Here is a 56,782-nt window from a genome sequence, read left to right on the forward strand (position 1 = left end):
CTTCGTGAGGCAGAGCAATGCATATTTGTTAGTTGAAATATAGGCCTAGTAAAAGTTGTTGCCGAGTAGTGCAGATACATTAGTTGAAACGTGGTTTTAGTATATGCTGTTAGCGTCGTTAAGCGGAGTGGGACATGGCCTCTGAATGGATTTGACCCTAAGGCTATCTCCTGTTCTGTAACTTGCTCATTTACATACGTTCACAATAAAGCATTTTAAAAAATTAGGAGGAATAAGAAGGGGAAGTAAAATAATATTTAAAATAAAAAGATATCTGTCTCTTCTAAATTTGTTTTTATACCAATTGTATATCATTATTTATACCTTTTATATACATTTACTTTGAGCTTTTATTAGGCTTAGTAATTTGATTAGACTGTAATTATTCCCTTGCTGCGGCAGCGGTAAGTATACGTACTCACAACGCTAAAATCGGGGGCTCGATTCCCCTTGGTGGACACAACAGATAGTCCGATGTAGCTTTGCTATGAGAAAAAACACACAAACACACATTCTTTGTCCCCACCATTGGTTCAGTCGTCGATGATCTAATATTTTAAAATGTACCTCTTCATCAAATTCTGTAATAGTCTAGTACGTTATGTTGGATCTATCTATGAATACGTTTATTTAATAAACACCGTAAGTATCCACTCAACAGGTCCTGCACATAAAAGATATAACACAACTTCACCAAACTAATTCATATGGAAGTATTATTATATTCTGATCACGCGTAACTCAGTTTACTGAAAGCTAAACTAGATCCATAAAATTAAGGTGTGACTAGTTTCACTAATGAAACCACAACATTACGAACCGGTACGTGTGATATCTTAAACCAGAAAATTGAATCTTCATCGTACTGGCAGCTTTTCTTGAAGTTCAGTAAGAAACGTAAGAAAATTTGATTTACTTCTATAGTTGCAGTTAAACTGAGAAGCTTTCTGTTCTATTTAATCTCAACATCTGTTCATTGGATTATAACAATACATGCTCTATGACGTCCAAAATAAACACATATGTATGTGCATGTATTAATAGAGTAACAATTGGTCCAATATTGGAGTTATGTTTTGCCAGCTTTCTTTCGTACTACGTAACTTGATACACAATAAGCCATTTTGAATTAATGTATAAATTTACTATATGTCGTATAAATGTTGTTTTTTCAGACAAGCTGTAGATAGCAAGGCAACCTGTGAGTTCGAATCTCCGTCACCAAACGTGCTCGCACTTACATGCGTGAGGGCGTTATAATATGACGGTGGCTGGTAAAAGAACAGCCCAGGAGTTGGTGTTGAATAATCGCCTAAATTAGGTATGGTTAACGCAAGTAGCCCTCGTGTAGCTTTGGGCGAAATTCAAAACAAACCAATGTAATCAAACCGTTTCTACTATTTCAACTTTCTTTAATCCCTTACATTTTCAACACATACGTAATGGCCGCTTTTTAAAAATATTTTAATTCTATTTCTTTGGTGTGGCAAACAGTTTCTTATCTTATAGTTGTCTGGGGTGACCATATTTTACCAATCAAGAGACAGCCAAATCTGAGAAAGAATAAGTTAAAAATGATAAAAATAACGGCTTTTAGTGCAAATAATTTTTAAATGTACTTAAAACAAAAAAAAAAAATAACACAAAATATTATAGCCAATGACTAACGTTATTTATAAAAACAGTGTTAGCTGTGATTAAGCAAAATTCTACTTCTTCTCAAGCCGTCTACATGACTTTCAAAGATAGGACGTGACCTAGTAATTAGCTTTAAAATCAGAATATTCATGGTTTGCGTCTCGTTGCGCAAAAACATACTTGGTATCTTTGGGGCTGTAGGTGCGCTACGTGAATGACAGTCAATCCCTTCCATTTGGTCAGACAAGAGCTGATGTTGACTAGCCCCTCTCTCTCTAGTCTGTCAGGTTAAAATGAATGACGATACACAGGTTTAGAGGTACGTTTTGGCGAAAATTCTGAATGAAAGAAACAATGCTTGTTAAAATAGTTCAGCTTGTTCACTGCTTGTATATCCGCATTTCGTACTATGTGCTTCATGAATTTAGTTGTGATACAGAGTTTATGGAGTTAATTTGATGAACGTACTAAATAACGTGCACGTTCTAAATTTTGGAACATTAATAATAATAATGGTCCAGATACTTCATTTTTCTCACTACATCATGGCAGATGTACTGTTAACACATGATATTGCAAACAGAAATGGGATCTAAATGAGACTTAGTATATTAAGTAACTTTTCGAAAGCTCATCTTTGTGTTTTTAGGCTAATATATTTTTTCTGTTATTAAAAATATATATGTTATTTAAATTACTTTCTTAAAATATATATAAATACTCAGAAATCAAGTTCGGTTGTTGTTAAGCAGAAAGCTACACAATGAGCTACCTTTATACTCTGTTCTATAACGTATAAAGATAGTATCAAGTCATTAGACTGTCTCTAAATAAAAGTATAATAAGAAAGTGGTAAACATAAGATGCAGCACACTTAAATTAAGAAATTAATTAATTAAGAAATTTTGGTGTGAAGATGGTTCTCATTTTGCGTTTGTTAGTTGGTTCATAATATTATCTAAAAGTGTTTCAGAAAACGTTTATCCATAAGAACGATTCATATCTGTATCTTCAGTGAACTTCCGTAACGTTTCAGCTGTGAACAGGCGTCATGTTATTTTAGCTAAAGGCTAGTAATGTGAAATTTAGTTGAATACCTTCTTTATAGGCCCGGCATGGCCAAATAGTTAAGACACTCGAGTAGTAATCCAAGGGTTGCGGGTTCGAATCCCCGTCACACCAAATCAGCTGTCGAGTCGTTATAATGTTACCGTCAATTCCACTATTCGTTGGTAAAAGAATAGCTCTAGAGTTGGCCGTGGGTGGTGATGACTAGCTTCCTTTCCTCTATTCTTACACTGCTAAATTAGGGACGGCTAGCGCAGATAACCCTCTTGTAGCTTTGCGCGAAATTCAAAACCAAAAACCTTTATTCAAAGGAATATTTAATTATTTTAGAACCTTTATACTCTGGATGGCATTAGATGGCGCCAGTCTACGAATCTGTATCTCAGAAACAGTACAAGTACCTGAAAATTTATTTACTAACTGTTATAATTCCCAAAGTCGTTTTAAATTAATGATTAATTAACTAAACAGTGTCATTAACAACAAATATTTCTGATATTATTTACATTATTAAACAGAAATAACGAAATATATAAAATACGAGGAAATATCGTGAAGTGAACAAAAGCTCAAAACACATTAAATATTTAGTTCTGTCAAAAACACTTTATAGGAATCATCGTTTCTTTTTTAAGGGTTCAATAAAACTGTTAAAAATTATGAATCTTAAGGTAAGAACTTGAGAAAAAATATTCAGTCTTCAAGTTTCAATGCCAAGAATCACAACCATATATTTTAATTGGGATGTTTCTTCATCTTTCTTTTAAATATACACATTAAATGATGATGGTTATTACCACTTTAAAATTTAGAAAATTATGTAGCCAAAGTATAGGCTGTGATGAAAACGGTATAACCAAAAAACAAAAGATTAGAGGGCACAGGATAGCTCTGTGGTAGTACTGTACATTTTGGAGAAGACCACTCAAAATGTGAGAAATGTTTATTGTTATTACTTTTTTATTTCTTTAGCTATTGTCTTACAGCATAAAAAACAGAATGGGAAGTAATTCGCAACGTTTATATCATTAGTGTTTTTAAATATCTGGTAAATAAATTGAATTACAAAAAATGTCACAAAAAAGCGCTCTGAGCTTTGGAACCGTGTCGTTAGGATAATTGTTGAAATCGTTCTAGTCACTAAAACAAGAACAGTCTAAGAATTATCAGTGGGTGATGTTGACTGGCTGCTTTTCCTCTAGTCTATATCTATTTCAAGTTATGAACAGCTATTTGCAATTTTGTGTAAATGTAAATGTGTAAAATAAATAGACCAATCCTACAAGTAACGTTCGAAACAGTTTTCTTCACTAGTAGGTACCTAGAACGAATATTAGCAAATATTTATACTCCTTCCAAAATGAACTATTTCTGTAATAATCAGTGATGACGAGAAAATCCACTTGTAGAGAAAAATATATATGTAAAAACGACTGGTTTGGGTTGTTTCCTCTTTCTTTCTTTGTGAGCCTGACGATGACCGAAGAAGGTCGAAACGTTGTCCGCTTCTCTACATAAAAAATTTTCTCAACCCAAACCAGACGTTTTTACATATATATAATTCTACAACAATGTTTTAGTTTTGAAACAGTATTAGACTGGTTCACTTGTACATTCAACAGATATACCTCTACTTTTATTTATTTAGCAGTAAATAGTCCGGCATGGCCAAGCGTGTTAAGGCGTGCGACTCGTAATCTGAGGGTCGCGAGTTCCCATCTCCGTCGCGCCAAACATGCTCGCCCTCCCAGCCGTGGGGGCGTTGTAATTGATGGTCAATCCCACTATTCGTGGTAAAAGAGTAGCCCAAGAGTTGGCGGTGGGTGGTGATGACTAGCTGCCTTCCCTCTAGTCTTACACTGCTATATTAGGGACAGCTAGCGCAGATAGCCCTCGAGTTGCTTTGTGCGAAATTCAAAATAAACAAACAAATTTAGCAGTAAAAACCTTTAAATGTTTTCATACGAATAGATCATGTTACCTTTCATCATCATTAATGCATTCTTATTTATTTGGTTAGACTTTCATTCGAATGTGATGAAATAAACTTAGTTGAATTTATTCACGCTTATCGATAAACAATTTGTCTTATAATTTTATTTGATTTTTGTCCGAACACTTCTCCATCAAACCTCCATTAATACCTTACAATACTACAATATTCATAAGTGATACACTACAATATTCATAAGTGATACACTACAATATTCATAAGTGATACTAGGTGAAACGTTTTATTTAACTACTCTTTTGTTTTACTTGTTTTTATTTTTGAAAAATAAATCATAATATGTCACGTTCTTTATTGAATACGTTTTTTTTTTCTCTACAATTTCAATAAAGAATGTCGAACTGGTCCAATGAAAAGTAAATTTATGTTTTTAGGTGGTCCAATCACGAGATGATTCATGTGGGTTCCAATTTCCCATTAATTATACGCAAAGATCTCGGTATGATAAAGCAACTCTTAAGCTTCTGGTAAATAAATATTTTGATATATAAAAGTCATTCATTGTTTGAGCTCGTTATTTTGCGATACAAAACAGAACCCCGTCACGTCAAACATGCTCGCCCTTTCAGCCGTGGGACCGTTATAAAGTGACGGTCAATCCCACTGTTCGTGGGTAAAAAAGTAACCCAAAAGTTGGCGGTTGGTGGTGATGACTAGATACCTTTCGTCTAGTCTTACACTACTAAATTAGGGAAGGCTAGCGCAGATAACTGTCATGTAGCTTTGCGTGAAATTCAAAACAAAACAGAAATTAATTCACTAATTCTTCTGTACATGTTTTAAATTAGTTACTATATGATTAACGCACTAGTGAGGGAACTCCCACAAATTCTGAATATAGTCTCTGCTTAGTGAATAAACATTCCTTAACTGGTATGTTGGTTCTACTGATCTCCATAATCCAGTCGTGCACAATTAATTAATTAGAAATAATGCGTTTAAACAAACTTTCTGAAAGTGACAATTTTAATAAATTTTATTTTTTGCTTATTTTTAATTTGTAGAATACAATACGCGATATTTATATGATGAATAAATACTTACGATAAAGAACTACACTTGCAAATACCGTCAACTTAATTTGAAGATGGTGTGTAATAAAGTCGATTTGTTTTCTCGGAAACATGTAATACATTCACAAGGCACTTTATAAAAATGTCACTTTTATTTCTAAAAGAGGCAGTTATCAAAATTTCACAAATAGCAATTGTATGATTTTTTTCCATCATATTCATATGCAGATTTTCGTAGCGACGCCAGAAATATATAAAAACAAAAAAAAACGAATATTTAAGTTTCAGTTAACCTCGTAACTAAAAATATATTAATTATTACATTGGTAATCTCGCGATTGGCTAGTGGCATGAACGTGGAGACAAACTGTTGTAAAGGGAGACACATCTAATAAAAAATATTCGTCATTCAAATAGCAAACATAGAAGAAATAGATATGTATCCACACGCTCAAATATTTTATTTTGTATGGAAGTTAACAAATGCACATATATATAGTTTCAACTATATCACACAGTCTTTATCACTGACTAAGGTAAAAAGTTAAAGATATTCTAAATAATAAGGAATATTTTTATTTTATATTTGTAGTTTTAACGATTCTTAAAATAAAATATTAGAACTTTTAGAAGATTTGTGTTATTTTTGAGCATAGATTCAAACATTGAGTTATCTATGTTGTAGCCAGAGTGACGATGGAAACCTAAATTTTAACCGTTATCTCTTAGGCCTACTGATGAGACAATTCATGGAACTGGAGTCTCTCTGTAGGAAAAATAATTATTTTATAGAAGTCTGTTAAGTATAACTTAGACTCTCAAATTCAGATATAGGTAAATGTTAACCACCAAAAGCTAATTTTCACAGAACAAAAAAGCAGTTATTATTAACTGAAAATTACATTCCAAATAAACTGCACTTAACTTGTTGCTACGGTTTCGACTCGTAAGTAAAAACCTATTGATTTTGAGAGTTATCAACTAGTTCTTGAAACGACCTAAATGAGTTTTTTTACGTCTTTACTTAAACAACATCTTTATGTAGACAGTGTGATAAACAACTAAGTAAAAAACAACTATAGTTTCTAATTTCAAACTGTTCTCTAAATTGAAGTTGACAGAACCACTGTCTCAAGTGAGTGTCATTTGTATAACACTCGAACTAAAAGAGCGAAATCTGTTTGGTAACACCACATCTCAAACTCAAGATCATCAAGCTTCCGATCTAAGACACTGACTACAAGGCGACGCTCGAGACTGGGAACAACTGACAAAGAACTAGGTTTTGAATTTATAATTATAAATTAAATCGAAATGTATTTCTAAACTAACTCTTCCGCAATGCACTGACCCATTAAAAGATCAGATCTTATTGGAGACGCTTACTAAATATGACGTGCTGGTAGTTCCAGAAAGTAATGCAGGTTAAATAATTTACACTTGAACAAGTCTTGCCAAACGGCGTGTCTCACCTGAGGCATAATGTTTCTTGCTCTTCCTGGGTCATCCCAAACTCCTCTCACTTTCGTAAATGTTAATAATCTAGTTCATCTTCGAGGGTTATTTAGGATTGTAGGCTAGACTCTCTACTATATAAACCAATGGATGAAACGTTGATTCTAAACAGAGAAGTTGCTTCTCTAGAAACTTTTCTCTTTCTTGGTACAGTTACACAAAGTTTGGTCATGAACAGAAAGGTAAGAATGTACATTTGCGTAACGTTTAAATACATTGGATTGTAAGCAGGCTAAAATATATGTGAGAAACTTCAGATAGGTTGACCTTGTGGCGAATCATTGAATGTATGCTTCACGTCGTCTAATTTTGCTTTACAAAGGCCTTAGTCGTTAGTGTGTATGGACTGTGGATCAGACGATTTTTTTTGTTTGTATCCAGTTGTCACAAAAATGCGCTATGCTTTCTTAGGGGTGTGGTTGAAATCTAAGAGTGATGGTTAAATCTTACATTTCGTTAAGACAAGAACACTTTATGATCTTCTTGCGGGAGCTGATGACTAGCTGTCTTTCCTTTAGTATATCAGCTAAAATTATGAACGTGTATGTACAGATAAACTTTGTTTAGGCTTGTGTGAAAGTTCTGATAAAGTTGATACATAATATCATAATCTGTTCACACTTTATTCTGTTTGTTAGTTTTTTTTTTTTTTTAATTTCGCACAAAGCTACTCGAGGGCTATCTGTGCTAGCCGTTCCTAATTTAGCAGTGTAAGACTAGAGGGAAGGCAGCTAGTCATCACCACCCACCGACAACTCTTGGGCTACTCTTTTACCAACGAATTGTGGGATTGACCGTCACATTATAACGCCCCACGGCCGAAAGGGCGAGCATGTTTGGTGTGACGGGTATTCCAACTCGTGACCCTCAGATTACGAATCGAGTGCCTTAATCACCTGGCCATGCCGGACCCGGTTTTAATTGAAAAGACAGGAAGGAGAGCTGCGATCAGAACAAAGTGTTGGTAAAAGAGTAGCCCAAGAGTTTGCAGTTGGTGCTGATGACCAGGTGCCTTCCCTCTAGTCTTACACTGCAAAAGTAGCTCTCAAGTAGCTTTGCGCGAAATTCAAAACAAACTAAAACAAACAAAATTAAAGTTTAGATTATGGTTCACATAACCTGTATTTACTACCGTGCAAAAGTATATCTTATAGAACATCTTGTTATATTTTGATTTTAACCTTCCTGCTGAGCATACGTTTAAGCTAAGAAACCATTCATTACTGTTTCGATTCACAGTAACAGTAAAGAAGAATTGTCTCTTGACAAAGCCCTGTTAGTTAATTAGAATGAATTGGTCGTATCAAAGGTATAAAATATTTTAATTTCTCAGATTTACGTAATAAAATGAGCTTTAGATTTATCTTGATGTCGACAGATAAAAACCAAAGCAATAAGAACTAGTTGCTTGTGATCAGATCTTACACTAATAGCCGCATAACTTAAACGGTAATACTTGTATTTGATTATCAAGGATTGTTGTGTGAGTTAATATGCTATTGTTAATTAAGCCTACAAGTGTCTAGAACATCAAATTAAATAAAATTACTTGTGATAACGATGGTCACATGTCGTTTGCAATGTTAAACTTATTAATATTACTATCTAACGGTACAAACAACTTATCAACACTTTAATTGTATAAGTTAGTGCAAAACTGCTTATGTGTATTAATATGGATATGGTACACTACATCACAACATTGAAGAGACGTTTTTTATATATAATCTCGTGATCATTGGTATTATTATTTTAAGATTCTAATGTTTACAGTCAGAATGTTTTATGTGCTTCTTTAACATATTCAAATAAGCTATGGAAAGAATTCAGATAAAAACATAATAAGCAAAACATTAATAATTTATTCAAAATATATTTAGATAACTTTAAAGTTGAGCTACTAAGAATGCAGGTCAATTCTTTGAAAACAAAATACTATTAATATTTATAATTATCGTAAATAATTAAGAATCCGGCACTCAGCCAGTAAAATCTGTCAGTACTCGCGAATAATTCTAGTGTATGGGTAATAACACGTACATATATTTGTGTGTTGAATTTATCTACGTTTATGAAAGATACTTGTTTCTCTATAATGCTATTTTAACAACTATGAAGTTTCTTTTCTTTAGGTATTTATCCTGCTGGCTCTATCTGCAGTGACCCAGGTGAATTCCGTTGGATACGGTTCTCCATATGTAATCGAAGTGCCACATTATCAACCGGCACCGCCGCCCCTCCTCCTCCACCACCACCACCACCACCACCACCCGAAGTAAGTGTACAGAATAATAGAAATGCTGTGTAGAAATGCCTTTATGGCTTTTTTCCAACTAGCAAATATAATTAAGTTTGATATCATCTACTTATTTGAATAATATCGTACCCGCCAGTCTAAAAACACAGTTTTAATAAGGGAATAATTTCATGTGTTTTAACCCTGTGGTTTATTTGTAATTCAATGATGCTTGAATACTTTCTTTTCACACATGTGTGTTTTTCACCTACTTTAGGAAAACCTCAACCATATGAATATTCATTTGAGATAAAGGATGAAGATGGTAACACCATAACCAGGAAAGAGTCGGGGATGGTAGTGGAGCAGTAAAGGGTTCTTATGGTTACGTAGACCTTAACGGAGTATTCCGCCAAGTCGAGTATGTTGCCGACAGCTCTGGATTCCATCCCCAGGTGAAGTCTAACGAGCCTGGCTTGGGCGACGCAGCACCGGCTGATGTCCAGATCGTCATCGAAGCTGCACCTGCACCTGCCCCTCCACCGCCACCGCCACCCCCACCCCCACCTCCACCGGCCCCTGCTCATAAACAACTCGTGAAATACATCCGTATCCCTGTACCATATGGCTATGCTTAACAACATTATTGGAACAAAACACGCAGTTGAAAAAAACGGACAGAATTTTATTTAATGGTTTTAACTAATCAGTATCTTCGCTTTTACATAACTTAAAATTTCTTACTGAAAATTCTTTGGATGAAATGCTTTCATTATTTATTAAACGTTATTCCTATATATATAAATACAAGCAGTTGCATAAGTAACTTAACATTTGCTTCTAACTGTTTTCCTCATTACAAAAATCTTTAGCTATTACTTTATTTGCTTATTTATCTTCAAAAAGGAATTACGCGCGATATATAACAAGAAACGTTAAACGTTCGATATTTCTTTTCCGTTTCTGTTTTTTTATTATTGTTGAGTTTTGTTTGTTTGTTTTTATGTGTTTTCCGTGAAAAACAGTGTTATATTTTGTAACTTATCTATATGTACTGATAATAAACGTTTTGCTGCATGCTACAAAATTTGTTTTACGATTTTTACTCATATTCGTCCTAATTTGTCCAACTGATAGACCAGAGTCGGATAGTCAATAGCGCATACTGCCACCTTGTGGGCAACTCTTTTCTGATCAAGTAGTGGGAGTGGCTCGTCTATCTTTTAGAGTATCGACCCCGGCAACGTGGTTGCACCATGAATAATGAGGTTTACAGTCTGGGTCGTGACAAGCCGTGATAAATATTATATTGTTTTGACTTTGAGGAAACACTTCGTGCGTTTACGCTGTTTAAAAGCAGATTAACTAACACCACAAAATCCTACTTTACTTGCTCGTTGATATATACAACATCAAGAGATAAAAGATATATTGGTCAAAGCAAGCGTCTCGAGGGAAATATTTCTAAATGTGACATCATCCACAGAATCGTTGATTGGTCTGTAGGATAAGGTAGAAAAAGCGTTTTATCAACTGTATTATTTTACAGTCTAAATACACTAAAAATATAAAATATTTATCTCTAGTAACTTCTGGCTGATTAAAGAAATTTATTTAATAAAAAATACGCACTATGAACCATCATAATATTTTGCGATGTGTTCGGGAAAACCGATAAACGGCCCAGCACAGCCAGGTGGTTAGGAAGCTCGACTCGCAACCCGAGGGTCGCGGGCTAGAATCCCTGTCATACCAAGCATGCTTGCCCTTTCAGGCGTGGGGGCGTTATAATTTTACAGTCAATCCCATTATTCGTTGGTAAAAGAGTAACCCAAGAGTTGGCGATGGATGGTGATCACTAGCTGCTTTCCCTCTAGTCTTACACTGGTGAATTAGGGATGGCTAGTGCAGATAGCTCTCGTGTAGCTTTGCACAAATACAAAACAAACCAAAACCGATAAAAACAGGACAACTATAAAGTTTAAATCGTGGCTGTAAGTCTTCGTACAATTAACTTGTGAGAAAGGTTAGTTTACTCACGTGACTGACACACTATAGAAAAAAGTACATGTTAATGACCCTCATAGTTTAATCATAAATATCTTTAATTCTAAGACTGCGGACCTAAAAGAATGTGAAAAGAGCATTTAGTAGCATCATGGCTGAAACTCGAAACCCTCCGATTGCAGTCCAATATGTTAGCCACTAGACCACGCTTTGGTTAATTAGGAATGGAAAGTCTACTTGTTTCTAGTAATCAGAAACTTATCACATTTCCTTAATTGTCAGTTAATTACTTTTGTTTTGATTCAACATATTTCTAAAACGTTATAACACTAGAGGTTGTTTTTTTTCAGGGTTGAAACATATTATCGGTTTGGCATTTCGTAGCAAATATATAAATTTACATTATTACCCAGCACGCACACACATTTGAATATTTATTTATTTCAAAATCCAGTTTCTAAAAGGTAAAATATTTCTTAGAACTGATGACAGGAACAAATTCACTATAGAAATATAAAATCTGAAAATTCAAGAGAATAGTTAAACTAATGTGGTCCTGATGTAGGTCACGTGGTAAAGCATCAACCCCACAATTCCCTTTCCATTACAACAGTTTTAATAATTTATTTGTATTGTAAAAAATTCTTTGAGTTTGGGAGAGGCTTTTTCTTGTCATTACTGGTACTAGTACTAGTCGAGAAAAAAAATGCCTTTGCTTCTCTGTCCGCCAGATCTTCTGTTTATGGACCTACAACGTTAAAATCTGGGCTTCGATTCCCATCGGAAGACAAGTCATATGGTACAATGTGACTTTGGTCTAAAACAAACAAAATCTGTACACCTGTTTCATTTTTTTAGTGATGTACGTCTTCAATTGTTAGCTATGTCCTAAATCTATGGTATGAAAATTATATTTATTGTCTTCTTTAACTTATTTAGGTGAACGTTTCGTGTTCATCAAAAATGTTCAAACATTTTCTGGTGTTTCTAGGTGTGTGTTTAGTTTTACCAGAAGAATTTTGGTCATACAAGGCTGCTAGATTAGTTTCGGTTTAGCTACCTACCAATTTTTTATAAGTCATTTCCTTTGATATCCCCGTCGCTTTTCGTAGAAAAGATTGCCGTATAAAAAAAAACACACTGCATAAAAGAGGACAGCTGCATTATCCGCTGTGGGAGAGATTTTGGTTATTTTGTATATAATTTATCATTTTTTTTCAGGGCTTGGAATATATCTTCAAGTCTGATCAAATCTACCCTTTGAGTAAAAACAACTCTGTCTGGTATCCTGTGCTCTCATTGACTTTGACTTGTTTGATAAAGATTCCTGCTAACTTTGTTTTTACGTTGTCTTTGATCTCCTTCTTCAACTTAGTTAAGAGCGAAATAATATAGATCTATTGCTGCTTAACATGTCCTAACATTCCAGTTATTATGGTAACTCTTTTCATCCGAATAGGAAAACATTACGTATAGAAGTACATTATTTCAGTTTTTACTTCAAGTGCACTTTTTTACAACAAATTCAAGTTCATTTTGTTGCTTATTTTTTAGTTTTATATGTGAATATTTATTTAGAGATGATACATTTGTACTTATAGTAAAATATGGTTATCACATTTAAGATTTTAAACTTATACATAATGAATAGGAACAATTTTATAATTTAACTTTTATATTCATACACACTATTAAAATTGTGTAACCTCACTGAGGACTATTTTTAACGAAGGAATGGTATTTTTGAGAAGCTGATGTACCTTAAAGTCAGTTGTACCTTGTGGAGTATTTGGTAAAATATATTGTACATCTTAGAGTATCTGGTAACATGAATACAGAAAATCAATATAAATTGTAGATCTTGGAGTATCTACTATGTTGTCGGACTTGGTATATTCCATCCGACAGTATTTAGCCATGTTGGATAGTGATCAGGTTCGTTGAGCTGGGCCCGGTATGGCCAGGTGGTTAAGGGATTCGACTCGTAATCTGAGGGTCGTAGATTCGAATGCCAATCCCACCAAACATGCTCGTCCTTTCAGCCGTAGGGGCGGCATTATAATGTGTAGTCAATCCCACTATTCATTGGTAAAAAGAGTAGCCCAGGAGTTAGCGGTGGGTGGTGATGACTAGTTGCCTTTCCTCTAATCTTACATTGCTAAATTAGGGACGGCTAGTACAGATAGCCTTCGTGTAGCTTTGCGCAAAATTCAAAAACAAACAAACAAACACATCGTTCAGCTGTCTATCATATCATAAAGATTGAAACCATCGTTGACAGGAATGATGGTCACGTTCGGTTGGTGTAACGCTGTTTACTGACCATTTCCGGAGTTAAGATCTTGTGTTCCTCGTGATCTTTCATTTGTACATAAAGAATTGTTATTTTATGACAAATAATATTAACTTGTTGAGTTAGAAAACATTAAAAGTTGTTAGAGAACTCTCTATGTATGTGCGTATACGTGTGCATTAATTATACATTTAAAATCGAGTATCTTAATATGAAAATACGTTTTGTTTACCAACACTGGTATATTCAACCACCTTATACAACACGTAAGCTAAATGGCCATATTTGTAATCCCAAGATTCTCCCATAACCGTCCTTGAAACGTTTTGCTTTAAAAAGTACATCTATTCACTTTATAAGTTAATCAGCGCGTCTGCGCTCGTTATGATATGACAAACGTAAAATTAACCTTAAATCTTTCCCTGTCTAAGATGAGTAATGTTGTCCATCTACTGTTAAATCCGGCAAGTAGCATTATCATTCAACTATTAGCTAAATTTTGAAAGTAACGTTATTCGCCTATTAAACCCAGTAAGTAACATTACCAATCAACTATTAATTAAATCCAACGAGTAACGTTGTTCATAAACTATTAGCTACATCCAATGAGTAATGTTGTTTATTAACTATTAACTGAATTTCGTAACTTTGTTAATAAACTATTAGCTACATCTAGTGAGTGACGTTGTCCAATAATTATTAGCCAAATCCGTTGAGTAACGTTGTCTATCGCTTGTTAACTAAATTTCGTGAGTAATGTTGTCTATCAGCTATTAGCTTAATCTATTGATTTACGTTATTCATCGACTGTTAGCTAAATCCAGTCAGTATTCAAATTTTTATACGATTATAAGAGGTTTTTTTTACGTTTAAGTAGACATTAACACTTGTTTGTTGGATGAAGTTTTCAAAGTTTGACCATCTCAACCAAGATGAGTTGATCTAGTTTGAGATGCAACGATCTAGGTGGTTCATTGTTCAGATTAGGTTGTAGGTTACGAATTATGGCTGCTTTATCTTTCTTATCGACCATACATCGTTTGCTGAGCCTATTATTCTGAAGTTTTCACTTTAGTTTTCTCCCTACAGTCTTTCCTTAGGTGGTTGTAAGTTCCATTTATTAAAAGCGATGTTATGCGCCTATTCCTTGGTTTAACGGCTAGAATCTTAGCTTCCAATATTTGTACACTAACAGCAATTTTGTTGAAGGAGGAATTTTGTCTTTATACAGGATAAAATTGTGTATCTGTTCTTTCGGTTTGTCTTAGGTTTGATGTCACAAGAGCCAGTGAAAGGTAACACCAAGATGATAGGACATCTGGGAACGTTGTTGTCAGGAAGTTTGGGGTTGTAAACCTTATTGATATATTCAAAAAATATTTATGTTGATGAGTGTTAGAGGGAAGGCATTTTTAATTTTTTTATGTTAATAGGTTTGTCATGCAAATAAGCATATAAGCTGGTAAGTTTATATGTTCTATGAACTGAAGTACTTATTAAATAAATTTTGTGACAATCAGGTATAAATGTGTTAAAATGACAGTCCAGTCTGAAAATGTTGGTTTGTGGAAGTATTTAGTTTCGAGCCTGTTTTTCCGGTTGATGAGCTTTAAATCTATAAAAGGCAGCTGAGATTCCTTTTGCTCTTCAGCCATGGGATCGACATTCCTGTGCTTTGAGCTTAAGTAATTTTCAAACTTGTTATCGTGATTTAGCTTTCTGAATACAATAAAATGTCATTGACGTATCTCTTATAAACTAAAAGCTTAAACTCAGATGGACGTGGCTCTAAATAATTGGGCTGATGATGAGACAAGAACAAATTAACTTGAATGGGAGCAAGTGATGAGGCCATGGCTACACCACCAATTTTATCATATGTCTTATTATTAAACGTAAAATGAAATTCTTTGGTCTCAGTTTCAAGTAGTTCGTAAATTAATTTTTAGTTAAGCCATTAATTTTAGTGTTATCAGAAAATATTAAATCATTATTTTGTTTTATTACTTCATTGAGCGGAATGTTAGTGTATAATGACATGCTATAAAAACTTTTGATACATACAAATGAATCAACTTCCAAGGATTTGATGAAATTAGATATTTTAACAGTAAACCTATTCTTAATAAACGAAACAAGTTGCTTAAATAACACCTAGTTTTTATCTGTCTGTTACTATGAAAGGTATAATAGGTCTGGTCGGTACCTGTGCTTTACGTAGTTTAGGTAGACCATACATAATGCTACTATGTGATCCAACAGGATTAATCTAGTTGTATATCTAATCACAAATGACATTCTCTTTCTTCAGTTTTAATAGGAGTCTTTAAAATTAATTTTCTCTCTCTTGGGTGTATCTTTAGTTAAACCTTACTGGAGTCACTTAAGATGACATGAACTTTATCAAGGTCGTCTTTTATATTGAGAATGACAACATCGTTTCTTTTTCCAGATTTGATTGCACTAAGTTATTTAAACGCTTCAGATTATTCAGAGCAGCACTATCGTCGTTGGACAGGTTACTACTATGTTTCCTGATATTTCTGCGACAAAGTTTACACCCGTTTTTAGTCCAAATGGATAACGGTTTAATTCTACTTAGTATTTTTTCAAAATTGACAAAGTCAATATATTTGATTTTCTCAAGAATAATAGCAAAGTTTAAACCATGTCACGAAACATGTTTCTCAAGGCTGGTGAAAACACGATCAGTGAGGTTGTGTATGGCTTCATATGGGTTATCAGTAAACATGGTTATGTGGTACTTATCTCTTTTTGTAGCTTGTGCAGTTTATTTAATTAGATTAGTTTACACTGTGATAATTTCTGCTCGAGTCTCAATAGCTTGTTTTAAATATACTTAACCCAAGCGACTAATGTGTTGTTTCAGTATTAAGAGGATAGAAACAAATGTATCAATAATTTATTTGTAACTTATTTTTTCAGTAATTCTTTGATTAAACATTTTTGGGGCATCATGGTATTGTTTACTAAACCTTAGGTTTTCAAACTTTATTTGTTATTTTTAATCGTATCCTCCGCTGGTACAGTGGTAAGTCTCCGGATTTACAACGCTAAAATCACGGGTTCGATTCCCCTTTGGTGGACTCGCCAGATAGCGTGATGTGGCTGTGCTATAGGAAACACACACACACACACACACGTGCTCATCTCTTTCCCACAATGGTACAGCGTTATGTCTGCGGAGTTGCAATGCTAGAAACCAAGTTTTGATACCCGTTGTGGAGATAGCACAGACTGTCTATTGTATAGCTTTGTGCTTAACTACAAACAAACGAGCAAATAATTATGCTTAGAGCGAACTTTAATGATTTTGATGTAACTTTATTACAATCTATTACCAATATTTCTCATACTATAAATTCTACTTTCTATTACGTCCCCCAACAACTTAGTATTAATAAAAATCAAGTTCCGAAACTCGTGAGAGGAAGAGAACAAACAGCTCATTGTGTAGCTTTGTGCTTAACTACAAACAAATAATTGTGTTCATAGCGTTGCGTTAACAACAAAAACTAGATGGCATCAAACTGTTGTTTTCATTAAATCTATTTACAAAACAGTCCCTCATTTAATACGACTCTAATTATTATTGTATTCCTTAGATGTAATAGTGATATTGTTATGCTCAGGCTTTCTAGTTACAGCAATTTTAAACTTATTATGTAAAAAAGTGACAGACATTTATAAACAAAGAATAATTGGAAAGAATAAAAGTTTTTTAATTTCGTACGATATTTTGATTTATCGTGTCAATCCATAAAATAATGTCTATTTGTTGATTATAAAGACACCTAAAGAACTGTAGTCCTTAAATAATAAACTGAGTAATTGTTTAGATTAACATTTGGACCAGTCGTGGCATAGTAATTCCCATACTCGAGCTGTGAATCTAAGGGGTTTTGTTCGTGTCTCGTTGGAGTAAAAACATGTTCCACACTTTGAGAACGTTGGTGAATTGTAATAATGACTGTCAAGTCCAAATATTTGGTCAGACAATATTAGTACAAATGTTCACAAAAAATGCTATTGACTAACAACCTTCATTCCAGTCTACCTGTTCAAAATTAGGAACAAATATGCACTGATAACTATTGTATAGCTTTGCGCGACAATTCTAGGCAATGCACTTCCTTTGTCGGGCTTTATATCTCAAAGACCTGGAGGATCAGATGAGTTCAATCTCTTTCTCCTAGCGCAGATAGCCCTCGTGTAGCTTTGCGCGAAATTCAAAAAACAAACACAAATAATTTCCTTCAATTCCAAACAATCAAACAAAGATTAACAATTTTGAAAAAGAAATATGTTATGATACAACCAAACAGGATGTCTAATTAACAGTACATTACTTGACAGGAAGGTGGTTTGAACCGTATTACTCATTAATTATCAATAAATAGATAAGTCTGGATACAGTTAACTAAAGTTGTATCTTACTTACTTAACACCTCGATTGTGAAACTTCAACAACCAATGAATTAAAATAGTTTTCTTGTTTTACAACGAACATTTGTTCTCTAAATGTGTTACCTTAAAGTCTAACTTACTGTTGCATTATAATGAACAAATCTGGTTCTCTCCATTTAATTTATATGATTACAGACCTCGTTAAAAGTCCGCGGGTTATTATTTTTATTCAGATCGACATGTGCTACCACAGTGACCAAATTATCTTGCTTTATTACACTTCAGTAGATAAACTTTCATGTAGCCATCTATTGGAAAGGACCGTGGAAAATGGAACGTATACATAAAATGTAATAAATTATAAATCATCTACATTATTATGTGTTCTAGATTTCACTTCTTTACATTAGAGGAAGTCAACGCAACCATTAGTTAACGTTGTTCTTGAAAAGTGAGATCAAACGTGGCGACGCCCGTATTTTTGAGAATCGACAATTTACCAGGAGTCAGACTACTTTATGCAGCAAGGAAAGAAAATAAGTGAATTTTTTTCTAAACGTGACAACAAAGGAACAGTTTTGTTTCTTAAGAGAAATTAATGTAAGAAAAGTTTTCTCGTTTCAGTAAAATACATTAGCAATATAAAACATAATAATAAATGTTAAATTTTACAGAATTAGCATCGAAATTATAAATTTCATTTTTACATGAAATATTCAGTTAAAGAAGAGGCTAGTTCTGAATATTCATAAAAAAAATACGGTATTACTTCGAATTTTATGGCCAGGAGGTTAAGGCTTGATTTGTTGGTTTTTTTTTATTTCGCGCAAAGCTACTTGAGGACTGTCTGCGCTAGCCGTCCCTAAGTTAGCAGTGTAAGACTAGAGGGAAGGCAGCTAGTCATCACCACCCACCACCAACTTTTGAGCTACTCTTCTACCAACGAATAATGGGATTTACTGTCACTTTATAACGCCCCCACGGCTGAAAGAGCAAGCATATTTAGTATGACGGGGATTCGAACCCAAGACCCTCGGATAACGAGTCGAGCGCCTTAACCACGGCAAAATTTTAAAAAACTAATTAAAAAAACATGTACAAACGTTAAATTTGCCGATGTCAGCGCCTCTAGTGGTGTAGTTGGATATCACTGTCCTCAGTCTTTGTCTGACTTTCCTGTTCTACAGACGCTATTTTATTATGTTTTTTATTGCGTTTTCTTACCCATGGAAAAGCGTTTCTTGTACGATGCCAAATTTAAAAGGAAAATTATTTTGTGCGTCGAACAGATTGGGAATCATGCAGCCGGTAAAAAGTTTTTAGTAAGTGAGGCGAACGTACGTCGTTGGCTTGGTATAGAAACTAAGTTGTTGACTTGCAAGAAAGTACAAAGTCATTTTCTGGCCGAAGAAAAAGAAGACATCCTGAAATTGATGCCGCTGTTTTAACGTATTTCAGAAAGTTACGAAATAAAGGTCTGCCTGTAAAGAGAGATGTCTTAATGTTAAAAACCAAAGAATCTACAGGAAATAGTGGTATATCTTTCATGGCTAGTCGTGGCTGATATGAAAATAGAAGGTTTATCATTACGGCAAAGGACAACAATTAGTCAAAATTTGCCGTCTGATTTTGAAGACGCTGATGATTGAACGCAAGATGACATTCTTTAGTACAACAGTGAATCAAGCGATGAAGCTGCTTCAACTATAGAACATAGCAGTGAATCAGAAGAAACATCGAAGCAACATTCTGATTAAATAAAGAAAGCAGGAAGAGACATTATTGTGATGAAATTTTTTTAATTTCTTGTATATTTTATATATTTTTAATATATTTAATTTTAAATACATTATTAACCTTTTTGATTCGTTAATAAATTATTTTAAAACATATTTACTCTTTTCTAATTATGAACCAAGTTATTTTTCTGAAAATCCCTTTCTAAAATTGGGGTGCGTCTTCAATTCGCAGTAATACGGAATTGTGATACATTTTTCTTACGGATTACCAACTCAACTTCGAATGCTGTCATGAAAATTCTTCTGTGAGTTGTTTTCCGAAATACTTCATTTATGAATTTACAGATTCATCTCTTGTTCTATATCAAAGAATATCAGCGTAAGTGCGATATATCTGTATGAAACTTTTTCCTTTCACATGATCACTTGTTTTAATCTGAAGTCCATAATATTAACAAAACATTTCAATACGTACACCGCTATTTAACAAGGATAATCTAAACAATTAAATTGCAGCTTTACACGGATGTTATTAAATAGTTTGCACGTTATTTAGACTTAAGATCAACTTCAAAATAGCCAAAGGTTTGAAAAATAATTTTCTATAACAAAGCAAAGATTTTTGAAATCTATGCTGCAAATTTTCAAAGATCCTTACGGAAAGCTGACCGATATGTAGTTTTGTGTAAAACTGTTTAAAATTGTTTTAAACACTAAGTTTTAAAAGTTATAACACAAAATTAATACATTTGACTTAAAAGTTTGGTCGATCTATCTGATAGTTTGAAGATATTTAATTTGGTTAATCGAAATAGAATCAAGATTACCTTATTCATTTAGAACAAACCTGCTGTTTGTTCTATTGTTATTTTTATTGCTTTATGTTTTATTTTAACAACTGACTCTTGTTCTATGTCATTAATTTGTAAAATCCTTATATCGTTTTCTTTATAAACGAAACAAAAGCAAGAATATTAGATTGTTGTTTTTAGATATTTTTTGAACTATCTAAAGCCATGAGCTTTAAAGTTAATGGCAAAAGTTACCATTTTATAGAGTGATAGAGTAAAAATCGAGATGTTATACAAATCACACGAAGTCGCTGTCTAACAGCCAAATCACTAATCAGACCTCAATATGAAGTTTAATTGTTAATTATGTCCGGTAAGTAAATGAGAACTGAAGAGTGGGTGTGGAGGAGAAGGTGTGTCTCTGGTAAACATTGTTTCCACACAGAATTAAACAAAATCTCGCCAGGGGGCAGTTACATAAATGAAATAGTCGTATTTTCTGCTTACAAGAAATAGAAAGAGAATGGCTTTCTGGGCTTTATAACAATTGACCAGGAAAAAAAAACCCAACCTCCGCCCAAAGCAAGATTTTGGAAGCTTTTACTTTCTGTTCAATAACACAGAAGTTTGTTAGTTAAAATTAATTGGGCTAACAAGTGCCCTACAATATTAAGTTGATTTTATTGTTTAAAATCGGTTTGGCTGAAAGATCAAAAATGGAAAATAAAACTGCACTGGCCAGTGAAAGAGAAAGTTAAATGGGCCACAGCCAAAGCCATATAAAAGCAAGCTGTCACTTCACCTGATCATACTAAATACGATTGTTACGTAGTTAACGTCAGTACTGATTGCTATTTGGACGTTAGCAAATTTTACGCGATCTTCGTGATGTTTACCAAAGTAAGTATACGCTAAACAACTGTTGCGTAACCACTAACCCTAATATAAGCAAAAACTGAAGCTTAAAGTACTTAGTATATTACAAAAAAGGCTGCATAGCTAACTAATCTTAGTTATATTTTAATTATATTTCAAAACACTGTTCCTACTCAACTATGAATATATGTATCTGTGTGTGTTGCATACACTAATACCAGTGTGTCACATTGTCATTTGTTGACCTTGTAATGTTTTAAAGTATTACATTAACCCTTATAACACACATAACAGCTTAAGAAAATATAAGAAGCAGGATTTCTCAGACTGTTGGTTATAACTCACAAAAGGGGATGAAGTCGTAGATATTTAAAGAATATCAAAACAAAACTAAATGTAATTTAAAGATAACTTATTTTTATGTTCACAGGCGTAACAAACGAAACTGCTGTCCAAACACACTTATTTGTCTATTGAACAATTATTCTGTGCGCATCGTTTTAATCAATGTTTAATATTTAAGTGTCTGATACTAAATGTATATAAAATAATATAATAAAGACAGAAGCGAAACGATATTAGGATAAAAGACTATCAAAAAAGAAATTGTCATGAATAAAAGTTTAGAAAATTCTGCAAAAGAATATATAATATAGTGCCTAACTATATTACTTGATAGGGAAATGAAGTCTATTTGGTCTACACAAATATCTACAATTGTTACCCTGCATATCTTGTAGATAAACTTATGCTTTACAGGTTTCATGTGGCTGACAAATATAACTCTGTCATTTACCTTGATAGTGATACGCGAAACTAAATGTTGCGAAATTTTTCTAAACTTTTATAAAACAGTCAGTATAATAATGACTTTTTCAATGTTTACACAAGTGACGTATAATGTGTAAAAAACGTAAATGATTATAGTTGTTCATTAATTTGAATATGCTACAATTTATTTATATGTTTTGTGCAGTATATTTAAGTCGTGTGTATTTATTTATATCACAAATTTATTAAGAAATGAGTAAATGGCAAATTTTGAGCAAAATCATTTCCAAAAAAGAATTAGTTTAAGGTTTAGTGTCGAATTATACATGATGGATAAAATGTGTGATAACTGTTACCATTAATTCTAAACCAATCTGTTCATTTTCTATAAATTTTTAAGTCGTAATTTTAATGTCGTTTTCTTAGATTTCAAACAAATATATTAAATAAAATTATCTTTTCATTTGTTTCTGATATGCAGATAGCCATTTTTGCTGTTGTCGTGGTAACTGTTTCTGCTGGTGTACCTGTTCCTTACGACTATCCAGCTGTAGCCGCTTCCAAGCATATTCAGCCTCCTTACGTCCCAGAACCATACGTAAGTCATGTTGCTTTGATCTAATAATTTGTGTATAAGTAACTAAAGAACCACTAAAGTAGATTTTGGTTTTTCGTTCCAATTCGATTTCCAACCTTTAAATCTGAAATAAAAATTTCAAAGGGATTACAGTACGAGTTAAAAATAGATATGGAAAAAAACTAACAAAAATATAAGCTTACTGACTTGTTACACTTTCGCAAATATTTGGGTAACAAGCACGTGTGTTATTTTATCGAATCCAGGAAGCTCCTGAGCCCTACAGCTTCGGATACGAAACTACTGATGAATTTGGTAACACTCAGTCTCGTCATGAAGGAGCTGACGGTACTGGTGCCGTGAGTGGATCTTATGGTTACACTGATGTTTACGGAACTCATCGCCAGGTGGAATACGTTGCTGACGCCAATGGTTACCGTGCTGTGGTGAAAACCAACGAGCCCGGTACCTCTAATGCCAACCCTGCCAACGTGGAAGTTCTTTCCGAAGAAGCTCCCCTTTCTCACCCTACTGTTACAAACTACAAGCACCCCCTGCCACTTTCTCACCCTGCTGTTCCAGTTCCAAGTTACAAACAACCCCTGCCCCTTCCTCACCCTGCTGTTCCAAGCTACAAACACGTGCTGCCCCTTCCTCACCCTGCTGTTCCAAGCTACAAACACGTGCTTCCCCTTCCTCACCCTGCTGTTCCAGTTCCAAGCTACAAGTACCCCGTGCCTCTACCACACCCAGCACTTAAATTCAAGTCTGCTCTATATACTCACCCTGTCCCATATGCTCCTGTTGTGAAGGTTCCCACCCCTTCTCACCCTTCAACCAGCACTACTACTGAAGCTCCTAAAGAAGAGAAATAGTTTGAGATACAACAGTGACTGACAATGTTGCCTAAAGGAAAGGGATGTAATGATGTTATGTTGTTATATTAAGTTATTGAAATAAATTTATATTTTCAAAAACATTTAATACATTATTTTAAAACCACAACAGTAAATCATAATAATATCTTTGAAATACATTTTAAATAATATTGTGAAAAGTAAAATTTGGATTCAGTATAAAACAAAATAGCGTTGTTTGACACTCTGCACATGTTTTATAACTATCTTATTAAAATATGAAAATTATAAAGCATATCTTACTAAATAATGAAATAATTCGAGTTCACATGTAAAACATATGTAATTATTGAATACAGCTTTAAGATGCATAAAATATTTTAATCTCACATCACTACTAGCAGTAGGCCTATCTTCAACGTAAAGATCAGTTATAAAAAACACAGAAATATGAATTTTGACAGTAAAAATATTAATGATTTAATAAGATATGTGAGAGAAAAACCCGTGTAAGACTGAGGCTCATATGCATAAACGCATATATATATAAATTTTATATCGATAACATAAAACACAGTAAACCATCTGATACTTTTTAATTTATTACTCACAAAAAATCTAAACTCCTTCTTAAGCCTAAAAATTCCAGGCAATAAGTGCAAAGAGTTACAGTGACTCTAATTTTTTTCCTTTCAGCTCCCAGACATGAAATCGTAATTACACTTCCACATTTCGTAAAAGGGGCGAGTTCGTAACCTTCTTATTTCATTTCACTTGTATGTTTTTTGTTGAATTTTATGCAAAACTACTCGAGGACTATCTGCGCTAGCCATCCCTAATTTTGAAGTGATTTTGTTCGTTTGATTGAAGTTAAACACAAAGCTACACAATGGACTATCTATGCTCTGCCTGCTACGAGTATCGAAACCTAGTTTTTAGAAATGAGAGTCCGCAGACTTACCACTGTGCCTCTGGGGCTTAGAAGAGATAAACTAGAGAGAAGACAAATGGTTAACATCGCCCACCATCAACTCTTGGGTTATTTATTACCAAGAAACAGGAAGATTGATCGTCACATTGAAAAGTCAAGGATATTCGAATACGGGATTCGACACGCAAGTCTTGCGCCCTACCCACGAGGCTCATCCAGTTGTAGAAAAATATATAAAATCAAACCAAAAACATATATGATTAAGAGAACATAAAGAGAATTACAAAACAAATTTATTTAAACAGGGCATTTTACAAAAATACATTCGTAAATATGGTATCTTTGTTTGCTTAGAATTAAGCACAAAGGTATGGGGAGCAGAATGGCATCTTCACAGAGTAAATACATCACAAAATACAAAAAGTTTGGAACGAAAAAATAATTAGTATTCATTACAACTAAGCCTACTAATTTTTAAAACTTAAAGTGTAAAATCCACAGAGTATCCTTTGTAAAAATCTGAAAAATGCTTAATAATTTATTACAATTGATTACTTATAAGCAGCTCCATAGCAAAAATTTGCATCTACGAGAATTTTTCAACAAACTATAATGCGCGAATATAAACGAATTTTAATACTTCGTTCCCTATTATAGCTTTATTTTATGTTATATTATTTTAATTTTTGTAAGTCATACCTTTTTTATCTTATTCAGAGGTCATCGTTTTCCGATTCATTTCTGTATACAAAAAATATTACATAATAAGCAAATAATGTACTTAATCTTAAAAAATAAGTAAGCTGCCGAGAGGGGGCGGTCATAATGAAACAACGTGCTGTTAAACTAACACTACGACTTGAACATAGCGATCGAACGTGTTAAATTTTAATGACTGGACAAAGAAAATGATATCGTACGAAACATGCTCTATAAAAGAACGCCCTGTAAAACGGTGTTACAAGTTTGATGTTTAAGGCTTGTTAGCTGTTACGTAACCTGTTTTAATAAATGCTGAACATTCGCGTAAGCTACTTTGGGAGTAGAAGTGACAGAAAAGTATTTCAAAGTATGTTTATTTGTTTTTTACAGTCTGCAAAAAGAGCATGTGTAGCTCAAATCCTCACAGATAATCACATATAACATATTTTAATGGAAACATATTTTAACATATTTCGGTTTTGTTTGCTTCTGAAATCAAAGACGAGTATGTTCAACAGTATCTGTTGGATCCGCTTTAAATATAGGAAAATAACTGTATCATGATATACTTTAATTGTTTTATGTTTTTGTTTGCTTGTTTACTATTACGCACAAAGATATACATGGGTATTGAAACTCCAATTTTATCTTTGTAAGCTATGAGATTTACCACTGAACCGGGTGGGTTTTGTTTTTTTCTTCACTAACTGCAAATATATATCTCAGTTATGTATAATGTAACAGTTTGGTTATGGCGTTAACAGGATATTTTGGGAACCCAGTTTCGTCCATAGTTGGGGATTTTTGTTGTTTGTTTGTTTCAGTAAAATCAATAACAAAATGTAGGTTATGGTTCTTTGTATCACCTTATGCCAATTTTACGGAGATTACGAAAACCTAGGTTAAGTCATGAAAAACAGAGCCTAAATAAGAAAACGTGTGGATAATTCCATCTAAGCTAATAAAACTGCTGTTAATAATATCAGTATTAGACACCAAAACTATTAAACAAAACATTCGTACAGTTGTATTCTCTTTTCGGATTTAACATCATGAAATAACAAATTTCAAAACAAGACTGTTTATATTTGCTTAGATAAGCCTAAAAGTATTTTAACTTTTTTGGTGGAGTGTTAATTAAGTAACTTTGTTTAATTTCAAATTAATGAGAGATTTCAAAAAATGTTTATATGCGTATTTGAAGTTTTGGCTTTTGATACAGTGAGAACAAATATATGCTGACCCATAAATTAAAGCGTTAAAGTCTTAACTCTAATAACGAAAACATAATATATGTATTTTTCAAACTATTAAGATAATAGTACGTTACACATTTACATTATTAGATGTTGTGAAAATTATACAGATCTTTTGGCTTAAAGTTATAGTTGAGAGTAAGCTGTGTTTAACATACCTGGTTGAGTTGATCCTTTGAAACTGGCATATTTTCGATTAACAGCTCTTGCAGGAACTGTATCAACACAGTTTATGGGTGGGGTATGTTTTACATACAGGGTGACTCCAGTACAATAAAACCTTATCACTGTGAAACCGGGTTAACGTGGCAGTATACCAGAAGGTAAAAAATCATACCACATAAATATTTTCACTGATTATATGTTCAATGTCTTTATAGATACACGATGTAAATGCATAACACAAAAGGCATTTTACGGTGGACTTTAATTATTATATTGTGAACCACGACTTAGAGTAACGTTACACACATTAAAGCATAACACAAATTATAGCATTCTTTCAACATAGCCTAAAACAAAAGCTTGAGTTAGGAATGGACATTAGAATGGGATGTAATATAACTTACCATTAAAATTTATAATAAACCTTAGATGTGCTATTAAAGAAACATAATTTATAATCAGTTATGGAGATACCGCTAAAATATATATATATTTTTAAACATTTTAGTGTGTGTTCTTTTTCTTATAACAAAGCCACAGCGGGGCTACCTACTGAGTCAATTGAGGGAATCGAACCCCCTGATTTTAGCTTTGTAAAATCAGTAGACTTACCGCTGTTCCAGCGACGGACTAACATTCTACTCTTTAGAGTAATTGTTGAATGACATTAGGTGTTTGCCCAAACAATTTTCACAAGTAAAAGGGATAATATTAATGAATAGTTGGTAATATACTAATTATAGATCTTAAGTTTTCTCTAATTATAATGGACTTTTAATAACTTGAGTGAGTTGATACATGAATTTTCATAATTCTTTTAAGTGTAACACAGAAGAATATAAAACGAAAACTTGGAAAAAGACATAATAAAAGCTTCTTAACTCATGCTCTTTAAATCAAAATAAAGTAAGAAATAAGAAATATAATTGAATACACTTGGTAATCTAGTGGAGTTTTATTAGAAGCGACTTTCTTTTCGTATGGAACAAACGAAGTAGAAATACTTCAATAGAAAGTTGTATATTGAAGAAAACAGTTATTGTTTTTTATTACGTTAGGAGGTGTGTGTGTATTTTCTTATAGTAAAGCCACATCGGGCTATCTGCTGAGTCCTATTACGTTAGAAAAGACGTTAAGTTGATAAAAAAAATCTTAAACGCAATTACAACTATCAAATTACTTGTTCTCGAAAATACATTAGCATCCGGTTTTGTGTCACTGTGACCCAAACTAAATCGTATCAGTTCTCAAGCTAGACAATGATGTTTTAGCTATGCATTAAAATAATTTTTCATTGGTGTTTAAAGCTTTTGATAGATCACTGTTTTCAGGTCAATCTTTAAAGCTTTTGATGGATCACTGTTTTCAGGTCAATCTTTAAAGCTTTTAAGGGATAACTGTTTTTAATCAATGTTTAAGGCTTTTGATGGGTCACTGTTCTCGGTCAATCTTTAAAGCTTTTGATGAGTCGCTGTTTTAAGTCAATCTCTAAAGTTTATAATGAGCCGCAGTTTTCAGTCAGTCTTTAAAGCTTTTGATGGGTTGCTGTTCTCACTCAATTTTTAATAAAGCTTTTGATGTGTCACTGTTCTCAGTATAGCACTGGCTATCACGAAAACTGAGAAATGAACACGATTGCCATACATTGAGATAAGGGTTTATTCCTTCTGGGTACCATTGGAGCGATACTTAATATACAAGGTTTGGTTTGGTTTGTTTTTTTTAATTTCGCACAAAGCTACTCGAGGGCTATCTTTGCTAGCCGTCCCTAATTTAGTAGTGTAAGACTAGAGGAAAGGCAGCTAGTCATCACCACTCACCGCTGACTCTTGAGCTACTCTTTTACCAACGAATAGTGGGATTGACTGTCACATTATAATACGCCCCCACGGCTGAAAGGGTGCTCATGTTTGGTGCGATGGGGATGCGAACCCGCGACCCTCAGATTACGAGTCGCACACCTTAACACGCTTGGCCATGCCGGGCCAACGACATGTTTGCAAATGATCAGTTCTCATTGGCCTTGTAAATTTCCTGCATATGGGGAAAAGTGAGAACGAGACTGAATTTTCCCGACAAAATTGGCGTTGTTGGGGTGAAGATAGGGGTCCAAATGCATTGTGTTTCTCTTTTTACTTTATCTGTATAGCATACTTGAATGAACCAGTTAGGAGTTTGATCATCTTCTGCCGGATATTCGACACATTTTTTACAGCATGTTTGTTGCTTGCCTAAACTTTCGTCACAAAAAAATATTTATTTTTCTTCCGAGATTTATCCTTAAAAGATAGAAAGTTGGACGTGTGCTGACAAATGGAATGTTGGGGATGGGGGTAACCCCCTCTCCTTTGCTACCTCCTTGTTCCTTATGCATGTTTATGGAGAAAATGAGAGATGTTATTGTGTAATTTCCAGGGGTTCCTGTGTTAGGTGTAGACTCTTGTTACGATAATAAACGTTGTCCTATATAGGAATGGAATTGTAACGCCTTAACTTATATGTTACTTTTTATTTACGAAATCCCGCCCACTGTTTAATATTAGTGTTTTAAATGACGTGGGTCAGTAGAAAGTAAATTCCTTACAGCAGTCGATAGCTTCGACCAAAGAGATTATTTTTACTCCTTGTGTTCCCTTAATTATCAGTAAATAGCAGGACTGGCCTATTACTGAAAGTAAAAGTAATAATAGCTTAAAATGTCGATCTGGGTTACAAGGTGCTATAAAAATAAAGGTAAACACACGTGAAAAAGTCAGTGGTTTGGAAACTAACACGTGGTCTGTGTTCGTGTTTCAGATATTGAATTTTGAGCTCCGAAAGAAACACAATTGAAGCTAAATTATGCTGAGAAAGGTAAGTTTTGATAATGTTAATCAAATCAAAAATATGTTCGTTTTAAATTTAGAAATGAGATTTCTTCGAAGGCAGCATTGTTAAACGTCTCAAATAGAACATAAACTCAATGAATCGAAGATAAATAGAATAATAATCTCTTAAACTCGCAAACAAATAAAAATGTCGTTCATTGCTATCAAATTTAGTTTAATAATCTAACTACCGAAACAGAATTCTGTTTCTCGCAGAGAAACATGGTAAGTGTTTTATTTAATTCTAATAGTGAAATATATCGAATTAGTATTTAAGTAATTAAAATAAACTAGGTTTTCTTATGATAGATTGTTCTTTTCGTTTCGATCGCGGTGGTTCTTGTCGTCGCCGTTCCTGTTCAATATGGTAACACCCATGAAATACACGTAAGTAACCTATAAGTAATAACACATAAATACGATTAGTATATGACTGGCAATGTTAAAGTTGTTTGAGAGCAATTTTGCACTGATTAGATATGCACTGGTATAGTTACATTTTATTACCGAATTATCATTTTCTTGTCTATAAAATATGATTGTTCATTCGTGCTGTTTTGACAGTTTTAGTTATTACAATTAAGCGGATTTCGAGCAAAATAAAAGTAGGGATTAGTGACATTAGTAGAATTTAGTAATTGTAAATGATTAATTTCAAAAACTAATGCAATGCGTATAACTTGCTTCTTTTGAGTTTTCATGTAAAGCTACACGAGGGTTATCTGCAGTAAGCGTCCCTAATTTAGGTAGCTAATCATCACCATCCGCCGCCAACTCTTAGACTACTACTTTTACCAGCGAATAGTAGAATTAACCATCAATAATAACGACCCCACAGGATTTGAACCCGCAACCCACAAATTACGAGTCGAGCGCCCTAACCACTTAGTCATGCCGGACAGCGAGCATAACATTTACATATATTAACACATGCTATTTTATTTGTGCAATATATAATTAGTGTAAATGGTAATTCACAAAAGTCTTCTATTCAAATGATCCACAAAAACAATTTTTTATTAGCACTTTTATGCTATAATTTGGCTCAAAAAATGTGCACAGAAAATTACAGAAATTATATTACAAAACTGTTTTAAAGCTTCTCTCCATAAATACCAAATGTAATTGTTTTATTTATGAACATTACACTGTGAGATATTTCACAATTTTGTAATTTATTATTAATCTAATAACATAGAACAAGATACTCAGATTAAAACAGTTTGGTGATATATATTTAAAAATTAAAGGTTGTATCCTGTCGGGCAAGGTTAAGACGTTTTTAACATTGTTATTTAAATATGTTATTATGTCGGCTGTTTGAAAATTTAAAGATATTATCATGTCGGTTTGAATTAAGACAACGCCCTAACTTAAGAGTGATTCTCTGACTTAATAGTAGTGTTCTTAAAATTTCGTTAATGGTTTTATTTTTCTGTTTTCAAAATTTAGTATTCATTTGCATTAATAATTTTAGAGCATAAACTGGCCAGGCATGGTCGGATGGTTAAGGCACTCGACTCCTCTTCCCAGCGTTGTGGGTTCGAATCCCCATCACACCAAACATGCTCCCCCTTTCAGCCAGGAGGTATTATAATATGAAGATCAATCCTACTATTCACTAGTGAAAAAAGTAGCCCAAGAGTTGGCAGTGAGTAGTGATGACTAGCGGCTTTCCATCTAGTCTTCTACTTCTAAATTAGGGACGTCTAGCGCAGAGAGCCCTTGTGTGACTTTGCGCGAAATTCAAAACAAACAAACCGTATTAACTGCCATAAAATAGTTGTTTTTAACTTTTTTCTTTTAAATGTCATCCTTAACCCATTTGCTGTCACAAACACAAACGCATCCTATATCCCTCATCCGTCTTTAATCTTAAACCCTGTGGGGAACTTAAGCAACTACATACCGAACTAGTAATGTGTAAAAAATTCCTTATTAAATTAGGCCTTGACTAAGATATTGAAAAAAGGAAAGTGCATGTTGACGTAATAGATAGTTGTTTGTTTCATTTTGTATGTAAATTATTCGACAATACCTAATTTTCACATATTTATTATTTTTGATTGCACTAAAACAGTCCAGAATAAAATATTGACCTAAACTTATTTGAATCTTATAGTAGATCGATACTGATATTTTTACAGAGTCCAGTTCAACCCTACAGTTACGGTTACCGAATTAAGGATGAGTATGATACTATTCAACTCCGGAAGGAGGAAACGGTAGGAAGTAATGTTGTTAGAGGATCTTATGGATACACAGATGCTGCTGGTTTGTACCGCAAGATAGAATATGTTGCTGATGCTCATGGTTTTCGTGCTTCAATTAAAACCAATGAACCTGGTACAGCAAATCAGAATCCAGCTAACGTTGAGATTATCAGTGAACAAGGACCACAGTTGCTCCAACCACTTACAGAGAAATACACTGCCCATGAAGAAAGAGAACGTCCAATTTCCAGCCACAAATCTGAACCAAATTATTACCAGCCAGCTTATAATTTGGTAGAGAAACAAGTGTCTATCCGAAGCTTGGCCTCAAACGCACCACGCTATGCATCCGTATACACCGCTCCAGCACTGTCTTCAGAATCAACTGATAAAAAAGAAGACGTACTTGAAATACTCGAAGAAAAATATTCTACGTTATGTAATTAAAAAAGTGGCTTTTCTACTAACCGATATTTCGACTGTTAGCGCAATAGTATTCAAGTTATTACAGCAGAATCCAAATATTTGGCCTGACATGGTCAGGTGGGTTAAAGCGTTCGACTAGTAATCCGAGGATCACGGATTCGAATCCCCGTCGCTCTAAATATACTCGCCCTTTCAGCCGAGGAGGCGTTATAATGTGACGGTTAATCTCACTATTCGTTGATAAAAGAGTAGCCCAAGAGTTGGCGGTGGATGGTGAGAACTAGCTGACTTTCCTGTAGTCTTACACTTCTAAATTAAGGACGGCCAGAGCAGATAGCCCGCGTGTAGCTTTGCGCGACATTCAAAAACAAACAATATAAATATTTTAATAAATAATTTGCATATTGCATTTGGATATAAATAACAACGACATATAATCAGGTAGTTATGGTTAGAACTACTGAATAGAACTAAAGATATTAACAGTATAATATGTTTATATGTAAATTTTAGAGCTAGTCTCCCAATCTTTGGATTGATAAGCTACAGAGAATGCACCTATTTAACATAGTCACAGCTGACTGATTCTCGTACTTTTAGGTTAATCTAACTGAATAGAGGGATTTAGCCGTCACTCTTACAACGCACCTCTGGTCTTAAAGTGAAAGTTTGTGGAAATTGAACAAGAATAGTAGAACCTGGGTTTCACAATTCGAGGCATTGGATTTTGGATTTGAGGGTTCGTGGTTGCTGTCCTATTGCACGAAAATGTGTGCTTTGCACTTGGAGGCCACGAGTATGCTTGAAGAATGATGGTTAACTAACCCCCTCCACCACCACCACTATTCGACAAAACAAGGAATAGGCGGTGGGTACTGTTAGTTAGCTACCTTCCCTCTAATACTGAATTGGAGATGGCTAAGCACAGATAGACAACGTATATATATTAACGCGCACGTTTTTGCCAAAACAATCTGCTTGAAAATATAAGAGTAAATGTAACCGTAAATGTAAAACCCTAAAAATACCTTTGAAGTTTCAAATATCTGGGTATAGGTATTTTATTGATTACTTAATGGGCAAGGAATGCGATAATTCAAAAAAGTTATTCCATATAATTTGGGTAAAACGTAGAACTTTTCTTGTTTAGCATGTAATGTCTTGCTTGTTTGCCTGATTATTTGTATACCGAAAATGTGACTTGGTACTAAATACACAATAATTTTATGTTATTTTCAACTACCTAACATAACGTAGAACATTTTTTGGGAGTTGTTGTTTTTTTTAAAAAAGATCACTGTTATTAAAAGAATGAAGAGTGGTATACTTGGTGGAAGGTATGAATGTGACATATAACATAGTATTTAATATCTGAGTATTGGTTTGTTTTCTGAATTTCGCGCAAAGCAACACGAGAGCTATCTGCGATAGCCGTCCCTAATTTAGCAGTGTAAGACTAGAGGGAAAGCAGCTAGTCATCACCATCCACCGCCAACTCTTGAGCTACTCTTTTACCGTCACATTATAATGCCCTCAAGGCTCTGGGTATCGGTATTTTACTAATTATTTAATGGGCAAAACTTATAATAGCGCAGAAAAGCTATTGCAGATATTTTGGGTAAAACTTGGGAGTTTTTTCGTTTAGCACGTGACGTGTCTTGTATGTTGTTTGTCTAGTTATATGTATATAGGAAATGTGGCTTGGTAATGAATATACAACATTTTTACCTTGTTTTCCACTACTAATATAATGAAAGGGTCTCTTTTGTTATGTCATGAATTTAGTTTTCACTTTATATTATTTTTAAAATAAACATATTGTACATGAGCACATTTAACTTTTCGTGCCTTCTTCTCTTGATAAATTAAACAAAAAAAACATGTAAAAGGCAAGTTTACAAGCGATTTATGTGTTACTATTTCCAGTGATGCTATCCTGTCTTTGAAAGCGTAATTTGTAAGTTAATTCAGTAGTATAACAACATCTATAAACCATGTTTCACCTATATTACTTACCAATTCATTAATCTGTACATTTAATCATTCGATTTTTATTCCACGACTGAATCAGTACATTACCTAAAAGTGCTTTAGTCTATTCCAGTTCTCATATGTTTCCTCAGCATTATATTTATATATTCATGCTTGTTTTTAATATATTCATATAAATACAATTTTGGTTAAACCTGTTGTTTAATAACAACGGGGTGTTTTATTTCGTTTTACCCCCTTATGGCTCAGCAGTAAGTCAGTGCACTCATGATACTAAAAACTGGGTTTTGATACCACCAGTGAACAGAGTATTGTGTGGTTTTGTGCCTGATCGTCTCCAATCAGTTGTTTGAGAGCTGTTTGGAAAACAAATATATATATATATATATATTATATATGTTGCTGCTCTTGGATATAGTTTAATATTTAATCAGTATATCAGACCTTTAAAAATAATAGTGTTAACACAGTTAGGATGTCAGGGTTTATATGCTTAGGGGCGCAGGCTGCTCCTAAGTTAGAGCTCTGGATTAGGGAGTTGGCTAGTTGGGTTGAAATCCACACTTTAAGCAGAGGTACATTAAGAGTGTGACAACCAATTCCTTAGCGTTGATGGCGGATGTTGAACGATATATACTTCTAGAATACATTTTAGAGTTTTTTTATAAAAATACTACAGTTAGCAAGCATAGTTATAGTCTACTAATCCTACAGATAGTTACGAACCGTAATAATACTATTACAACTAAACGTAATTATAAAAAAAGATTGTCACTAGCTATTTTTCTACAGGCAGTTATAATTAAATTGTAATTAGTTACTAACACAAAAAGTTATGACTAGAAGATACTAATATATTAATGACTGAAGTAACTATGAATGTATCCCTTAATTAACTAGTTTAGAATATATCTCTAGTCAGATGTGTTCACAAATGTAGATGTTCTACATGCAGTATATCATTTTCGGAATGTCGAACAGTTCTAAACATATACTAATGGTTTCACTCATATATATAGCTTGCGTTCGCCAAAGGCTAAAAATTCGTACCATTTCGACACTATATTTGAACCTTCTGGAGATAGGGGAAACCATCTCAAGGGGTATGTCAAACTCTTGTGTAATTTAGAATGAGTCAGTGGTTTTTCTTCACTGTAAATGGAACAGCTTCTGACTTATGCAGCGTTACAAATTAGAGGCTGTCCGGTAGGGTGTTGTTGTTTGTGATTAAACACGAAGCTACACAAAGGACCATATGTGCTCTAACCACTCTGGTAATCGAAACGCGGTTTCTAGCAATATATATCCGCAGACACACCATCTGATTGGTTAACTATATTTGATGACACAGTCATTTTGAATAAAGTATTAATATTCACTTCTGGCCAAAGCAAGGTACCTTCATAGATCAGAGCTATATATATGTACACATACACATAATAATGAACATAGCTAATAAGATATATTTTTCAAACTATATTTCTAAACAATACTTGTAGTAATTAAAATGCACTGTATCATAAGTGGTTAATCTAGCTAATTACGGCATTTTCGGTTATAAACCCAACAATATTTCACGAGGTATGATCAGTCAGAACAGTTTGAATAGTCATAGATTCGATATTTGAGTGAGGTGCAATTAAGAAACAGTGACACGGTCATTATCAAGTTATATCCTAGGTTCAAACCAGTGGAAAACTATCAATCCACAAGACTAAGTTTAAGACTGGAAAGACGGGACACCACAGAGGACTTGGATGGATTGAGAACTGTGAGCAATAATTTCAGACTCCTGAAGTATGCTTCAATAGAAGTCTCAGTGTTGGCATATAAAACTCTGTTAGATACCAACATCAATTATAAAGAAACTGGAGCAGTGTTGTTACAGTTATAAGAAGCACTATAATGTATAATTGCATGTGCTAGTTTTATGCTCGTTGTGCAATGAAGAAGCTGAAGACACTGTAATCTTCATAAAACAATATACTATTAACGTTACCTGTAGGGTAGAAAGTTCGCTATTCAGGTGGAACGTGCAATGTTGGCATGGCTAATGAAATTGAGATTTAGAAGGGATAATTAAACACTGGATTACAATGTTCTATCCTGGTTTTTGATGATCCTGATCCTATACCCTCTGAAAAGGGCAATTAAAGTATCCAGATCTAGCATGGCATTTCCTGCTGTGCAGCAAGGTTTAGTCTAACCAGTTAATATTGATAAAATAGCATGGATACGCATAGCCTACGCCATATTAGTGAGCAGTTATTAATGCAAGAAGGAATACTGTACCATTGTAATCAACCACTAAGTCATGGTTTTCAGTCTGTGATGCAGCTAGGAATCTTCAAAGGTGTGAGGTAAAATATTTAATAGAATTTATATAACACAAAATATGTAGGGCACAAAGGTGTTACCTGCACTCTTGTTAATGCTCAACTACAATTCTACTGGTTTCTTTTGACCTACGATGTAAAGTGTCGATGTCAATACTATACAGTATGTGCCATTCAGAAGAAAAGCTGGCCTAAACAAGGGACACTCAAGAATAGAATGGTTAAATCTTCTCTACTGATAGTAACCTTGGATATTACTAGTCTACTCTCAGAAATGGAAAAAGTTATTAGTATAACTTGTGGCCATCAACTACTTCACAAAGCTGAGGCATATTCATTGTTTGTACTTCAGTACAATCAACGGTTGATGCGTGGTGGAGCACTGGAGGAGTTTAAAACGTATCAAACTAGTTTCAAAAGGCAGCTGTTCTTTGACTTATGAAAAGATGTACAAGCATTTTATTATATCACATTCCTATCCGATAATTTGGCAGAATGGAAGATACATATACTAACTGGAATGTCAGGATGATACACCGTACAACAGAAGAGAGATCTACAGGCTGTTCACTAGAAATACTTACGATCGAAAGAAAACCATGATCCGAGTCAGTGTGATATATAGCCATTTCCCAAAGTAGCTGTCCCACAGTATCTACAAAAATACGTGTAGTGATAAAGCTCTAACTTTAAGACACAAGCTTATACATCAGTAGCTGAGAAAGGCCAACATATACTAAAAGAAGTGATCTGATAGAACAGTAAGCGAACAAATATACCAGCATAGAGACTAGGTGTGGTTTTGGCACGTAATGATGGCATAGAAACAGCTTTGCTCTTTTGTTATATTTGATAGCACATAGATAGAAGCACGTTAGAAAACTGCAGCTATGGAATTAAAATATTTAGGGTGAGTGTGTGTTTGTTTGTTTTTTATAACAAAGCCACATCGGGCTATTGCTGTGACCACAGAGGGAAATCGAACCCTTAATTTTAACGTTGTAAATTCGTAGATTGCTGCTGTCCCAGCAGGAAACAAACTATTTAGGAGTGGATGAAATTACAAATAGTAAATGAAATTTCTAGGCATTAGCTTGAATGTCGCATCAAATGTCAACTAGATTTATTTAGTGTTTTATTTTATGTCAAGAATATTTTGAATCATGCAGATTAAAATATTTTATAGAATATAGGTTTCTAACATTTGGTCAGTACAAGTTAAAGAAGCGTGAAAATGTAAGTAATGTAAGCTATAATTTACCGTACATGAGTCAAAAACTAATATACGTGCATGGCACAATTTTGAAGGTTGCATCAAGCTAGTATAGATTTGTATTTTTCACAAAGTCGTGAGGGAGAGATAATGTAAGCGTTAATAGACTTTAACAATCAGAGGTAGAAGTTGCCACTTATACAGCAGTTAACATGAATCAGTTCATGTGTGTAGGAATTAATTTTGCAGTCTGGGCCCCTTCCCTACTCGACCTGGTTATGTAGAAGTGGAGTATATGTGGGTCATAGGGTAAGCTGTGTTGACTATTGTTACAGGAATGACTTAAAAGAATAGCAAAACTGTAAGTGTTGGTAAATCAGAAACACGAAGAGCCTTATGAAACCAAGAAGTTAATACATATTAAGGATACTTTTTCTACAGTTAATAAATTTGCGAACACCAGTAGAAATATTGCATAACCAAAGTAGTTGTTTTAGCATTCTGTCTTTAAAGATAGTTTCACAGAAAATTATAGTTGTATAATAGGGAATAGTTGATCTTTCTATAACTTGCATATCTAGCTGACTTTCTGATTAAATGGAATTGAGATGACCTTAGATTTTTCAGTCTGTAGTTTTGATATCTAAGATCGAATTCTTTGTCCTTCTAGTTATATTGTTCTTTAACCAACTAGTGACATTTATTTTGTTCTAGTTAGCATTATTCAAACCGCACGATAGGAAATATATATAAAGTGAACCAGAATACTGAATACCATCTCTTTGACAAAAATCTACCTTGTATGGCCAGTCTCAAGACTCCTGGTATTGCCTTGACATGAAATATAGTGGAGCCTATCGATGAAGATGTGTTGCTAAATTACATGTTAATTGGAACTTCACTGCATTTGTCATTGGGTAAGTATTGACGTCTACTATGGCTGGGCCACACCTCTCAACTGAAGACTAGCTAGTCAATAGCAAGTCAACTCTGGGCATATTGGCAACAGCAGCAAAACAGCTAATTAACATTACAACACCAACAAGACATAGTTTGTAAGTGGCTTAAAGACGAAGGATTACAGTGACACCTTTCCCAACTCCTAAAGAAATGACATCAAGACAGTCTTTACAACACCAGAAATCAATCATTAAGTGTCTTATCAATGGATGTCCAATAATTTTGGAAAAACGCCATCAGTTGTGCACCCTTTTTCAACAGGACCACTACATCCCAGAGCAAATGATGACCTCTTGATGGCCTCTTGAGGGTCAGTGAGGTTCCACTGATATTGCAGAGGTAAAGGTAGAGTACCAGTCTTTATCAGTGAAGACCCTGTTAATTATCATCATCTCTATTACAGGCAGCGTTATGACCCACAGCATGGTAGCTGGCCAAACCTTACATCCAGCTATTATGACATGGTGAAAGCAAAGATGTTTAAAATGAATGAAAAGCCTCTATCTCAACAGTAGTCAAACAAAAGTTGTTCAAGAGAATTCTCAACTTGCCACAATAGCAGTCAGAGATCAACCTTGCGATGACCTCATCTACATACCATTACCGTACAACTCACCTTGCAGCAGATCTCGATGCTGAAAAAAAACAGTCAGAAGATAGCATGATGGCACTAAGTAAATGCATATTTTGCACAGTTTGTGTGTTAATGTAAACACACAATTGTTGTAAGTTATGAATACCCTTACATTTAAAAAGATTGTTTGGTTTATTTATTTGTGGATATAGATAATACTTAAGAAGTGATGCATTGTAAATCTTAATGCTATTTATTTTGGTTTTGTACAATATTTTACCGTGTTTAATATTTCTGATTTTATGATCTAAAGTAAAAGATTGATTTTGCTCTTTATTTACCTCTAATGTAGTAGAGCTATTAAAAATGTTTATTTATGTTTAATCATATTTTATTCTAATTTAATTAAAGAACCTACATAAATATGTATATATTTCATTTCTTACTTTAGGTTTATTTCGTATCTGCAATTGTACTTGCTCTGTTTATTCTGTTAAGTAATTTTGATAATGAATCTTATTTAAAGGATAGTTGTATAATATGTATTGATTATATATTGAATTGTTTTCATTTTTTAGTTACTCTACCCCAATGGCACAACAGCAAGTCTGAAGGCCTGTAACGCTACAAATCAAGTTTTGATACCCGTGGTGGGCACAGCACAGATAGCACATTTTTGTAGCTTTGTGTTTAACTCGAGACGAATAAACAAAGATAATTCTTTTTCGTATCACCATTGTCACTTCATTTGTAAAAGGTGTTTTATTATGTGTCTGAATAATAACGTTGTTAAAGATGTTTGTTATGATCTAACCAACAATTGTTAAAGGGTTGTATTCTTTGTCTTGTAAGGGTGTATATATACGTTTAATTGGTTTTAAAGTTTACCGTTAATCTTGGCTTGTGAAAAAAATCTGGAGTAGGAGGGATATGTTATGTAATCATACAGTGCATTTGCAACCTTCTTCATATATATATATATATTAAATATTTGTCAACTATTATGTTTATGTGCAGTTTCATACAAATTATGATCCAAAAAGAGCCGTTAAATTGATATCTCTTCAGCTAACTACACTACATGGCTAAACGTATGAGGGTAACTGACCATTACTCCCATATGTGCTTGTTGAACAATTTATTCCAAAACCATGGCATTAATATAGAGTTGGTCCCCCTTTGCTACTACAAAAGCCTCCACTCTTCTGGGAAGGCTTTTCACTAGATTTTGGAACATGTCACCGGGAATTCGCTTCTATTCAGCCACAAGAACATTAATGAGGTCGAGCTCTGATATCGGGAGAGAAGACTTGGCTCGCAGTCGGTGTTCCAATTCATCCCAAAGGTGTTCGATGGAGTTGAGGTCAGGTCTCTATGCAGGTCAGTCAAGTTTTTCCACATCAACCTCGGCAAACCAGTCTTTATGGATCTCGCTTTGTGCACGGGGACATTGTCATGCTGAAACAAAAAAAGGGCCTTCCCCAAACTGTTGTCAAAAAGTTGGAAACACACAATTATCGAGAATGTCATTGTATGCTGTAGCATTAAGATTTCCCTTCACTAGAGCTAAAGAACATAGTCCAAACCATGAAAAACAGCCCCAGACCATTATTCCTCCTCCATAAAACTTTACAGTTGGCACTATGTATTCAGGCAGGTAGCGTTATCCTGGCATCTACCAAACCCAGATTCGTCCGACAGACTCTCAGATAGTGTTCCATTTACACCACACCAGCCGACGCTTGGCATTTCATATGGTGATCTTAGGCTTGTGTGCAGCTGCTCGGCCATGGAAACCCATTTTATGAAGCTCCAGACGAACAGTTCTTGTGCTGACGTTGCTTTTAGAAATAGTTTGTAACTCGGTAGTGAGAGTTGCAACTGTGAACAGATTATTTTTACGCACTTCAGCACTTAGCGGTCCCTTTCTGTGAGTTTGTGTGGTCTAATGCATCGTGGCTGAACTGTTGTCGCTTTTAGACGTTTCCACTTCACAATAACAGCACTTAGAGTGAACCGGAGCAGCTCTCTCAGGGCAGAAATTTGACGAACTGATTTGTTGGAAGGGTAGCATCATATGACAGTGCCACGTTGAAAGTCACTAAGTTCTTCAGTACAACCCATTCTGCTGCCAATTATTGTCTATGGAGATTGCATGGCTGTATGCTTGATTTTATGCACATGTTAGCAATGAGTGTGACTGAAATAGCCACACCTACTATTTAGTAGGAATGTCCACATACATTTGGCCATGTAGTGTATATTTTGTGAAGTTTATCCAGTCTGAATGAAGATTTCAGTCAAGACAATTAATGAAAAAGTATTCCGGATACAGCAAAAGTGACCGTTTATCATATCAAATAATTATACGTTTTGTGTTTATCAATATTAAAGGTATTCGAGATATCCTAATGTATTTCCTCTATTTTCTGTGGACCTGTCGTATCACTATAAGAGAAATCAATTTGATCAGAAAATACCACAGAGTTATCAAGCCAAAAACACCACTATAAAACTATAGCTTTTACGAATATTGTAATTGTATAACAACACATTTTAATTTGTTTCCTACATTGAGTTTTTCTGAGAAAAGCGAACTTGTGTTTATTTATATGATTTCGCTTATGTACAGTAATGCAACTGATTAACGAATTTATACAGAAAGGTTAAGAAGTTCTACAAAACCCTGCAAAAAATATGATTTATTGTGACTGTCATTAGGTAAATTGTTAATGCTATAGAAGCATAATATTACAATGAATGAGAATGTTAAAAAATAAACAAATAAACACAAATAAAAGAGAAATTATCCTGTAAAATTATATTACACTTTAACGACCCCCGGCAACTCAGCGATGATATTGATGGCTTAGAACACTAAAATTCAAGTTTTGATACCCGAAGTAGGCAGAACACGAATAATTATTTGACTAGCAATCCATTTGCATAATTACAAAAATTAATTTCACATGATATATTGAGAATTTTAATAAATTATCTTATTCTAAAATATCAAAACAATTTAACATTGTAACTTATTGATTATGGCGCCATCTGTTCATTGATTCTGAAAACTATAAATTAAAACTTTTATTTATAAATATACATTGAACAGAAAGATTGTTTGTTTTGTTTTTGAATTTCACGCAAAGTTACTCGAGGGCTATCTGCACTAGCTGTCCCTAATTTAGCAGCATAAGACTAGAGGGAAGACAGCTAGTCATCACCATCTACCGCCAACTCTTGGGCTACTCTTTTACCAACGACTAGTGGGATTGACTGTCACTTTATAATACGTCCCCACGGCTGAAAAGGAACTCATGTTTGGTGCGACTGGGATTCGAACCCGCGACCTTTAGATTACGAGTCGCACACCTTAACACGCTTGGCCATGCCGGGCCTGTACAGAAAGAACAGAAATGTCTCAGTCGCTTCTCATGTTCAAATATTTAGAACTCAATGTATTTTGTTGTATTCCGAATAATTCTTGTTGTTGTTGTTGTTTTTTTCTTTTGTGACAAATATAATATTTGAATATATTATACATTAATTTATTAAATTATGATCGAACATGTTTAATATCGAAAAAGGTTAAACCATAGAAAAGATTATTTCCTTTGTATGGCCCGGCATGGCCAGGTGGGTTAAGGCGTTCGACTCGTAATCCGAGAGTCGCGGGTTCGAATAGCGGTCGCACCAAACATGCTTGCCCTTTCAGCCGTGAGGGCGTTATAATGTGACGGTCAATCCCACTATTCGTTGGTAAAAGAGTAGCCCAAGAGTTAGCGGTGGGTGGTGATGACTAGTTACCTTCCCTCTAGTCTTACACTGCTAAATTAAGAATGGCTAGCGCAGATTGCCCTCGAGTAGCTTTGCGCGAAATTTAAAACAAAAATAATTAACCAAATAATTTCCTTTGTAAAAATAAACTAAGATCATTAGTTTTCTGCCGTAAACAATGGTTACAGAATGAAATTATAACATTTTTACAAGAATATTTCGATAAACTATGAGATCAACAATTTCCATACTGGATGAGCAACGTGAACAACAACAAAAGAAGGCAACAGAGTGGTGTGTAATGATGGATTAGAATCTTCCTGTTGGTATCGAAAATAAGCTGATTTTATTAGATTCGAGAGACCCTGTTGCGTAATTTGTAGTGATGTTGTATTTGAATACCTTATGAACAATTAAATAAATCAAAACTGTTCATTTAATACTTTATTTAGATTCACTTTATATTCTATATTACGTGTCATAATATTTTAATTATTTCACATTTTTCATGTTTACAAAACCCAATTAATTTTGTTTCGTCATTGAAACATCTTTAAATACACAAGGTAAAATCCACGTTTCATAATATTGCCAATACCTGATAAGACATTAGTTAAAAGATGTGAATAATAATTTTAAAAAATCACCAGCGAATTAATGATTCATCCTGTTTTCAAGAAATAACTGACAGGGGAACATAAATTGATAATGGTCTCTGCACGTTATTGGGAATAGTCCCCACATTTTGACAAGTTTCTAGCTAGTAAACCAACGAAGCATTTTACTTCTTTATACATCTATGATTTGAAACATACATTTAGATTGAAAATGTGTTAAATAATCTATATCTGGGTTTAACATTCTTCCATATTTACTAAACTTTTCTGATTATCCAGTTTTAAGCCTTTGAGATATTAACATTACACGGCGTTTTGTAAAGTTTTCTGAAAATAGAGAGTTGTATTAGTCTTTCTGTTTTCTTGAAGCATTTGGAAGTTGATTTGTTTAATGTTATCTTAATATCATTTGTAGCTAGGGCTACGACAATTTCCAACATTATTGTACAACTATTCGACCTTGTAGAAAATTTAACGCATTATTTGTTTGCTTGAGTTGAATAAAGCAGACAGCTTTACAATATGCTATCTGTGCTCTGCCTACCATGAGTATCGACACACTCAGACATACCGCTGTACAACAGAGGAGGATGATAAAAGTTAAAGAAGAAGATAAAATAATTTATTCTTATCACATAGACTGAACATTTATTTATTTTAGTAGATAATAAGAAAGAACCCGCTAACATAAACACACGTATCAAAAGTAAGATTATTACTTTGATAAAAATAAAATAAAATTTTGAACATATTTAAGAAGTAACTGTTGAAGAGGCGTTGATCGAGATGACAAAATTGTTAACTAATACGAGGGCTGTTCAACAAATACGCGGACTGACGTCATAAAACAAAATGTACTTTATTTAGAAGTTACAGGTCTGGGACCCCTTCAAAGTACTCTCCTCCCCAACGCACACACTTATCCCAACGGTGTTTCCACTTGTTGAAACAGTCCTGGTACGCTTCTTTTGTAATGTCCTCCAACTCCTTCGTCGCATTTGCCTTAATCTTGAGAATCGTCTCAAATCTTCTTCCTTTCAAGGGTCTTTTGAGTTTGGGGAACAAGAAAAATCGTAAGGAGCAAGGTCAGGTGAGTAGGGGTGGGGAAGAACAGTGATCGAGTGTTTGGCCAAAACTCACGAGTTCTGAGGCTGAATTTCGCAGCAACGCGGTCCATCTTCAATTTTCGGTCAAAATCTCGTAACAAGATCCAACTGATATCCCACACTCTTCAGCAAGCTCCCTGACAGTCAGACGTCGATTTGTCCGCGCCAGGGTGTTGATTTTGTCGACGTGTGGGTCGTCAGTTGACGTGGAAGGACGTCCAGGACGCTCATCATCTTCAATGGACTGTCGACCACCCTTAAAACGTTCATGCCACTTGAAACATGCTGTACGATTCATAGCAACATCACCGTAAGCCGTGTTAAGCATAGCAAAAGTTTCAGTCGCAGATTTTCCAAGTTTAACACAAAATTTCACAGCAAGTCGTTGGTCCTTCAGGTCATTCATTCTGAAATCTGCCAAACGAAAAAATCGCACTTCACTTAAAACAGCTAATACACAAATGAAGATATCTGCAATCGGGAAATGGCGTCGTAATCAGCTGATCTGTGCGAACCTAGCGACACCAAGCAGATTCCCTGGAACCAACTGGAGCCGCGCATTTCAAACAGTCCGCGTATTTTTTTAACAGACCTCGTATATTAAGAAGAAAGGAATAGAAAAATATAAAACAAAAGAAATTTAGGGAAAAATAAAAGAGCGAGATGAGAGAGAAGAAATGAGAAGAAAGAGACGTGCTGTTTAAAGAATTAAAAATATATCCAATTGTAGGCAACATTGATGAAACTACAGGTGCACAGAAATTATGACAACAAAAGAAGCATGGTTTATTTTAAGCATAGAGATGTCCAATGAACTATCTGCACTGTGCCCACCACTTATATAAAAACTTGGTTTTCAGCATAGTAGGTCTGCAATCTTATTGTTGAACCATTGACAAGGTGAAGAATTGAAAGGTTGTAATGACAAACTCACTGAAGTAGAAAAAACATCGAGGTAGTAAATAACTTCAATGACAGAATAAAAAAAAATTATAAAAGAATTATTAAATGCAAATAGTAAACCAGTCACACCTCTTTCTACATTGGCTCTAGACTCCCAACCTAAAACACAATTTATTGCAAAATGTAAAACAGAAGAATTTATCTGGCCTACTTTCTTTTCTTATTTGTAATTAATCACAAAGCTACACAATGCGCTACCTGTGCTCTGCCAACCACACGTATTAAAACGTGGTTTATAGCATAGTAAGTCTACAGACATACCACTGTGGGGCATTTAGCCTACACTATTACTACCGCTGTGCCATCTGTTACTGAATGACCTTTGACGAAATATGCAAGAAATCCAATGTAAAAACTCTTACATAAGATTAACTACATCATTACAAGAGCTGTATAACCAGAGTGTGGAAGTATTACAACTAATCAGTGCTGGTGGTTACATAACTTGCTCATAGAATATCGAGACATCTCCAGTGGACTTAATGGCTTAAACTAAACAAGTAAAATATTATCTCACAAAATGGATACTGAAAATGAAGTCTCTATATCTGTTAGTAAAATGAATCCCACTTGTAAAACAAGCTGAAGTCTTTGAGCATCATCTAGATTACTTGTGGAGAAGGTAAATGCCAATTTCCAATAATGAGCAAAGTAAAAGTGAAATGATCAGCTCTATCACAGCTCACGAGAAAACAAATGGCTGCAACTGAGCCCAAGTACCAAATAAGTCCTATAACAACATTTCTGATAAGTTATAATAGGTGGTTCTTTAGCTACAGAACGAAAGTGGCTTGGAAATGAGTAAAGATTCAAGAATATACGTGCACCAAGAACACTCAAAATTGTTTAGTTCCAATTTTTTGCAAAAGGTCCAAGAGTGTAAACAGGTTTCATAGCTCACATTTAGTAACCATAGCCTCAAAGATAGTCTTGAACAAAGGGTATGCAAAAGCCATAGCTTTTGTGGATGCCACAGGAATCTTAAGAGTACAAATAACATGTGTGGATAAGGCTTTTGGAAAAAGATATTAGTGCATAAAGAAAGGTAAGTTGCAACTCTTCAAATAAACAACCAAAGAGCATAACTAAAGACGTGATAAGTGAAAAGACCAGTTAGAAGCTACTTATCTGACTGTTTTTTGTGACACAAAACAGAAACCTTGGTCTAGATAAGTTCTCTCAACGCAAGAACTCGCCATTCCTACCTTCATTCTTTGTGGGAAACTAATTTAATTTGATTCAAAATGCAACCTCATCCAAATACTTGAAGGAGCTGCTGATAACATTGTTAAATGTTCTCTAGAAATAAAAACTGAGGAAATCATTGTCAATGGTACCAAAGTAGTTAATATGTTAACAATGAAATGAATGAAGACCTTCAACCAGTACTTTTCAAACTTATTCTCAGCTTATGTAAGGAAGATGAAAAATGCCATTGGCACAGGACAAACTAGTAACATTTGTGGCAAATGTAGAAAGTTATGGAGCTTGTCATTTTTTATCACTTAGCATCTTTTTTCCATAGTGGAATTAATTTGTAATTTTTGTGATGGTGCACAATATCATCATCAGTATTCATCCATTCACTTTTAATGCTTGGTAGGTGACACCCTTCCTGTTCTAACAATTGTCTGAAGCGTTTGATGATAAATTTGCAGTTCTTTGAATCCATGTTCCAATAAGACATCTCAATATATTGGGAAGAAGTTGGTGTGGTTTAAAATATCAATTTCCTATAAGATTCTTCAAAGAGGAAAATCTACTGTAAGCATATAATATTACTTTACCTATAGTTAAAGCAACAACTTTCTTGAAAACAACATCTCCTTCAACAAAGATAGATTGTACACCTTTGTACCCGAACATGTGGGATTAATTTGCAGAAGAAGCACTTAGAGTTTGGTATCTCATCTTCTTCAGTCTGGAATTTGAATGCAAGTTCTGCCAAGTCTTCCACAAGATCTCCATAGCATGCCATGAAGAGGACAAATTGGACAGGTTTCAGAAGCTTGAGGTATCCCTTCACAGTTGTAGTATCTACAACAAAAATATCTGATCTTGGTCCTACTGATTTTTCTTCAAAGCAGGTCACCAGGCTCTGGTAGTTGGTACTGAAAAGAAAGTGCTTTACTAGGGTGGTCTACCCATCAAGTACCTTTTACTTGAGCAGGTTTAACCATATGTTCATTGAGAACAGTTCCCTCAACCACTCTGCTGACCATCTATACATGAACAGTGGTCAATCTAACAGAAGAAAAAGGTTTGTTAATACTAACTTAAAACAGTATATATTTAGCAGGAATAAATGTCAAATTAATTACAGTGGTTTAAGACACAAAACATAACACTACGTTTATGGTACATACTTTTGTGAATTGCATTTCTTTGAAAGTATCTTTAAGTGAAAATTCCAAAGAGTGTGCAAAAAGGTGCACTTTTGTCATCCAGGGAACAGATTTTTCCTTGTGTTTGGCCATAACACCACTCAGCTCCCCAAAATCTACCAAAACAACATCTGCTGCTGAAGCCAAAAAATACTGGTTGAGTTGGTTGGTTGTTTGGCTTTTTATGGTGCAAAGCAAATAGGCTATATGCACCAAACAACCGGTAAAAAATTAAAATTAAAGTAAAATTACTAAAATTCGTAAAAAGGAAACATATCAAAACAAAACAAAGTTTAATTAAAAACTCAAATAGCATTAAAAAGGTCAATGGCCCTTAAAAAACTAAAAACAGGCTTAGCTGCGATGTCAGCGAGCTCGTTCCCGCGAATACCAACGCCGCCTGGTATCCAGAAGAACTGGATAAAGTAGATGTTAAAGAGAAATGGGCCAGTCGGTTTTGAATATCGCGAAAATAGGGTGGGAAATAACGTGAAGCGATTACAGAGCCAGTAGAGAACTAAGCAAGTCGGTATAAATAGTACAATTCAAGTACTATTCAGCTTCTATGTAATCAAGGGAAAGAGAAATGGCGTACAGTTCGGCAGTGAACACAGAAATTGTAGAGGGGATTATGTGCACAATCACCAAACCACAACAAGCCATGGGAGAGTCCAAAGAGTCACCTGATTTTGAACCATCTGTACAAATGGGAATGGAATGATGATTCGAAAGATGTTCAGTAAATAAAAGATAATACTTTCAATTGGGAGTATCCACTTTTCTCAGATGACTCAGAGAAAGGCCACATTTTGGGATGGTAATAAGCATTGGAGAGATGGGCTGACCAGCAGATACAACGTTATCCAAGGACAGACCCAATTCATCTAACTGTGCGTGGATACGAAAGCCATACAGAACAATGGTAAATCGTCTGTTCTGAAAACGCATGGCCCACTAAGGAAGGAAAACACAACCCCAGGAGGGATGCTGTGGTAAGGGACGAAGTTTGAAGCATGCAGTGAAGACAGTTGCAAATGGCAGACATGTATAGGAGGTAAATGAGACTCTGTGTACAAACTCTGGACTGTAAAAGTGCAGAAAGCCCCCGTGCAGAGTTGAAGTCCCTGATGATGAACAGGTCCAGCATCTTTAAGGCCGCAGTCTTGCCTGAGCCATAGACCAGAGACCCATAGTTTAATTTTGATCATTGAAAGCACGATATATCTTTAGCATAGAACATCGATTTGCTCCCCATTAAGTGGAAGAAAACATGGAGGATGTTCAGTGCTGTTATACATTTGACTCGTAGCTGCTTGATGTGTGGCATAAAGGTCAGCATACAGTCAAATATAAGACCAAAAACTTTGCCTCAGGGACCACAGAAAGCACAACTTCACTGACATAGAGCTTAGGATCGGGGTGAATACCCTGTTGGCAGCAAAACTGCATGCAAATGGTTTCAGAGAGAGAGAAGTTAAAACTGTTTGCTGAGGCCCACTTCAGTAAACAATTGAGGGTGGTCTGTAGCTGCCACTCAATAAACCTCATTTTCGACGACTGCCATGAGATGTGGAAGTCGTCGACATAGATCCTGTTTGCAACAGCAAGAGAGAGTTGTCCACCGATGGCATTCTTAAAACTGAAAACTGTGACAAAGCCATGAAGAACTCCATGTTCCTGTAGAAAAGAATGGGAAAGTGTCGAACCAACAAACTTGGAATCGCCTACCCATTAAAAAGGTATTAATGGAAATGGGCAAATGGCCATGCAACTCATGTAAATGGAGATCTCGCAAAATGCCATGTTTCCACATGAACCTTCTCAAAGTCAAAGAATACTGATACAAGATGTTGTCACTTGAAAGAAGCATCTCTGGTCAATGTTTCAAATCGAATCAGGTGGCCCACAATTGAGTGCTGTCATAGGAATCCACACTGAGTGGGCGAGAAGGGGGTTGTTCGATTCGAGAAACCAAACAAGACGAGCATTAACCATCCTCTCTAAAATCTTACAGCGACAGCTCGTCAAAGCAACTGTATGGGCGTTTGAAGGAATCTTAGAATATTCCCCAGACTTAGAAAGGTAGAACAACAGCCTGGCGCCACGCATCAGGAAAACATTCTCCTGCTAGATCCTGTTATAAACAACCAGAATAATAGCAAGAGAAGCAGGAGAGAGATTATACAGCATCTTGTAGTGTGTATCATCAGCTCCGACTGATGTACTGCTAGCCTGATGAAGAGCCAGCTTGAGCTCCACCAGTGTAAAGGGGCCATTATAGTCATAAAGACGCTCAGCCTAAAAAGAAAGAGGCAATTGCTCTGCCCATGTCTTGAGGGCTAAGGAAATGAAGGATGAAGCAGAAGTGCTAGATACCCGGCATAAGCTTTCGCCAAGAATATCGGCGATGCTCTGGGCATCAATAACTTCCTGGCCATCAGAGAGCTAGATCAAAAGGGGCCTGAATTATACTGCTCACTAATCTTCCGAATCTTGTCCGATATGACTATGGATCTGGTGGTAGAAGAGATGCTGGTTGTGAATTTATTCCAAGATTCCTTCTGGCTTTGATGTCTTACCTGCCAAACATGTGTACTAGCGTACTGAAAAGCAATGTTGTTCAAAAGTGTGGAACATCTACGAATGGTATTCCAAGCCCGTTTTTAGAGCCTTCTGTGCCAGATGGCGGGCAGGATTCTACCACGGACGAGAATACCGTGAAAAACGTCTCGAGGCTTTAGGAATACATTGAGCAGCTGCTTGGATAGAACAGTCAGTCAATGTTCACATGCAGTCATCTATCGATGGCTTACAGATGATGGCAGGATCAAGTTCTGTGAGAGCAGTGAAAGAGGGATAGTAGGCTTGATCCAGCTTCCACCAGGGCACGCGAGCTGGATGACATTGACCACAGCCAATTTCTCTCAAAATGGTAAGAAAATTATCACTTCCCTGTGAATTACTGTCAACCCTCCATGAAAAGTGGGATAATAGTGAAGGTGAGCAGACTGAGAGATAAATAGCAGTTAAAGGCTGACTAGGATGCACGAAAGTAAGTATAAGAACCAGTATTAAAGAGAGAAAGGTTGTGATCTGAGTACATACGCTCTACAGAGCGACCCCTCTCATCAATATTAGCACCTCCTCACAGGGAATTATGTCAATTAAGTCCCCCAAGATTAAAAATGGAGACAGCAACTATTCAACGTGAGCAACAAGGTCTAATTGATTGTAACTCTTTCCAGGAGACAGAGAACAAACAGTGATGGTACAACCCAAGGAAACACAGATGGCTACGGCCTCCAAGAATGTGTCGAGTAGCAAAGATAGGGTGGGCATATGCTGATCGACCAGCAGTGCCACACCTCCAAGCACTTGTCCATCATACAACCTGCCATTTTTGTACAAAGAAAACTGCCGAAAGGTAACTGTATAGACAGGTTTCAGAAATGTTTCCTGTAAGGAAAGACACACAGGATGGTAATAATCAGTCAGTGCTTTGATGTCATCCAGACTAGAACGTAAACCTTGACAGTTCCACTGCATCAAAGTGACCATTTTTACTTATGTAGAGGCGAATTTGGTGGAAAGCCCTTCTGTTTTCGACCATGTCTTTTTCTTTATTCGAGGGAGGTCTATTAACCTCCATGAATCCTGCCCTAGGTCAATTGGACAGGTCTCTATCGTTGGAAAAAGGTTCCAGCTACTAAGGGCGTAAAAGAATGATCATTCTACATCTTGGGGCTGTACAAGAAAATGGATCTGAGAAAATACCCATATCTAGAACACAGGAAGTGGATCCTGGAATCTGCTGGAAGGAATGGTAGGAACAGATATGGGTGTTGACATTGATTCATCAACTTTCTTAACCATGAAGAGCAAAATACTTTTCACACTGTTTGAGAACGATTTTTGGAGGTAGAGAGAGATCTGTCTGCATTCCCACTGTAGCAGTGGAATGAAGTGCAGATGTATACTCCGAGATAGTGGTAGACAGTAACTTTAGAGCCTCAGGGCAAGAAATGTTGTGAGTTGTTCTTAAACGCTGTACCTCTCTTTTTTCCACCCACCTTGGACATGAATGAAAGTACAGCCTTGTGCAAATTAATTGAAACAAATGGTCATTGTACAATATTTTCAGCATGGCGGCTGGTGTAGGCTCGCTGGGCCTGCTGATTTCCTTTAATAGTCATTTTTTCACACAGACGGCGTCATTAGCTGTGTTTTGCAGTACGGCAGATTTATTTTTGGGACATATGACGAAATTTTGAGATTTTGAAGAATATTACGTCATTCGAATTGCGTTAGAAGGGCATGGAGCCCAGTCAAAAAACAACTTCTTACCAACTCAATGAAGAAAAAACGATATCAGTGGGGTCTGAAATACAAGAAGTGAATGCAAGAACAATGGAGGAAGGTGTTATTCAGTGACGAGATTCATTTCTGCAGATCTCCAGGTGAAAAACTTCGAAAATCTCACATCAATCAGTTCTTAAAACATCCATTGAAGAAGATGTTTTGGGGCTTTTTCAACTACTGTGGCGTCGGAGGCTTACATGTCATAGAAGGTATGATGTAAGGACCACAGTACAGAGGAGAGTCGTTCCAGAATTGAAAAAAGAGAATTTCCAGATGTATCTGGCATTTTACAGCAAGATCTGGTTCCGTGCCACACATCGAAACTTGTGAAGAATTTTATGACTACAACGCGAATAAAGATGCTGAACTGGCCAAGAAACTCTACGGACTTAAATCCTATTAAAAATCTTTGGGCGATTTGTAAAGAAAGACTTCGGGGAAAATACTGTACTACGAAAGATAAGCTAATTGAGGCCATAATTGAGGTGTGGTACCGCAATCCAATAATTAGTTGTTGTTTTGGAATTTCGCACAAAGCTACTCGAGGGCTATCTGTGCTAGCCATCTTAAACGCTGTAAGACTAGAGGGAAGGCAGCTAGTCATCACCACCCACCGCCAACTCTTGGGCTACTCTTTTACCAACGAATAGTGGGATTGACCGTCACATTATACACCCCCACGGCTGGGAGGGCGAGCATGTTTAGCGCGACGCGGGCTCGAACCCGCGACCCTCGGATTACGAGTCGCACGCCTTACGCGCTTGGCTATGGCAATTAGTAAAGATTGCAGTCAACTCGTGGACTCGATTCCAAAGCGGATTAATGATCTTCTGAAAAATAAAGGCAGTCATATCATGTATTAGTTTGTAAATAATTTTTGAATTCTCATAAATAAAATGCAAAACACTGAAAAAATCGTAATTTTCCGTCTTGTTTCAATTAATTTGCACAAGAGGGTAAAATGGGTGAGGCACTACAATTAATGCAATAATGGTTTGTTTCACACTCATAGGCACCATGATCCTTGCCACCAAAACGAGCACACGTGAAGGAACCATGACATGATATTTTTGAGTGATCAAACCATCGATATTGGAAACATCTGAGAGGTTTCGGAATATATGGTCGTATCTTTCAATTAAAATTACCTGCCTCGATGGTGGCAGATGGACGTGGTGATGTAAACATCAAAATTAGGATATTGGTCAGCATCATAATTCCATCTTTGCGAGTGGAGATACACCTCACTGCAGAAACGTCTAGGGTGGAGAAACCAATTAGGATCTCCAGTTCGGGGATGTTCTTCAAATCCCTTTCAACAATAACTTCTCATGACAAATTCAAAGTAGCATGGGGAGTAACCTCAGTGGGTATATCACCAATGGCCTGCGAATGCAAGAGGAGTTCACTATGTTTACGAGTGGATGTCTCTACTAATATGTCACCAGTTTGTTTTTGTTTTTGAATTTTACGCAAAGCTACTCGAGGGCTATCTGTGCTAGCCGTCCCTAATTTAGCAGTGTAAGACTAGAGGGAAGGCAGCTAGTCATCAATACCCACCGCCAACTCTTGGGCAACTCTTTTACCAACGAATAGTGGAATTAACTGTCATATTATAACGCCCCCACGGCTGAAAGGGCGAGCACCACTGGTGCGACGGGGATTCGAAGAGTAGTAGGATGGTTCTTTCTTGAAGCATGCTTCCAAGTTATCAAGTACATCCAGCAAAAATGTCCAATGAAATCACAACATGCTTTTCGATTGGAAAAAGAGACCCCAAGCTCAACACCACATTTCTTATTGATATTTACCAACGTTCCACGGAGCATAAATGGTTGTCCCATGTAGGCCACAGCATAGACCATCTGATAAAGTTGCTCCATTCTATCCTTGATACTGTCATCCATTGTAGAAAGAAATTTATACATTTAGGAATCATCAAGGAGGAATCTGCACTTATGGCTCCAACTGCATTTTTGGGGGTGCATGACCTCTTACAATATCTTTTTAATATTTTCTAACCCTAAAGCATAGGTACTTTTTCCTACATGCTTTGGAAATAAATCCATATTTACTCTATACCCCAACCAATCAAATTTCCAAATGTTGACTGTCTTAAGCTTTTAGACTATGAGGTTTTCCCACATGCACCAGAACGAATTTCTTAGAGTCAGATCCATCTACTTCTGCATGAGTAGAATTAGAGCTACAGTATAATATGAAAATGGTACAACTGCAATCGTACTTATTCTGGATCAGTGGTTCTCAACAGGGACCACTTGGATCCCAGAGGAGGAACTGAGGAGGATCACTCAAATCATCTCTGAACATCTTTCCAACCTGCATGTTGAGCTGAACATCACCAACAGTCAAACTTTCCCTCTTGGATTACTCAGTCATTTCTTTTTAACTGCAAAAATAATGAGTGTCTGGCTATGGATTCTGATCAAATGAACAGGTTGATGTCCTTATAAAACGTTGATAGTGTGAATCTCAAAATAATAATCGATGTGACTAGATCCCCAAGTCATTGTCAAATATAACAAATTAACTACAGAGGCCCAGCAAGTACATCTGCTATTTTCCACCACATACTTGGTTGAATGTGCCTCTAATGCTGTTACAGATATTTTGAGCATGGCAATCTTCTAGCAAAATTTACCTTTTTTTTTTTTTACCATTTATTTTCTCATTTAATTCCTCAATACAGGCTCAAGGTTTTCATTAAAGTCATTCAATTCGAATAGAAATCTGATATGTGTTACAATTCTGAAATCAAAGTGTTTTTTTTCTTCTCTAATCTTTTGGTCAAATAATCACCTTTAATTTACTTATTCATTAATTAAGTGTTTTGTTTTGTGAAAATAAAAGTTGCTTCTTATTTCCTTTCATTTTTGGTCAAATTATCACCTTTAAATTATTAGACAACTTTTGTTTTATAGACTATGTGAATTTCATTAATTACTATTGCACACATACCTCATTTCAATGGATGTAAACATCAATTTCTATTGCACACATACCTCAATGGTTGTAAAAACATACCTCAGTAATCATTTTGTACAACATATTACAAAGGCTTTTATTACCTTGTCAAAATATTTTAACAAGGTCTAACTTTAAGGCACAGAATAGCATTTCAAGTTTATTTATTGATTGTATTAAGTACAGTGGCATCTAGCCTTAACAAAACTAAAGCAAAAAAATACATATACAAGCTATAGTGTTAAAACATTTCTTTATCAAACATGAGTGAACTAATATTAGGCCTAAAGCAAATGGCTTATAGAATTTGGTGTCTGTGATTCAAATTGTTTTGTTGCAATAAAGGCTTAAATTTGACCATAAATGTTTTGCAGGTCTCTGATAATTGTGAATTACAAAAATTTCTACTTCTGAAAATCCAGATTACACAGTATGCAAGCATTCTATGTATTTTTACCCTCTTGTTTTTAATATGAATTTTTTTAAATTTGTATAAATAGTTTAACTGTGGAATGTCAGTTAATTAAAGGCATATCCTTTTATCCTAGTTATCTGTTGAACTGGATCATTTAAATAGGGTGTCAGATGTACTTCCTCATGAGAAATATTTCCGTAAAGTCCAACATGCTATGTAGAAATAGACAGGGATTTTTTCCACTGGCCTCAAGAAATACATAACTCAAGGTGACACTGTTTTTCACTTTTATTTCAGAATGACCAACAATGATATGCATAACACATGCACTCCGAAACAAATGGCATTATAGAATTTTGTGTATAATGCTATCTTCTTTTAATTTGCTCTTGCACTCTCTAACTCAAGCCATCAGTCCAGTTAGAACAGTTTAAGTTCATATACTCTCCTAAAGTTACTAATTAAAGTTATGTAGTTCTTCATAAACCAATTATTAAGTTCTTAGATGAGTTAAAGAGACTAAATTATCCAGCAAAGGTACTGTCTTTCACCTTGCATGTTTGTCAGTTTTGATAGTTTTTGTATTAAACAAAGACTGTTTCATCGTGTTCAGTTTCTTTTTTCTTTAAATTCGGTCCAAGTCAGAAAATTCAGATTTACTTTGTAAAACATTTTCTGTGGGTCCTACCCAATTACTCGAAAAAGAAATCATTGCATT

At 35.0% G+C, this 56,782-nt stretch overlaps 3 protein-coding genes and 1 long non-coding RNA gene across 4 annotated transcripts; all 4 read left to right on the top strand.

Moving 5' to 3' along the window:
* Positions 1 to 7,292: 7,292 nt before the first annotated feature.
* On the top strand, positions 7,293 to 9,520 carry LOC143248667 (uncharacterized). The gene is made up of 2 exons (XR_013027146.1): positions 7,293 to 7,427; positions 9,378 to 9,520. It is a non-coding gene; the product is annotated as an uncharacterized LOC143248667 (long non-coding RNA).
* Positions 9,521 to 9,810: 290 nt separating this feature from the next.
* Positions 9,811 to 10,486, top strand: LOC143232401 (cuticle protein 10.9-like; the record flags this gene model as incomplete). The annotated part of the gene is made up of 1 exon (XM_076467802.1): positions 9,811 to 10,486. A coding segment is annotated over one exon (309 nt), but the record flags the coding sequence as incomplete, so codon positions are not given.
* An 11,007-nt stretch (positions 10,487 to 21,493) lies between these two features.
* LOC143248703 (uncharacterized) lies at positions 21,494 to 23,948 on the top strand. Its single transcript, XM_076497383.1, has 3 exons — positions 21,494 to 21,639; positions 22,868 to 22,984; positions 23,230 to 23,948. Exons 1-3 carry the CDS (start codon positions 21,628 to 21,630, stop codon positions 23,836 to 23,838), a joined length of 738 nt encoding a protein of 245 aa, XP_076353498.1. The 5' UTR covers positions 21,494 to 21,627; the 3' UTR covers positions 23,839 to 23,948.
* Positions 23,949 to 29,468: 5,520 nt separating this feature from the next.
* On the top strand, positions 29,469 to 34,108 carry LOC143248773 (uncharacterized). Its single transcript, XM_076497503.1, has 3 exons — positions 29,469 to 29,727; positions 30,051 to 30,128; positions 31,889 to 34,108. The coding sequence occupies exons 1-3, from the start codon at positions 29,716 to 29,718 to the stop codon at positions 32,399 to 32,401; spliced, it is 603 nt and encodes a 200-aa protein (XP_076353618.1). The 5' UTR covers positions 29,469 to 29,715; the 3' UTR covers positions 32,402 to 34,108.
* The last annotated feature ends 22,674 nt before the right edge of the window (positions 34,109 to 56,782 follow it).

This window comes from Tachypleus tridentatus, chromosome 1 (assembly GCF_004210375.1).
Source record: "Tachypleus tridentatus isolate NWPU-2018 chromosome 1, ASM421037v1, whole genome shotgun sequence".
In the NCBI taxonomy this organism is placed as follows: Eukaryota; Metazoa; Arthropoda; class Merostomata; order Xiphosura; family Limulidae; genus Tachypleus; species Tachypleus tridentatus.

Excerpts from the sequence above, each read along its gene's own strand:
- LOC143248773 (XM_076497503.1), top strand. Across the intron at positions 30,129-31,888 it reads GTAACACCCATGAAATACAC|AGTCCAGTTCAACCCTACAG; the intron begins GTAAGTAACCTA and ends ATATTTTTACAG.
- LOC143248703 (XM_076497383.1), top strand. Across the intron at positions 22,985-23,229 it reads CTTACGTCCCAGAACCATAC|GAAGCTCCTGAGCCCTACAG; the intron begins GTAAGTCATGTT and ends TATCGAATCCAG.